General features: G+C 40.1%; 11 protein-coding genes and 2 pseudogenes across 12 annotated transcripts in view; all 13 read right to left on the bottom strand.

Annotated features, from left to right (window-relative positions):
- Positions 1–6,182: 6,182 nt before the first annotated feature.
- Positions 6,183–7,163, bottom strand: LOC140574694 (trace amine-associated receptor 13c-like). The gene has a single exon (XM_072694601.1). The coding sequence runs from the start codon at positions 7,161–7,163 to the stop codon at positions 6,183–6,185; it is 981 nt and encodes a 326-aa protein (XP_072550702.1).
- A 5,705-nt stretch (positions 7,164–12,868) lies between these two features.
- Positions 12,869–13,843, bottom strand: LOC140574700 (trace amine-associated receptor 13c-like). Its single transcript, XM_072694616.1, has one exon. The coding sequence runs from the start codon at positions 13,841–13,843 to the stop codon at positions 12,869–12,871; it is 975 nt and encodes a 324-aa protein (XP_072550717.1).
- A 4,800-nt stretch (positions 13,844–18,643) lies between these two features.
- On the bottom strand, positions 18,644–19,630 carry LOC140574706 (trace amine-associated receptor 13c-like). The gene has a single exon (XM_072694629.1). It carries the CDS (start codon positions 19,628–19,630, stop codon positions 18,644–18,646), a length of 987 nt encoding a protein of 328 aa, XP_072550730.1.
- Positions 19,631–23,426: 3,796 nt separating this feature from the next.
- Positions 23,427–24,413, bottom strand: LOC140574714 (trace amine-associated receptor 13c-like). Its single transcript, XM_072694641.1, has one exon. The coding sequence runs from the start codon at positions 24,411–24,413 to the stop codon at positions 23,427–23,429; it is 987 nt and encodes a 328-aa protein (XP_072550742.1).
- A 7,931-nt stretch (positions 24,414–32,344) lies between these two features.
- Positions 32,345–33,327, bottom strand: LOC140574722 (trace amine-associated receptor 13c-like; annotated as a pseudogene).
- Positions 33,328–34,945: 1,618 nt separating this feature from the next.
- LOC140559731 (trace amine-associated receptor 1-like) lies at positions 34,946–39,189 on the bottom strand (annotated as a pseudogene).
- Positions 39,190–40,014: 825 nt separating this feature from the next.
- On the bottom strand, positions 40,015–41,001 carry LOC140574729 (trace amine-associated receptor 4-like). The gene has a single exon (XM_072694664.1). It carries the CDS (start codon positions 40,999–41,001, stop codon positions 40,015–40,017), a length of 987 nt encoding a protein of 328 aa, XP_072550765.1.
- Positions 41,002–44,479: 3,478 nt separating this feature from the next.
- LOC140574737 (trace amine-associated receptor 13c-like) lies at positions 44,480–45,454 on the bottom strand. The gene has a single exon (XM_072694675.1). The coding sequence runs from the start codon at positions 45,452–45,454 to the stop codon at positions 44,480–44,482; it is 975 nt and encodes a 324-aa protein (XP_072550776.1).
- An 8,087-nt stretch (positions 45,455–53,541) lies between these two features.
- Positions 53,542–54,812, bottom strand: LOC140574747 (trace amine-associated receptor 13c-like). Its single transcript, XM_072694686.1, has one exon. It carries the CDS (start codon positions 54,594–54,596, stop codon positions 53,622–53,624), a length of 975 nt encoding a protein of 324 aa, XP_072550787.1. The 5' UTR covers positions 54,597–54,812; the 3' UTR covers positions 53,542–53,621.
- A 1,433-nt stretch (positions 54,813–56,245) lies between these two features.
- On the bottom strand, positions 56,246–57,232 carry LOC140574753 (trace amine-associated receptor 13c-like). Its single transcript, XM_072694701.1, has one exon. It carries the CDS (start codon positions 57,230–57,232, stop codon positions 56,246–56,248), a length of 987 nt encoding a protein of 328 aa, XP_072550802.1.
- Positions 57,233–61,659: 4,427 nt separating this feature from the next.
- Positions 61,660–62,785, bottom strand: LOC140574760 (trace amine-associated receptor 13c-like). The gene has a single exon (XM_072694714.1). It carries the CDS (start codon positions 62,783–62,785, stop codon positions 61,805–61,807), a length of 981 nt encoding a protein of 326 aa, XP_072550815.1. The 3' UTR covers positions 61,660–61,804.
- Positions 62,786–64,588: 1,803 nt separating this feature from the next.
- LOC140574766 (trace amine-associated receptor 4-like) lies at positions 64,589–65,593 on the bottom strand. The gene has a single exon (XM_072694726.1). It carries the CDS (start codon positions 65,591–65,593, stop codon positions 64,589–64,591), a length of 1,005 nt encoding a protein of 334 aa, XP_072550827.1.
- Positions 65,594–66,748: 1,155 nt separating this feature from the next.
- stx7l (syntaxin 7-like) overlaps positions 66,749–71,258 on the bottom strand; it is a 14,140-nt gene continuing 9,630 nt past the window's right edge. For both annotated transcript variants that reach the window (XM_072676957.1, XM_072676949.1), the window contains exon 10: positions 66,749–70,701. In XM_072676957.1, the coding sequence (XP_072533058.1) occupies positions 70,606–70,701 (96 nt within the window). In that variant the 3' untranslated portion in view covers positions 66,749–70,605. The remainder of the gene's footprint in view (positions 70,702–71,258) is intronic.

Raw genomic sequence — 71,258 nt, forward strand, 5'->3', positions numbered from 1 at the left:
AAAATAGAGAAAATACCCTTTCCTTTCCAATTCTTTTAAGTACTATTTATTACTATTTTCTAATTATCTATTACTTTTTTTTTTACTTTTTGTTATACTTATTATTGTGCTGTTGTAGTTAATCTATCTATCTATCTATCTATCTATCTATCTATCTATCTATTTTAATTTGACCTCCTTAAAAAGTGTCCTGAAAAAGTGCTGAATTTGGCCTCTCAAGCTCGGTTACAACTGTAATGGCTTGAAAATCTAATTTGACTCAATCACAGTTGTGCTGCCCTCTTGTGGTCTTTTGAATCCAATGTCAATATTTCCTGAAAGTCTTAAACAAACAGGAGATGGTCTGTTGATCTGGAGGGCTTTTAAAGCTTTATATGTACAACTGTCAAACCCCTGACAGAAATGAGTGAATATATATATATATATATATATATATATATATATATATATATATACACACACACACACACACACACACACACATATATATATATATATATATATATATATATATATATATATATATATATATATTCTTCACTAGTCTTTTCTAGAAGTTGCTTGGATTTTCTATAGTATTCATGGCTAAATACTAATTAACCAGTGACTGGACCTTCCAGACAGGTGAGGCACATTTTCTGCACTCTGATGAGTGATCTCTGTTGAGACTACTAGCATCAATTGTTTGGATCCCTGTTAAATTAGGTCAGTCACTTTAAAGGGGGTGAATCACTTATTTTACATTAGATGTACTTATTTCAATTACTTGGAAATTACTTTTTATGTGAATCCAAATTATATTGACCATGATTCAATTCATAAAAGCAATCAAAGGGACAAAACACATGCAGAAATATATTTTAAAGACTGTCAGGCCCTCGTTTTCGCACCCTCCTCTGGGGCGATCCCGAGCCTCCGCCCACAGGCCCAAATATGGACTTTTCGCCTTAGTTTTGTCATGTTCGTGTTCATGTGTGTTTGGTTCTTTTCATGTGTGTCGAATCATGATTTGGCTCTGATTGTTCTTTGTCCTTTTCTTTGGATCATGTGTTTCACCTGGGACTGGGGGTACTTAAGGAGCCTCAACACCATGGTTCAATGCCGAGAATTGTGTCATTTGAAACCTTGAGGTCGCCCGAGAGGTTCCCCGTACTACTAGAGGTGTGTTAAGGCCAGCTTCAGATCAGTATCCGTGTTCAGGAGCAGGTTACCCTGCTAACCACGTTATCAGCAAGGCTCGCTCGGTTATTGTCAGGATTCACTGGCTACCCACGTCCCAGCTAGGCGACCTACGCTCATGGCAGCATGCTACGGTTCAAGGTTTGGTCAGCCTTGACAATTTCGCTTAGTAGCTGGTCCCCCAGCTCTTCCCCATTTTGTTGTTATAACGGTGGTCAAGCGCAACTTAAGTTAACCCCTGTTTAACCCAGGCTCTGTCTGCAGGATTTCTTTCGTGTCCCCTTTTGGTTTCCCCCCAATGCTGGCTGTTCACGCCAGCTCAGCTCCTGGTTCCTCCCTGTCCCAGGTTTGTTTGGTTTCACCCTCTTGTTTGTCACGCTTGTGTTGTGTTTACATTTGTACCCCATAGTTGCTGCTTCTTTTGCCTCGTTTTGCCCTTTTCTGTTACCTTGGTTAACAAACAACTTGCTTTAATTCCATCTCAGCATGTGTTCATCCCTCTGTGTCTGGCCTAGCACGCCATGCAGCACGCCATGACAGCCATGACAGAATTCTCAGCCGACAGTTTCCGAACAGCGGGGATGGAAGCCTTGAATCAGGCTGTGCGCGCCCAAGGACAGTTCTTGGGGAAGCAGCAGCTTACTCTACAGAGTGTGTCAGAGACTGTTGGTCACCTGGCGCAGCAACAGGCACACCAACAATCAGAGATTCTGATTCTGATTCTGAAGTCGCCCAAATAATGGCTGGCGTTCAGGGGCTCACAAAGCTCATTCAGGCTTCGTTGGAGCCCGCTAGCTCTCCCTGCCCTGTCACCTTGTTCCCTAGCTCGTATCCGGTAGGCAAACCAGATACATATAACGGTGACCCAGAGCTTTGTGAGGGGTTCCTATTGCAGTGCTCAATCTTTTTTAAGAACCAACCGTCTGGCACTGACCAGGCGAAGATGGCCTTTTTGGTAGACATCGCTGATAAAGCTCTGGATTGGGCCATGGCCATGTGCGAGGAGCTGAGCAATAAGCTCTTCTCGGAGTACCTTAAGCACTTTAAAGCGGTATTCCAACACCCCCGAGAAGGGCTCACCAAGGGCGACCTCCTGCTATGAATGGAAGAGGGCTCCAGATTTGCGGCCCAGTATGCACTGGAATTCCGTACTTTGGCCGTAGGCAGTGGGTGGAACCAACCAGTATTGGTGGCCCCATTCTGCAATGGGCTTAGCCCTCGTTTGCAGCGGGAGTTGGCATGCCAGGACGAGTCCCTCAAGCTAGTTGAGCTCATTGCACTCGCCATCCAGCTTGACCAACTTCTCGGTCACCCTACTACCGCCAGGCCCCGTGGTGCTGGTGGACCCATAGTAGGTTCCAGGGGGGTGGCCAGCCTGGACACGCAGCATTCTGCCCCGCTCTCAGGCTCAGTCATGCCACCTGCAACCATGTCGCTGACTGCGCAGTTCGCCGGTGAGCCGATGGAGGTGGGCATTGGTCGCCTCACCCCGCAGGAATGCAGTAGGAGGAGCCGTGAGAGGCTTTGCTCATACTGCAGGAAGGCAGGGTGCGAGGGACCACTCACCAGATCACTGGGGAGCGCAGGGAGGAGTCTCCTTGCGCTAATGAGGCGAGTGTCCCCGTCCAGGGGTTGGTGTCCCAGTCGATCACGTTGCCTGCAAACAAACGTTATCGAGCAACTCAACATTCCGGTCGAGCCGCTCCCGAGGCCTCTCCGCATCACCGCCCTGGACGGGCAGCCTGTGGGTCCCCATCCTATCACCCAAGTCACCGCTAAGGTGTAGTTAGCTGCCAGCTTCTGCCACCAGGAGGAGGCGTTCCTGTTGGTTCTCGCGGTCCCTAAGCATGCTCTGATACTCTGGTTGCTGTGGCTGAGCCAACATAACCCCCACATTTTCTGGCCCGAACGGAAAATAGTATCCTGGTCCCCGTATTGCCGCAAACACTGTTTCAGCCTAGCCCCCTTCCGAGTCATGTCTGCGAATCAGAGACCCAGGTCGTTCTGCCACCCGAGTATGCCGACATGCAGGACATGTTCAGTAAGGCCAGAGCCACCAAGCTTCCACCCCATCGCCCATACGACTATGCGATAGACCTAGTGGAGGGTTTCACGTTGTCCAAGGCTCAGATCTACCCCCTCATGGGGGAAGAGAAGCGGGCAATAGAGGATTACATCACAGAAGCTCTAGCTCAGGGGTATATTACACCCTCCAAGTCCCCCGTAGCCTCGGGTTTCTTTTTCATCCAAAAAAAGGGAGGGGGGCTGCAGCCATGTATAGATTATTGGGTGCTGAATGCCATCACAAAGCGTTACCCATATCCTATGCCAGTGGTGCCATCCACCCTCGAGCAGTTGCGAGGCTCCCGGCTGTTCATGAAGTTAGACTTACGGAGCGTGTACAACCTGGTGCGTATCAGGGAGGGGAATGAATGGCCAGGCTTTCATCAATGACACCCTCAAAGACTACCTCTTGGAGTACCTTAAGCCACTGTCAGCAATGCAGACCACTCAGTTCTTGGTAGACCATGTCCTTCAGAATTTCGCGATTCTGGAGGAAATAGTATTAGATCGTGGGGCCCAGTTCATGTCACGGGTCTAGGGGGTGTTTTGCGAACACCTGGGGGTGAGTGTTAGTCTCACCTCTGGGTACCACCCCCAGTCCAACGGCCAGTGCGAGCATGCCAACCAGAAGCTGGGGAAATTTCTACGGCTCTACTGCCACAAATACCCAGTACTCCCAGTACTTGGTCTGGGCCGAGATGGCTCAGAACTCACTGCGGTGTGCGACCACTGGCCTGAACCCCTATCAGTGTTATCTGGGGTACCAGCCCCTGCTGGCCCCCTGGATGGCCGCGGAGTCTCAGGACCCGGCAGTGGACTTGTGGATGTGTCGCAGCGAAGTGGTCTGGACCACAGTCCACCAACACATTCAGACCTTACTGCGGCACTACTAAGACCAGGCTGATCGCAAGAGAGGGGAGACCCTATGAGCCCGGGGATCGAGTCTGGTTGGCCACCAAGGAGCTATGGACGGGGATCCCCCCTCATCAGTTAAGTTTACAGGTCCTTATTTAATTGTCAAACGTGTCAATGATGTCTTCCATGTTTCGCAGTTAAAGCCTGTGGTACCCAGGCCCCTGGACGAGACCACCCCAGCGGACACGCTGCCGGAGCCTGTAGAGGTCAAGGTGACCCTCACATACACGGCCCGGCAGGTGCTGGATTCCCGAAGTCACGGGGGATGGTTGCAGTATCTCCTGGACAGCCCAGAGGAACGTTCCTGGGTGTCGGCCGATCACATCCTGGATCCGCTGTTGATCCAGAAATTTAATGCACGCAACCCAGATAGGCTGGCTCCCAGGCCTTGCGGACGCCCTAGGAAGGATCGCCCCTTCTCCCGTGCTGAGCCCATGCGCTCGTGAGGGGGACCCGCTCGCCCGTGGCCCACAGGCCCAAACATGGACTTCGGCCTTAGTTTCGTCATGTTTGTGTTCATGTGTGCTTGGTTCTTTTCACGTGTGTCGACTCATGATTCAGTTCTAAATGTTCTTTGTCTTTTTGTTTGGTTCATGTGTTTCACCTGGGACTGGGGTTACTTAAGGAGCCTCAACACCATTTCAATTTTTCGCTTAGTAGCTGGTCCCCCAGGTCTTCCCCCTTTTGTCGATATAGTGCCGGTCGAGGGCAACTTAAGTTAACCCCTGTTTAACCCAGGCTCTGCCTGCAGGATTCCTTTCATGTCCCCTTTTGGTTTTCCCCCCGGCCCTGGCCGTTCACGCCAGCTCAGCTCCCGGTTCATCCCAGTCCCAGGTTCGTTTGGTTTCGCCCTCTTGTTTGTCATATTTGTGTTGTATTTAATTTGTACCCCATAGTCGCTGCTTCTTTTGCAGCATGCTTTGATTCCATCTCTGCGAGTGTTCATCCCTCTGTGTCTGACCTAGCACGCCATGACAAAGCCACTGTAAGTGTAAAAAATAAAATTACAATAAGACATGGTCAGTGTCTGTAAGACTCTGGAACTCCTTTCAAGTGACTAATATTATTAGTAACTAATAATATTAGTTTTAAGTGTAAGACTTTACACTTTTTAATCAGATAACAGCAATAACTTAATGGCACAACAGGACAAAACGGCTCAAAACGTCTTCTCTTTTCCCATGATTAAAAACACAGATATTGTTTACCTCTAATTCTATTTATTTATTTATTTATTTATTTACAGTGCTACAGCCAAATGTCATTTATATTACCAATCTGGACACTACCTCATGGATTTTCATGGATCAGCTTTCTCATACATTTTAAATTCTGTATTTATGTATTTATATATATATATATATATACATACATACATATACAAATATTTTAATATAAGACTGTGAGTGTTTACCCTTGACTGTTTATTGCTTACTGCAGGACAGAATTTGCAGCAGCAAAAACGAAAGAACAAACATGAATTCTATTTATTTATTTATTTATTTACAGTGCTACAGCCAAATGTCATTTATATTACCAATCTGGACACTACCTCATGGATTTTCATGGATCAGCTTTCTCATAGATTTTAAATTTTGTGTTTGAACAATGTATGTATATATATATGTATATATAAACATATGTATGTTTATATATAAACGTATATATATAAACATATGTATGTATAAACATGCATACATACATAAATACATATACAAATATTTTAATATAAGACTGTGAGTGTTTACCCTTGACTGTTTACTGCTTACTGCAGGACGGAATTTGCAGTAGCAAAAAAGAATGAACAAACATGAAGGGAGGTTAGAAATAACTGTTTACAGTTACCTTAATCACACTAAATAGTTACATGGGGTTCACACAGGTTTCATTTCAAATGATTCCAGGTGTAGTCTGTTCTGTTCAGTGTTTATTGCTACTTAAAATGAGCTGCCTCCCCATGTTTATTATCCACCCAACCTGAATATGTTATAACATTCCAATTTGGTTTTCACCAACTTCATTCATCAAAGCACTCTCATCAGTGCAGAATCTGTTCTTAATATTTGAAAAGTTAAAATGACTTTAGTACATTTTCTAAACCATGGATAAAATAAAGCATAAATCACTGGATTGATTGTAGAGTTCAGATATAAAAGAACCACTAAATTATGGAATGATATTGTTTCTATGGCACTGCTTATGAAAGTATTAACAAAGTATGGAAATAAACATGCCAGAAACACAGCCACTAAAATGCTGAGCACTTTTGCGGCTTTTCTCTCCGATTTCATTGAGTCTGTCATGTTCTTTGAGCCATGAGCTGCATTGTGTGCATTAAGGTCTCTGATAGCATTGGCATGTTTCTTAGCAATAACGAAAACTAGGACATAAAATATGATTATCATAGAACATGGAATAACAAAAACAAAAACAAGATCAACCAGAGACCAGATCTCATGTAACACAACAAGGCACTGTTCAGGACACATTACCAGACTGACAGAATTTCCATTAAAGTAAAGAAGTGCAGAGTTATAAGACAGTAGCACAAACCAGTTACATAAAATCACAATGCAAACTTTGCCAACAGATACTTTTTCCATGTAGAGAAAAGGGTTAGAGATGGCAAAGTATCGATCAACAGCAATAAGAGCCACATTATATATCGAAATGCTTGTGACAAAAAAGGAGATTAGAACAAAAAACACACAGATTACTGGCCCAAAAATCCAGCAGGATTCAGTCAACCGACTTAAGTGAAATGGCATCACAAAGACTCCCACCAGGAAGTCTGACACAGCCAGGGAGAGGATAAGCATGTTAGTTGGTGTGTGGAGCTGCTTGAAGTGACAAACAGAGATGATGATCAGCAGGTTTCCACACACAGTTAGGAGAACAGCAGCAGCAGCACACACACACATAAACACATACAGAGCAGATACAGATCTCTCTGGACAGGAAAACTGTAGGCATTGATCAGTTAGGTTAACCTCCATTAAGTTCATGAATGCTGCATTTAGATTGTGTTCAAATAAATAACTTCCTAGCTACTGGTAACAGTTCAGCTTCATGGTGAAAAGAACTGTAGACTGAGCAGACCAAAGTTCTATTATTTATAATGAACAGAACATGCTCACACCCACTTGATACATATGTAATTGACTTGAGAGAGAAAAAAAAACAGCTCACAGAACAAGGAAACCACATCAGCTTTGTTCAAACCTTCATTGAAGATTGACTTACACTGTGTTTGGACATGTACATACACTTAGCATTCACATTAATGTGTGTTTTAATTATTGAGGGGTTTTCTAAAATCCAAATATATAAAAATATTAAAATATGGTCAAATATGCACAGATCAGCCATATGATTAATACCATTTCTATGTTTCTAAACTCATTGTCTATTCTCAGCTCCACCCACTACAAAGGATCACTTTGTAGTTCTATAATTATGGACTGTAGTCAATCTGATTCTCTGCATACTTTGTTGGCCTCCTTTAACCCTGTTCAGGACCTTGTTCAATGGTCAGGACCCCACAGGTCCACCACAGAGCAGATATTATTTGGGTGGTGGACAGGGCCAGTTGTAGCCTAAATATATAGCCTAGGCCTATGTAGCCAGGAACTGTATTACAGAGGCTCCACTAATAATAAATCAGTAAGTCAGTATATATTTTTTTAATCAGATCAATCTTAGCAGGGTCTACCATTTTGTACAAAAGAGTTTGTTTCAATGCTGCACCTAATTAGGCCTGCCTACATCATCCAAAAATTCTTTGCATAACTGTAGTGGATGGAAACACTGCAAATTACGCATTTGTTTCCCTGCATAGATTGTAAGATCCCGGCCTTGGACTTGGGTTGGGACCACAGATTACCATCTCTGGGCTCAGATTCTTTATTCATTTTCCGTTTAGTTTTTATGTCTGACTTACAAAATACTTACAAAATATCATTACTGAATTACGTACAATAAAAGTATATTTAAATATTTTGTTGATGACAAGTAAAAGGCTGTGCGCTATAGAGTTCGCAAAGCAATGAATCGGGTAAAGCAGTGTTATGGAAGAAAATTAGAGTCACATTTCCAGTGGAGTGGATCTAGAACTGTGGACGCAGTGGACGATATCAGATTGCAAAATCCCACCTTTTGGATTGGTGAGAGCAGACATGTCTCTGGCAAATTAACTTCTATGAAGTCTGTTAAATTCCAGTGGCAGAGGAAGCAAAGCGGCTCCAGATGTCACTGAGCCACCACAATGCTTCACTGTAGGCAGGATGTTTTTTTCAGGGTATGCTTCATTCTTCCTGCTCCAGACATACCACTAATCCAGGTTTGTTTCATCACTCCACAGAACAGATTACCAAAACTTCTGTGGTTTATTTATATGGTTTTGAGCAGACTGGAGACTTTTCTTGTAGAAGTGACACTACCCTCCACAAATACTTAATATGTCCCTTTTACTAAGTAGAGAATTGTTGCTTTTACACAAAACTCTCCAAATGGCAACTGTACAGGAGAAGGCGCATCAGCTGTTATACTTAATTTATTTCTTTATGTCTTAAAGAACTGAGACCACCATTTCTTGTTTATTACCTATATATTTACTCAATAGATGAAAAGATGAAATTGGTTGGGTAAACTACGTGATAAGTCATATTCTATGCATGTGGTTTCTGCACAAAATTCAACTCCCATTTCCCCAACCCAGAACAGCCCAGGCTAAATTGCAGCAACATTTTTAATGGTTAGACAGTATTAACGTAGTTCAAGACTAGTTTTCATCCATGGCAAACCAGCCTTATGTTCTGTAAAGTTTGAAGTTTTTAATATTACTCTTGATATTATTTTATTAATCAGCAAACATTTATGAGTACAGAATCTGTATTGAATATTTGAAGAGTTAAAATGACTTTGGAACACTTTCTGAACCAGGGGTAAAATAAAGCATAAATCACCGGATTTATTGAAGAATTAAGATATAAAAGAATCAATAAATAATCCACTAATTGTGTCCCATTTCCTATTAACTTGTTTCATATTATAGACTTGAGCAATCTACAGAGAGAAGTAACAGTTTTCCTCAATCCAGTTCACCATTACTCAGTTGTATACACTGAGTAGCTATAGTACATTACAATACAGTACTATTTGTCTATGATTGTACTGGTCTCCCTTGCTTTGGAAAGATTTATGTTTCCATGCTGTGTAAAACATGATTCTTACAAAAACATGGTTCAGTGGCTCAGTGGTTAGTGTGCTGGAACACTAATTAACAGGTTTGTGAATTAGAGCCAGCGGTTCTAGCGCACTTACATGATAAGTCACTAGCTGAGAGGACTCCTATTGTGTTCCCTCCTCAGCCAGTGACTGAATCTGCCACATACAACTCTCAGCGATGAATGTAAGCGTAACCTTGGTTGCCACTGTTGAGCTCAATTGGTGCTGCAGCAGATCTGACCCTGCACTGTTATCCTGGCTTTCTTAGCTGGGATATGAGAAGGGAATAATTTTATTGTGTTGTACAATGTATATGTGCGTATATATAGTACACCCCTGATGAATACATGTTAGAAACTGACTTGTAACATTACATTTTGGTGGACCACCTTTTCCTGGGTAGTACTAGTTTGTCTTACACGGTAAGTGTGGCACAGGATCCTTGGAAATTACTATGTGACATGTAGACTCCCACTTGGCCTCTATATGGCTATCCAACACTTCTTCACAGGATAGTGAGCAGTTACATTTTGGTGGGATGACAAGGGTTCCGCTGTTATTGGCACTGCACATTTACATGAAAAGTGTTTTGAATGGCATCCTCCTTGAAATATTCTGCCTTTTCCAGCAAAACTGTACAGAGCTTAGTCACCAGCCTCTGGCCACCAATGAAGGGTTGCCTACTCAATGTATTTGCCACCACATTTGTTACCAGGATACTGGATACTAACTTACCAGTCCGACTCTGCTCACATGTGTCAAGTTTGGGCATTCATTAGGATGTAGGTTAACAGATTGGTTAACAGATTTCTGTCCAGGCAGTGAAGGTATGCCCCCTTCAACCAGTCACTGAACCTTTTACAGACCACTAAAGAGCCAGAAACTCCAAGCAATGCATGAACGAGGGCCTTATTAGCAATGGCAATTGGTTGTGCCTTGTGTCTTTCATCATGAAGGACCTGAGATAGCACAGCATCCTAACCTCAATTGATCGTTTGATTGGATGGTTTGGGTGCTGTGCTATCTCAGGTACTTTTTATGCACTTGGGACTTTGGTGGCTCAACAAGGCATTCCCCTCAGAAACTACCATGGTCGCCCAACCCAATAGTCGACAGGGCTTTCTTTGTCTATAGACAGTGTGGAAAAGAAATTGGCAAGTGGCAAACATAAGAAAGGGCTGTCACTAAAGTAATGTTTCAGCTCATAGATTTTCTCAGAACTCACAACAGTGCCAACCTTACCTTCTACCTTCACCATGTTCTTAGCCATACCAAATAGTTGACTCAGAATTGTGTTTGCTCTTTCTGTATCAGGACAACTGCTTTTCTGTAAATACAACTCCATAACATCAATCCACTCCTGGACATTGTACTTGTTACTCCTGTCTCCTCTGAGCATAGGTGGCTCTTTGATATCTGAACTATTAGGCTCATTTTGGAAAGGTCAAGTGAAGTGTTGGGATTTTCTGTTCCCCATGTTTTGGGTGATGCTAAGGAGGTACGAGTAACTGGGCTTTGACTGGCTACTATTTGACTTCCAATGGTCCTAACATTCCCTATAAATTTACACAACTGCTGTGTAACACTATCACTAATATCAGCAGGGGTTGGACACGTGGGTCTCATCAACTCATTAAATCAGTTTTTTGATGTATGCTTAATTTTTTCTCCTCCAGACATACCACTGATCCACAGGGCAAAACGTTTCCAGTTTTGTTTTGCTCCAAAGAACAGAATCCCAAATCGTCTGTGGAGTTCAGGCATAGAGACTTTCAGTGTGTAGTATATGCTATACTGTGCAAACTGAAACCTCGGTGCCTTTTTGACCAACTGCCTCCTCAGGAATATAATGGCAGATGGTAATAGCTTCCTCTTTCTGCCATGTCCAGGCTGAGTTGTCAATGTTTGTTTAACTCTGAACTTGCAAACTATGCTTCTAGCTGGGTCTATAGGAACATTCAGTGCCTTTGCTAACTTTGGTATAATTTTTTGTTTGTGCAAGGCCATTTTTAATAGGCAATCAAATGTCACAGTCAACAAACCCCTAGCCATTCCAGGTATTTGATATGTTTCTGAAGCCTCTGAAGCATACATGATGCAACTAATGAAGCCCTTGATTAGTTGCATTAGGTGTGCTTGAGACAACACCTTATTTGCAAATATGTGCTCTTCTGTGGGATACTATTCAGGTGGTTGAATAAATCTGAAACTGCCCTAGTCATTAAAAGTGGCATTTTCAGATGAACCACTTTTTTGTTGTTGTTGAGCTAAAAGGCTGTAACATAGTTGAGCTTAAATTGTTCTTGTTTTATTGGTTTATTGCTAACAACTGAAAGTTTAGCAAACATTTGTCAATAATCCTAATTTGCAATGAGGGTTGAATAATTTTGATTGCAGCTGTATTGATGGATTTTTTTCTGGATGTTTTCTATGATTTTCCAACTTAGCTTAGTTAGCTTACTTTTTGTGACAAAATGTTGTTTCTTGTAGGCCAGAGACTAGTTTGCCTGTGTGGTTCTATATACAGATGCTTTGTCTTTTGTGTTGCTTTGAGGCCCTGAGGGATTTTCATATTGTAAACTATATAGTTGTATAAGGGTAGAATTACTTAACGAATTACTCTAAGAAGCGCCGTAGTTCTTGTTCTGTGTGTTTCTTTTGCCATAAACATACAGCCTTTTTCATCCATCCTAGTTTATGCATCCCAGGAAAGAAATTACATATACACTACCCATGACAAATACTGAATATGTACTTGTAGTAAGTAGAATATTGTTGCTTTCACACAAAACTTTCCAAATGGCAACTGTACAGGAGAAGATACTTTCTGTATAAATAGATTGTATTCTGATTAGTAATTCTGAAAAGTAATGTTAGAGCATTTCTATGGGTGCCTCATTTAGTTTGACACAATATAAATAAATGACTGCTAAATTCAAACTCAAATAAATTCAACATAAATGTAAAAAATTCAAATAAATGTAACACTAGGGGCATTTCTGAATCTGAATAACATCACTGTTTATTTAGAGTTACTGGTAGTTTATGTTGCCCCTCCCATACATGGCAGCTTGTAGGTGCTCCTGGCAACTTCATATGTAGTAGATAAAGCCCCAATGTGAAACCATATTTAACATTATGAACATCAAAATAGATTTAAGTATATTCCCTGATCATGATAAAAGGCTGATAAAAGGGATGATATAAACACATCAGGTGTTAAACTAAATTTTGCCTTATGCCTTTATTAAAGAAGAAAAATCAAGACCAACATTTCTTGTTCATTAGCTATATATTTACTCAATAATAAAATGACAGCTTTTATAATAAATAATGTAAACTACATTATTTATCTAGGTACAAGGTAACAAGGTCTGTTAGTTCCTGGGAGTGATAAAGTTTCTGCACAAAATAGATTTAATTGACTTTAGTTCTTTAAAGTTTTGTGGCAATTCTTGATAACATTCAACACTACTACTACTAATCAGCGGACATTTATGAGTACAGAATCTGTATTGAATATTTGAAGAGTTAAAATGACTTTGGAACACTTTCTGAACCAGGGGTAAAATAAAGCATAAATCACCGGATTTATTGAAGAATTAAGATATAAAAGAATTATAAAATATTCTACTAATGTTGTGCCACTTCCTATTAAAACATAAACAAAGTATGGAAATAAACATGCCAGAAACACAGCCACTAAAATGCTGAGCACTTTTGCTGCTTTTCTCTCTGATTTCATCGAATCCATCGTGTTCTTTGAAGTTTGAGGCCTAGTTTGAGTATTAAGGTCTCTGATAGCGGTGGCATGTTTCTTAGCAATAAAAAAAACTAGAACATAAAATAGGATTATCAGAGAACATGGAATAACAAAAACAAATAGAAGGTCAACCAAAGACCAGATGTCATTTATCACAAAAAGACACTGTTCAGGACACATTATCAGACCTGTAGATGTTCCATTAAAGTAAAGAAGTGAAGTGTTGTAAGACATTAATACAAACCAGTTACACAAGACCACAATGCAAGCTGTGTTTACAGACACTGTTTCTGTATAAAGAAATGGATTTGAAATGGCAAAATAGCGATCAACAGCAATAAGAGCAACATTATATATTGATGTGCTGGTGCTGCAAAAGGAAATAAAAATGTAAAATGTACACATAGCTGATCCAAAAATCCAACATGATTCAGTCAGCCGACTTAACTGAAATGGGAGCACGAATACTCCAACCAGAAAGTCTGACACAGCCAGGGAGAGGATAAGCATGTTAGTTGGTGTGTGGAGCTGCTTGAAGTGACAAACAGAGATAATGACAAGCAGGTTTCCACACACTGTCAACAGAACAACAGCAGCTGCACACACATAAAGAAACACATACACAGCAGATACAGATCTGTCTGGACAGGACAACTGTAAGCAGTGATCAGTTTGGTTAACCTCTGTAAGATTCATGGATCCAGCATTTAAATTGTGCCCCAAAAACACTTTAACATCTGGTTTCTTCCACAAGTAAAAGTCCAGCTCATAGCAAAAGGAACTGCAGGCGGAGTAGACCAAAGCTCTGGTATTTATACTGGATGGAACCTGTTAACACCCACTTGTTTCATATTATGTAATTGACTTGTGCAATCCACAGAGAGAAGTAACAGTTCTCCTCAATCCAGTGCACCATTACTCAGTTGCATACATTAACACATCTGAGTGGCTTTAGTATACATATTGAGTAGCTATAGCATATTACACTGCAGTCCCTTTTTTCTATGACTGTACTGGACTTGATTTATGCTTCCCTGCTGTATAAAATATGACTTCTAAATAAACATTGTCAGGGGCAGTGATTAGTGTGCTGGGTCATTGATTCTCAGGTTTGTGGGTTCAATACCTGGATTGAACAGTTGGGCCCCTGAGGAGAGCACTTACATTATAATTGTAAATGTCTATAAAATATTTTTTTGTCAGCTTAATTTCTTATAGCTAACTTTTTGTCCTAAAATGCAAAATAAATAATTTTAATATATTCATTTGTACTTTTTCTGCTGTTTGGTTAAGGAAAATGTTTTTAAATAAGTGCAGTGAATGTGTCTCAAGATATAGTGATATAAAGAAGTATCTGGAAGGTTCAGTCACTGACAAACACTTCTTGGGATTATTCACCACGGCAAAAACATTGTTTTGGATCAAACTTCGACCACTACCTTCTGAGTCCATTCTGGCCAGCGCTACCTGGCATTTCTTCGCCAAGGTACGGTCACTGGTGAACAAGTTGGACGAACAAAAGATCTGGATCCTCACACAGAGGTGGCTCAAATAGGTTCACCGAAGCCCAGTAGGAATTCAACAGTTACCCAACCTGGAGCCTCTGTTTGCTGTAGATGGTTCTGAGGTAAATTACTGGTGAATTACGGAGTTTGCACTACAGGCACTGGCTTGAGAAAGCAAAAGTCTTTACCCGCACCAGGACATCAGGAAATGGTGCTTCAGTGGGGCAATGCTTTCTCCCAGGCAGCACACCCAGGGGCCACAAGCAACTCCATTGATTATATAAAATGTCACTGAAACATTACAATGTATTTTAATGCATAAAATACTGCATCTAGCCTATAAAAATATGTTATTAAGTTAGCCTTTATTTCAAACATATACACACATGGACAAAATTGTTGGTACCTGTCATGACTGGCTAGGTCTGACTATGAGGGTGAACACTCGCAGGGATGGTATGATGCAAGAGTATTTATTAAACAACACAAAAAGGGATAAACTCAAGAAAAAGCATTAAAGTACAGGGCCAAAGGAAAAACCAAACACAACCGTGACAACTCAATGTGGGCAAAACAAAACACACACCTGAGGCTGGTGGGACTCCAGAAGCTAGGGTAGGGCTACGGAAGTGAACGGGGTTAGGAACGATAACCAAAACCAACAGGCAGTGCCTGGGGAAACACAGGAAAACTAAAGACCTACGCAGACCTGACAGTACCCCTCGGTTAGTGAAAGAAAAACCCACAATGGTCACAGAAATAACTTGAATCTGACAAAGTAATAATAAATAAAAATTCTATGAAAATGAACAAATGAAAATCCGCCATTGATTTTGAACCATGCTTTAACAGAATTATTTTAAAAAGTAAACTCATTAAAAAGGCCTGGACAAAAATTATGGTAGCCCTGAAAATAATGTGACCAATGGGACATGATAAATCAAGGTGTGTCCACTAATTAGCATCATGGGTGTCTACAATCTTGTAATCAGTCAGTGGGCCTATATATATAGGGCTACAGGTAGTCACTGTGCTGCTTGGTGACGTGTGTACCACACTCCACACTCAACATGGACCAGAGGAAGCGAAGGAAAGAGTTGTTTCAGGAGATTAGAAAAAAATTATAGACAAGCATGTTAAAGGTAAAGGTTATAAGACAATCTCCAAGCAGCTTGATGTTCATGTGACTACAGTTGCACATATTATTCAGAAATTTAAATCAAAGAGACTGATAATATGAATGATAACAAAAGAGCCCAGAGATTAAAGATGAACTTCAAGCTCAAGGAACATCAGTGTCAGATTGCACCATCTGTTGTTGTTTGAGCCAAAATGGACTTCATGGGAGACGACCGAGGACACCATTGTTGAAAACAAATCATAAAAAAGACAGACTGGAATTTGCCAAACTACATGTTGACAATCCCCAAAGCTTCTGGGAGAATGTCCTATGGACAGATGAGACAAAAATGGAACTTCAAGGCACATCAGCTCTATGTTCACAGACCGAAAAATGAAGCATATCAGGAAAAGAACACTGTCCCTACTGTGATACATGGAGGAGGCTCTGTTATGTTCTGGGGCTGCTTTGCTGCATCTGGCACAGGGTGTCTTGAATCTGTGCAGGGTACAATGAAATCTATCAAGGGATTCTAGAGAGAAATGTGCTGCCCAGTGTCAGAAAGCTTGGTCTCAGTCGCAGGTCATGGGTCTTGCAACAGGATAATGACCCAAAACACCCAGCAAAAAACACCCAGGAATGGCTAAGAGGAAAATATTAGACTATTCTGAAGTGGCCTTCTATGAACCCTGAACTAAATCTTATAGAGCATCTTTGGAAGGAGCTGAAACATGCACCCTTCAAACCTGAGACAACTGGAGCAGTTTGCTCATGAGGAGTGAGCCAAAATACCTGCTGAGAGGTGCAGAAGTCTCATTGACAGTTACAGGAATCGTTTGATTGCAGTGATGCCTCAAAAGGTGGTGCAACAAAATATTAAGTTAGGGTACCATCATTTCGGTTTTAAAATAATTCTGTTGAAGCATGGTTGAAAAGTGATGTCTGACTTTCAATGGTTAATTTTGATAGCATTTTTATTTATTATTACTTTTGTCAAGTTATTTCTGTGACCATTGTGGTTTTTTCTTTCATTAACTGAGGGGTACCAACAATTTTGTCCATGTGTGTATCTCCCATTTAACAGGAACAACCAAGAAACCACTGCTGTTCTTTCACAGACCCTGGCACAGGTCAGTTTACCACTCTTCTTGTCATCCATAAGGACTTCCTCAGGACTCATGACACAACCATGGAACAAGATAGCTGATAAATGAAATTTACATTTCTCTCATTTACAAGTGGGTCTCTCAACATACAAGTGGTTTTCTGACATGTATCCAAATCAAGAGAATACATCAAGATGTCATTAAATGTAATCTATAACATTCCCTATTGAAGTTTGTCTCGAAACACATAATTTATGAACTGGAATACTGATGGTGTGTTGTGTAACCCAAGTGGCATGACCAAGTACTCATATAATAACTCATATAAAACCCTGTCCTAAAGCCCCTTGCACATATTCCTCCATAGCCTGTTTCTCAGCTTGGATCCGAGGGTAAAATGTAGATTTAGGCGGAATCGCCCCCTCTCGACCAGATCAGTGGTACACACTAGCTTACTAAACACATCAATTAAATCATTATACTCTAACTAGCACACTGACGTTAAGACATTCAGTGGTGGTTGTGGATGGTACGGCTATGGTGGGGAATGACAAACAGTTCTCCAGACAACATTTTGACCAGGAGACCAATTCTCTGTCAGACCAGGAAAAAAGAGTCATGTTTCCTTAGCCAGGGCAAACCATAAGATGACAGAATATTTTGAGGTTATTAAAAAACAGATCTCCTGAGTGAAGAGCACTAACACTCATACTGACAGGGTTTGTTAAATGACAGCAGACAGCTTCAATGGTTCCTCAAAAGTTAAATTGGGATTTGAAGTTGCGTAACCAACTTGGAGTGGATGAAGTTGCCCTCAGCTCAAGAGTTAATCATAGCTGAAAACATAGAAATAGACTTAAGGCAGTTAAGGGTCACAGACAAGAAGAACGACTTTGATACCAATGTGGAAATACTCACCACATTAGGACTCCATGTGTCCGACAGTCACGCAGGATGTGGCAAGCAACACCACAATATATGCACTCTATATATACTCACAGATAAAAACAAAAGGGTCTCAGATCTGTTGTGGTAAGAACGATTAAATTCATTTAAAAAAATGCTAATTTATGATTTCAAATACAGGACAATTTGTTGTAGGTGATTCTTTTTAGAACCTCCCTTTTAGATGCATCTTTGCTTATTAAAATTTGTAACTGATATAATGATTTGTTAACGGTCTTTCACATAATTTCTAGCTAGCTTCTAGCTAGTTAGCTACTTTCATGTCTTTCTTTGGTGAAAGTCTGATTAATATCTGCTAAAAGTCTGTGTTTAGTTCAAAAGTCAAAGGGTCTGATTCTTGTTTTGTTCTAAATCTTAGGCAAAGCAATGAGGATCACTACTTATCATCATTCTACACAAACTACATTTACCTTGCTAAATAACCTACACATATGGAAATAAACATAAACACCAAGAATAGCATAATCACTAGTAATCTTATAATAAAAATTTCAATTTCAGTAGACTCCACTATATTCTTAACATCTCTTTAATTGTTAGATGTCACACATTATGTCGTGAATTAAGTAGACATCTTTAAAGAAAGCAAATAAGTCAGAAACTAGACCATGTATAAAAACTGCAAAGTAGGTAAAGGTTTGCATCAGATACATGTCTATGAGAATTTAAACTTATACTAATTTATTGTTGGTACATCATTTTAATAAAATAAATTCTTAGGTAAACAAAAATGCAGTGTACATGTACAAATGTTTATCCAATATTTCCTGAAGTCAAAATTAAAGACCTATTTAAGGAATTAAATAACCTTTATTAATGAAGAATCTCTTTTGAATATCTGAAGTGTTAACACCAGCTTGACACACTTCCTAAACCACGGGTAAAACAAAGCATAAATAACTGGATTAATGGCAGAATTTAAATAAACAAGGATCAACACTTTCTGAAATGATTCTACTTCAACTTCAATGACCTTGCCTAATGAACTGTAAAGAGAGTATGGAAATAAACAAGCCAAAAACACAGACACTACTAGTCCAAGTACTTTTGCAGCTTTTCTCTCAGATTTCATTGAGATATCACTCTGTGATGTCTGGGTCCTTGTGTTAACATGAAGCTCTCTGATAGCAGTGGCGTGTTTCCTTACAAGAACAAAAACTAAACTATACAGTATGATTATTACAGAACATGGGATACCAAAAATAAGTATATTATCAACCAGAGACCAAATCTCATCCAAAACAAGAAAGCAGTCTCCAGGACACATTACTAAACATTTAAAATTTCTACTAAAATAGTGAGCAACTAAATTATAAAAAAACATTACACACCAATCACATAAAACAGCAATGCACATTGTGCTCACAGATACAGTTTTAGTGTACAGAAATGGATTAGAGAGTGCCAAATACCGATCAACTGCAATCAGAGCGACATTATGTATTGATGTGCTTGTAAGAAAATAGGAGGTTAATATAAAACATATACAAAAATCTCTATTAAAAATCCAACATGATTCAATTGTCCATATTAATGATATAGGGATCACAAGAGCCCCAACCAGAATGTCTGATACTGCTAGAGAGAGGATGAGCATGTTAGTTGGAGTGTGGAGCTGCTTGAAGTGACAAACAGAGATGATGATCAGCAGGTTTCCACACACTGTTAGCAGAACTACAGCAGCTGTTGATACATACAGTAACACATACACAGCAATAGAAACAGATCTCTCTGGACAGGAAAATTGCTGACAGTAATCAGTTTGGTTAACCTCTGTATGATTCATGAATCCAGCAGTTAAAGTGTACTAAATGAAATAATTTAAATCAAAGAATTCCTCTAAAAAAATAGTAAGCACAATGAGTAGGTTCAGTGTAGTCCATCTCACTGAACAAAGGAAATGAGGCTGAACAATCAGCAGCTCTGACATTTATATGGTTCAAAGGCAGTGCATGTCAATTTGTTGGCATTACAACTTGATATATGTAAAATAATGGGTGGAGCATGTGGAAGATCTACCCAGTTTATTTGCTGGAAAAATATGTCTAATGTTTGTTGTTTGTTATGCAGTCATTATGAAAATTCATAGTGTTACAAGCTTATTTACAATACATTTCCCCCTGTTAGTTTTCATGGTTAAGGAACATTAGCAGTCTAACATTACAACATATCTATAAAATTTTCTGTGGATTTCTTTTAGGTTACATTTGTCAATCCAGCACCCAGACCTTGTGGCCATGTGCTTCAGCATCATGCCACTGCCAAGCCCCTCCAATCTTCTCCCATTTTAAATGTCTATATTTCTGACATTTGAGTAAACCAGACAAGTATGAAGGAGACCCATACAAGTGCCATGGATTTTTGCTCCAGTGTGACATTTATTTATTTTCCAGTGTGACATAATTCCCCAACCAGTTTGGATCAGGCTATGATAACTTTTGTTATATCCCATCTGACTGGGAAGTATTCAGGAAGTATTCAGCTAGCAGAATGCTACTAAGCTACTCCCCCATAGAGATAGTGACTGTGCTAATTAAATAGAAATGATAAAAAAAAACACATTACCTAAAGCATGCATTTACCCTCTGACACAGGAAGGAGAGAGAGCTATGGATACCTAGAACAGTGGCTCTAGAACAAGATTTCATTAGACCCTCCTCTTTTCCCATCGCCTCAAGTTTCTTCTTTGTTAGTCCTTTGTTTGTCCTTACACACTTCCCCTAGTGCTAGTAGCCTTGGAACAGCTAAAGGGGACTCTAACTTCTCACTAAGCTCGATCTGCCCAGCTCATATAATTTAATGAGAATTAAAGCGGGAGATGAATGGACAGCATTTTTGACCACTAGGGGGCACTACAAGTATTTGGTAATGTATATCACGAGTATTTCTATAGTGCCCTCTGTTTTCCAGGCTTATATAAATGAATTACTTAGAGACATGTTGGGTATATTTGCTATTGCCTATTTAGACGATATTCTAATTTACTCACCCACCTTTAAAGCACACAGAGAACATGTCCAGACTGTACTGTGCCGTCTCTTAGATAACCTTTTCGTGAAATAGATATATAACCAGTGCTCAGCCTGGCTCTGCCTGCCAGGTCGCGGTGGCCTTGCCTTTCCCAGGGGGCTTGCCACATTGGGGGAGAATGGGGGCATCGCCACTTATGGGTGGGGTCCGGTGACCTGATAGGAGGTGAGGCTTCAGAGGCATATATGACACAGGGTTTTGAGTGGCTGTTTTATTGCGTACATGATGTGGGGTTTTGACTGACTTTTATTTTGCCACCTGATGACACCCCAGTTTTGCGTTTCAATGTTTTTTTTTCTTGTAATTAGACAGCCCTCAAAATAACATTATGGCCCAAGAAAAGACAAAGAAAAGAGCTTCCCCCACATGCTTATTACATCTTTTTGGTTGGGATTTCCTGGACCTGCTATAGGCCTCTGGAGCAGCTGGAGGAGCAGCATGATGTCTGGTGATCAGCTTCTCAGCAAGAATCACAGCAGCGAACCCTGCGTCTGGGTTGATGCCCCTGCTACACAACTGAAGACACTTCTTTTTCTGCTGTGTTTTTCCAGCTGCCCCAGTGCGTAAAGAGGAGCAACATTGCTGACAGCACCCACAGGGTACTTCGGCACAGATGTGGAAGTGGATCTGTCAGCTGCAGCAAGATGCCCACCATGGTGTTGACACCAACATCATGGATCCCTACAAGACCCTCAATGCCGGGCTCCTGTCCTACCTGCCTGCTTTCTGTGCAGGGCCACTGCCCTCCTCCACTCTGCCTTCTCTCGGGTCTTTGCTGAGTGCGTCAGAGTCATGGAAAAATTCTTTCCTGTCTTGAACACAATTGCCAGCATCTCTTTTTTTATTTGCGCATAGCGCTGTTCAGCTTCAGTCAATGCATACAATGCATATGCAACTGGCTTGTTGTCTTGCAGTAGGACAGCCCCAAGTCCATTTTTAAGCATTAACTTACCCTATAGGTAGCTTTACATCATAGTATCTGAGCAAAGGAGCTTCAGTGAGCATTGTTTTCAATTTATTGTATGCATCATCTGATGCTCATCTTCCCACTGCCATGCAACATCACTGAAAAGACCACGTAATGGCTCAGTGTGTTGTGACACGTTTGAAATTTATTTTATACCTCCACATCTGGTGTTGGCATTTCTTTCACAGCTTCAATCTTGCTCTGATCTTCAAACATCTTTTGTGTATATATGACCCAGATATTTGATTTCCTCCTGCCTACCTTACACTTTCCTATTTCAGTTTGAAATTCTTGACTCTTGCTCTATCTAGTACTTGTCTCAATCTGCAGTTATGCTGTTTTTTAGTCTCACCCCAAATCAAAAGATCATCTATATATGTTTTAGCGCCTCTAATTCCTTCCAACAGCTGTCTACCTGTCCTGTGATATACTTCTGGAGCCAAATCCAGGTTTAGCTATCATCTGTGCTCTTTATTTTAACAGCGCTGCCCAGTGACTTCCACATAAATTACATCTAAATCAGGATTCAAACAAATCATGACATCCAGGAGACGAACCCCAAGGCCACACCAGGAAACACAGTATGGGAGCTAAGGGGGTAGGACTGTGGTGGTAAGGGACCTTTGGCCTGCCCACGGTGCCACGCTACACCACTATTCAACTGTGGCCATTCAGTCTAATGAGCCCAGGTGAGCAGTAGAAAAGGGCCTGCTTATTCATACACAGAAAGGACAAATGCAGTGAGCACAAGGACTGAGCTGCCAAAGACTACAAGTAAATCCTACACATGTGTTAAGACTGTTAGAGCCCCGGTTGGGCCATTATGTTTTGTTCTGTTTCATTTGGGTGTGGTGGAGGGTGAATGAAATAAAGGTTGATGAGTCAATTGAGCCCTGTGTTGGTGTCTCTCAGCTTCACTGTCAGGTCACGGTGGCCAGGCCCCTTTTCCTAGGGGCTCACTACAATATATAAATAGTTTTGCCTCCTCTGGATTTTAAATAAAGAAATTATGAAAATGTTCATGTTAATCACAATTAGATTGCTTCTTTTCAAATTCATTGAGGAGGTATACAGAGGCAACATTACAAAAATTTTTAATACTGGACTGGATATAATACTTATTTAACATTTTAATGCTAAATGCAAATAATGCTAAATTAAAAGTAATTTTTGTAATTGCATTTCTTGTTCTAAAGGTTTACCAATGTAGAATCTATTCCTAATATTTGTTCATAACCTAATATGGTTCTTATGGTCTTTTATAACCGTGCCATGTAAAACACATGTGTTTTTCAATAATAAAAAATAAAAACATACACTATGCTTATGCCACCATTGGACACGTTACTGAACATAAATGTGATTTGAAGTACTGCATTACTCAATTATTTCATTATGATCTGTGGCATTACAAAAGGCAGCCTTGTTTTATTTGCTTGTTTATAACAATATAGCAAACAATATGTAGAAACATATAATATAATAAAATGTATTGATATATTTGGCATTAGTATTTTAATCTGCATGCCTCAAAAACAGAATGCTACGTGAAGAAATACAAAAAACAATTTATATATTTTATCCATTACATAACTTTTATCAATGAAGAATTTCTTTTGAATATCTGAAGTGTTAACACCAGTTTGACACACTTTCTAAACCATGGGTAAAATAACGCATAAATAACTGGATTAATTGTGGAATTTAAATAAACAAGAATCAGTACTTTCTGAAATGATTCTACTTTAACTTCAGTTGCTTTGCCTAAAAGACTGTAAATAAAATATGGAAATATACAAGCCAAAAATACACACACTACTATTCCAAGCGCTTTTGCTGCTTTTCTCTCAGATTTCATCGACTCTAATGTATTCTTAGATGTCTGAGTCCTAGCATGAACATGAAGCTCTCTGATAGCAGTGGCATGTTTTCGTACAAGAACAAAAACTAGACCATACAGAATGATTATAACTGAACATGGAAAAACAAAAATAAACAGAAGGTCAACCAGAGACCAGATCTCATCCAAAACTAGGAAACAGTCTCCTGGACACATTACTAGATTTTTAAAGTTTCTATTAAAATAATGAACACCTAAGTTATAAGTGAACAATACACACCAATCACATAAGACCACAATGCATATTGTGCTAACAGAGACTGTTTTAGTGTATAGAAATGGATTAGAGAGAGCCAAATACCGATCAACTGCAATAAGAGCGACATTATATATAGATGTGCTTGTAAGAAAATAGGAGGTTAATATAAAACATATACAAAACTCTCTGTTAAAAATCCAACATGATTCAACTGTCCATATTAATGATATTGGGATCACAAGAGCCCCAACCAGGAAGTCTGATACAGCCAGAGAGAGGATGAGCATGTTAGTTGGAGTATGGAGCTGCTTGAAATGGCAAACAGAGATGATGATCAGCAGGTTTCCACACACTGTCAACAGAACAACAGCAGCTGCACAGATATAAAGCAACACATACACAGCAGATATAGATCTCTCCAGACAGGAAAACTGCAGACAGTAAATAGTTTGGTTAACCTCTGTGTGATTCATGAATTCAGCAGTTGAAGTGTACTGAAAGAAATTATTAAAATCACAGAATCCCTCCTGCTGTACTCTATTAAGTACAGCGAGCAAGTTCAGGATAGTCCATCTACTTGAACAAAATTGATGGTGAAGAGCTGCTGACATAATGACATTTATATAGTTCAGAGGTGGTGCATGTTCATTTGTTTGGACTACAGCTTGTAGGTGGAGCTTTGAAAAGATCTAGCCAATTATTTGCTGAACAAACAGTTAGGGTTACATAATGTTACACCAGCTACCACACTGGACCAGAGGATTTTTTTTTCATTCTCACTAAAAAGTTTAACTGACTCTGTTTAGCCATGTTTTTGTTGCATGCGAGTTTAATCAGTGTGATAGAAAGCAAACAACTGTTTATTAAGCTAAATGTTAGTAGCAAGATCTTCATTTGACATTAATTTTCTTTACATAATATGAACCAGAATAAAATTATGTTTTATAACATTATACAATTCTAAAAGATGTAATTATAAAAATAATAGGTACAGTGTTTGTGTGTGACAGTGATGCTATATTACAATAAGGATGTAAATCATAGTATATTGGGTATCATTTACAATATGTTCAGTGAGCTTCATTATTTTAATAATTTTAAAGTGAAGAAGTACATATGTACCCATAACCATGTAACCATCTGTAAGGGGTAGCTCTAGGGCAAGGCCTCCGCCTGCCACGAGGGGGAGGCCCCGAGTCACACTAGCCAGTAATTAAGGCCAACTCACAACACCTGGGAAAAGGCTATATAAGCACACAGATCCATTTACCCCACTGCTGGATCTTTGACTCTGGTTGAGTGAATGTGTCAGCCATATTCCCGAGTTGAAGGCTGAGTGGGTGTCACTCTCCTTCGTGTGTTTCTCCCGTGTTTGTTTCCCTCTGTCAGAACCCCAAGTTTTCCCTTCAAGTTCCCTGTGTCTGTGTGTGTGTGTGTGTTTGTGTGCGCGTGTTAGTACACCTACACCTGTTTAGTAGAGGAAGGCAGGAATGTCTGCCTTCCCTGTGACTTCAGTTCTCTTGTTTCTTTTGGGAGATCCTTTTGTCTTTGGTTTTAATTTTCCTCAAGCTTTTCGAGGTAGCCAGCATTCTCCCCTGGCATCCTTTGTTAGTTTTCTCACCTTCCCCCCCGCATTAGACACGTGATTTGCTTTGTTTACATCCATTATAAAACCCACTCATTTTTAAGTTTCGTTCATTGGCCACTTTTATAACTGCTGGAAGCTGGCCCTGCCACTGGTCCCCTTGAGGGAGCCCATGCCCATAGCAGCTATAGACGATCGGCCACTGGAGCCTTGGGTGGTGTCCCACCAAACCCACCCTCTTATGCTGCGAGTCGGTCCTCACACCAAGCAGATAGTGTTTTTAATTATCAGCGCTCCTGACTTGTGGTTGGATCTGGGTTTCCCCTGGCTTCAGCAGCATAACTCAGTTATGGTCTGTCTTGGTCTGTCTTGGCAAGGGGGTCAGCTTGTCAGTCCTCCTGCCTCAAGGCCCCTAGGGCTACTGTGGGTACCAACACCATTCCTGAATGTTTTGACTCCTCGCAAGTACAAAAAGAGTACTGGGACATTCGGGAGATGTTTAGCAGGACCACTACCCATTGCTCCTCATAACCTCAGCCTTTGAGGCACTGCAGCAGGCCTCCATCTTCAATAAGCTGGACCTGCACAGTGCCTACAACTTGGTCAGGGTCAAAGAGGGTGATGAGTGGAAGACAGCGTTCATCACCCCAGGTACATGTGGACAGGTACATGTTCATCTATTTAGATGATATTCTTATCTATAGTAGGTCCGTCACCCACGTCCGCCGGGTTCTCCAGTTGCTCCTGGAGAACCACCTGTTCGTGAAATTGGAGAAATCCATTTCCATGCGCAGACAATCTCCTTTCTGGGCTTTGTTGTGTCCCACAGCACCCTGTGCATGGACCCGGCCAAAATCAAGGGCGTTGAAAACTGGCCGCATCCAACCTCTTTGCGCCTAGTCCAACCCTTCCTGGGTTTCGCCAATTACTTCCAGCGGTTTGTGAGGAATTTTGGCTCCGTGGCAGCCCCTTTGACCGCCTTGATGAGAAAAACATCAGGGAGGTTCGTCTGGTCCACAGAAGCCCAGGAGGCATTCGACACGCTAAGGCACCTGTTGACCACGGCCCCGGTTCTCCAATTGCCTGACCCAGAACTTCCGCTCCTTGTAGAGGTGGATGCCTCTGAGGTAGGCGTGGGTGCTGTCCTCTCCCAGCGGTCTGGCCCTGGCCAGAAGCTGCACCCCTGTGCCTACTTCTCCCACCACCTCACCCCTGCGGAACGGAACTACGATGTGGGTGACCTTGAACTACTGGCAGTAAAGCTGGAGCTAGAGGAGTGGAGACACTGGCTTAAGGGAGCAAAACATCCCTTTCTGGTCTGAACAGACCACAAGAACTTGGCCTACATCCAGCCGGCCAAGCGTCTTAATCCGCACCAGGCCAGGTGGGGATTGTTCTTTACTCTGTTTGATTTCATATTGTCATTCCGACCAGGTTTAAAGAATGCCAAGCCTGATTCTCTATCTCGCCAGTGAAAACCCCCTCCTCTATCGAACACACCCACAACCATAGTCCCCAACACCCATATCGTGGCCATCCAATGGGGATTGGGGAACGCAGTCAAGCGCGCTCAGCTTATTGAGGCTTTATGTACCCGGGCCTGTAAGGAATGGGTGCTTCAGTGGCGCCATGTGTTCTCCCAGGCAGCCCACTGGTCTACTACTTCCGTTGGCCGTTCCCTCATGTCCTTGGTCCCACCTTTCCTTGACTTTATCACGGGGTTGCGTTGCCCCCGGTCACGTGGCAAAACTGTGATTCTAGTCATTGTGATATGCTCATGCCCGCAAGTCTCTCCTGTCTGCGGCAACGGGTTTGGCTCCTCGTTACATTGGGCCGTTCAAGAGCCTTCAGTGGGTCAATCCTGTTGCCTACCACCTTGCCCATCCCCCTTCGTTGCGCATTACCCCACCTTCCATATGTCCCGCCTCAAGCCAGTCTTGTGTCCTGTGGGTCCCACCAATGCACCGTGCCCGCGTACAGTTGGTGGGGTGGTGTCCCACCAAACCCACCCTCTCACGCTGCGAGTCAGTCCTTACACTGAGCAGATGGTGTTTTTCATAATCAGCACTCCTGACTTGCGGTTGGATCTGGGTTTCCTTTGGCTCCAGTGGCATAACCCCCATGTGGACTGGCTATCCTGGTCTGTCTTGGCATGGAGACCAGTCTGTTGGTCCTCCTGCCTCAAGGCCCCTAGGGTTTCTGTGGGTACTGACACTATTCCTGAAGGTCTTGACTCCTCATGGGTAGCAAAAGAGTACTGAGACCTTCAGGAGGTGTTTAGTAAATGGCAGGCCCAATTGCTACCCCCCACAGACCCTCTGACATCGCCATTGACCTCCTCCCAGGCACTACCCACCCTAGGGCTAGACTGTTTTCTTTGTCAGCACCAGAAAGTTCATCCAGCCATCCACTTCCCCAGCTGGGGCCGGCTTCTTCTTTGTGGGGAAAAAGGATAAGGGGTTGATACCCTGTACTGACTACAGAGGCCACAATAAAAAAACTGTTGTGGTTCGTCTTTCTCCGGAGGAGAACTTCGTTTATTTTTCGTCTTTCAGTTGTAACAATGAAACATTTTATTCCAATCAAAAGTACAGTGTGGAGAGAGTCTGCCAATTCTGGATGCCCCTTTTCTCTCTTTCTCCGACATAGGAATGCCTTGACTTTTTATACCCCATTACACGTCAGATGCTGTTGGACTGTTCCAATATGCAGGATGTTTGCATTTCATCCATAAGGAACACTCATTAGCCCCCACCTTTACATACGTGGTCCACATACTACAGACACATCTGGACCACCTTAACATCTCAGTTACATACACCCAAAAGTATGTTCCACCTAAACAACATCTTATGTTCGTTCAGTTCATGTACAGGTTCTCACATTTGGTCAGGAAACGGAGCCCACTCTCCTTTCCAAATCTACCCCATGGGCCTCACCATATCATTCCTCAACTCCATACCATTCCTTCAGGCCTATGAACATCTGCATAGCCAATAAATACACCACATAACCATCAAGGACGGAGTTACCCCTCATGACCTTTGAGGCACTGCAGCAGGCCTCCATCTTCACCAAGCTGGACCTGCGCAGTGCCTTCAACTTGGTAAGGGTCAAATAGGGTGATCAGTGGAAGACAGCGTTCATCACCTCGTCTTGGCTCTATGAGAAATTTTGGCTCCGTGGCAGCCCCTTTGCCCACTTTGACAAGGAAGACATCAGGGAGGTTCATCTGGTCCATGGAAGCCCAGGAAGCCTTCGACACCCTAAGGTACCTGTTTACCACAGCCCCAGTTCTCCAGTTGCCTGACCCGGAACTTCCATTCATTGTGGAGGTGGACACCTCTGAGGTAGATGTGGGTGCAGTCCTCTCCAAACGGTTTGGCCCCAGCCAGAGGCTGCACCCCTGTGCCTACTTCTCTCACCACCTCACCCCTGCTGAATGGAATTACAAAGTGGGTGACTGTGAATTACTGGTGGCTACAGGAGTGGAAACACTTACTTGAGGGAACAAAACATTCCTTTCTGGCCTGGTTGTACCATAAGAATTTGTCCTACATCCAGCAAGCCAAACATCTTAATCCGCGTCAGGCCAGGTGGGGATTGTTCCTCTCTTGGTTTGATTTTGTATTGTTGTTCCAACTGGGCTCGAAGAACAGCAAGCCTGATGCTCTCTCTCGCCAGTGGGCCTCCTCTATCGAACACGGCCACAACCATAGTCCCCGGACCCCGATTGTGGTGCCTATTCAATGGCGACTAGAGGATGCGGTCAAACGGTGCTCACCTCACTGAACCTGATCTAGGTGGTACCCCTGGATTGACTTTACATACCCGGGCCTGTAAGGGAATGGGTGCTTCAGTGGGGCCGTGTGTCCTCCCAGGCTGCACACCCAGGCACTACACACACACTCAAGATTCTGCAACAGTGATTCTGGTGACCCCGCATGGAGGGAGAAGTGTGTGTCTTTTATTTTTAGTTTTCATTTTCCTCAGGGTTTCGAGGTGGCTTTGTTTGTTTTCTTACCTTTTCACGTTAGACATGGTATTTGTTTCCTTTCTACCCGTTTTCAAACCCACTTCTCCGAAGTAGCCGCGCAGGATCTCATACTGCTCATGAACTAGGTTGGCATGGCCTGTGAGATCCTCACTCACCAGGGAACACCCATTACGTCTCATCTTATGGCTGATCACTGTAAACACCTCCAGATCCAACACCTCAGACATCAGTGTATCATCCTCAAACAAAGTGCCTTGTGGAGCACTTTAATCAAACCCAAAAGCACATACTAAGTAAGCTAGTGCTCCCTGGGATGGGGACTTGCTCTTCCCTCACATCTACCAGGCTGAGGGTATGCATCATCCATAGGATATGCTGCCCTCTGGCAGCCAGGATGCAGGAAATAGAATGGTAGTTACAAATATAATTGTGGTTCAATGCATGCTGGATTACTGATAGAGTGTTCTATCTCTCAGATGACCCAGAAGTACCGCAAGAATTTTCTAAGACCACATCCTTTGAGGGTGAACAGTGTCAAGTGTGACTTTGTTGTGACTTTTGTTGATGTAAAATACTTAATCCATACAAACACAGCATAAATAGCCCTATCCAGGTGTAGCAAGTCAATGAGTGGAATACAGTCATCATTTTATTGGGCTATTAAAAATACCAAGGTATGCCCACATCTGTTATGTGGCACAAAACAATCAAATCAAAAGAATGACTTCTAATTCAGACAAAATCACCAGGATAGAAAATGTTCCAATGCTGCTCTGGGGACATTAGTGTGTATACAGAAGCCATTGTGGGTTTCATTGGGAAACTGGTGGATGATGTGGTCCCAAAAATCCACTGTCAGGGCATTTCCCAACCAGAAGCAATGGATTGATAAAACCATCTGCGACACTCTAAACACTTGCACTGCTTCCTCAGGCGCATGAGCTGAACAACTTCTATGCACGCTTCAAGGCTCCAGCGATGCTAACAGGGCTAGAAATGCTAATGGTGCGGCCAGTGGCCGAGAGAGCAAACACATATGAGAACAGCCCATGTTCATTGTTAGGTAGAGAGACATGGAAAACGTTCAAGAGAGTGAATACCAGAAAGGCATCAGACAATAGAGCCCTCAAAGCCTGTGCCTGGTACTTGAAAACATCTTTAATATCTCCCTTGCTTTGGACATTCCAACATGCTTAAAACAGTCCATCATAGTCTCTGTACCAAAGAATCCCCAGCCAGCCAGCCTAAATGACTATTGTTGACAAACAGTACTGAGTGCTATGTCTGCATTGTTTGGTCCTGTATGTCTACTGTCTGTTGTCTTGTATTGTTATTGCATTGTCTTGTATGTTTGCACTTTACGTATTTATACTGTATTGTTTCTGTTCCATGTTGTACCATGACCTTGGAGGAATGTAATTTCACTCCACCGTGTGACTGAGACTGATTTACATACAATCTGCATAAAGGTATTATTGCTTAAACAAAGTCTGTATTGGTTAAGGTTTTGGTCACCAGTTAGCACCGGTTTTGAGGAAGAGGTGAGAAACTTCACCAAATGGTGTAAAGATAACTTCTTGGTTGTTAATGCAAATAAAACAAAAGAAATAGTTATAGATTTTAGACACCATAAAAGTGAGATGTCTATTAGCATTATTAATGACACACCATTTGAGAGACAGTCATTATAAATACCTAGATATTGAAATTGATGACCAACTTAAAATTGAGATATGCACTACGTCTAAGGTTAAAAAATTACAGCAGCGGATCTTTTTATGCAAGCTTAACTTTTTTTAGGTGGACTGTATTATTTTAGAATTGTTTTATGAAACAGTCCTATAGAGCATATTGTCCTAGTCTGCATATTTGGGAATATGCACAAACAAGACCACAAGAAATTGCAGTGTCTGGTAAATACAGCGAGCAATATTATTGGATGCAGTCAGACGTCGGTCACTCAGCTTTGGTCAAATCTTATTGTGAACAAAGCTGAGCAGATACTTAAGGTTCCTATCCATCCCTTATATAGCAGGTTTCAACTCAGCAACTTTGGCAACAGTAGGTTGCTGCAAAGGTCAGTTAAAATAAAAAGGTTTAGTGTTTCATTTGAACCATCTGCTAGTGGCAGTGGTGGCTCAGCGGTTAGAGCGCCGGGATATCGATAACAGGGTTGTGGGTTTGATTCCCGGGCTCGGCAAGCTGCCACTGTTGGGCCCTTTACCCTCTCTGCTCCCCGGGCGCTGGAGTTGGCTACCCACCGCTCTGGGTGTGTTTGTGTACTCACTGCCCCTAACACATGTTAGTGTGTGTTCACTACCAGATGGGTTAAATGCGGAGGACACATTTCGCTGTACAGTCCACACTGTACAGTGACAAATACGTGCACCTTTACCCTTTTTTTTTATCAGACTTTTTAATGAAAAACACAGGTCAAGATAAATAATTGTATTGTTCATTCTTGCAACACTGTTTTCTTCTATATTGTTTTATTTATCTTATTGTTTTTTGGAGAGGGGTACCTACTTATATGTCTATGTGTCTTAAATGTGCTGCACTTTAACCAAACAAATTTCCCATTTTTGGTATAATAAAGTATACTTCAACTTTTTTACTTTGACAAACACACAAGTGTGAACATTCCATATACATAATTTTTTTGTAATATATGTTATACTTGGAATTATATAACCATACTGACTTAAGAGCTAAAAATGTGTGCATGTATTGTCTATGCTATGTATTATAACCACATAACGATTTCACTACACACTCTAAGGTGTCACAATTGTGTTTTGTTTAGGCAGGAAAGAGGTAATCAACTAAAGAACATTCATCAGCGCAGAATCTGTTGAATATTTGAAGAGTTAAAGTTAGTTTAACACACCTTCTAAACCATGGGTAGAACAAAGCATAAATAACTGGATTGATGGCAGAATTAAGATAAACCAACATCAAGACTTTCTGAAAGGACCCTACTTCGATTTCTATTACATTTCCTAATACAGTATAAATAAAGTATGGAAATAAACAAACTAAAAACACAGACACCAAAATCCCGAGTACTTTAGCTGCTTTTCTCTCTGACTTCATCGAGACTGTTGTGTTTTTTGATGTTTGAGTGCTAATTTGAGCATTAAGCTCTCTGATAGCAGTGGCGTGCTTCCTCACAAGAACAAAAACTAGAGCATATAGTATGATTATAACAGAACAGGGGAAAACAAATGTTAACAGCAGATCAACCAGAGACCAAACCTCATCTAACACCAAAAAACAGTCAGCACATTATTAGATTTGCAAAGTGTCCATTGAAATACTGAAGTGCTACATTATATACCAGCAATATAAACCAGTTACATAAAACTACAATGCACATTGTGCTCACAGAGACTGTATCAGTGTAAAGGAATGGATTAGAGAGAGCATAATAACGATCAACTGAAATAAGTGCAACATTAAAAATAGATGTGGTTGTAAGAAAATAGGAGGCCAATATAGAACATTTACAGTAAAGTGTACTAAATATCCAACATGATTCAATCATCCAAGTCAATGATATAGGGATCACAAGGACTCCAACCAGAAAATCTGATATAGCTAGAGAGAGGATGAGTATGTTAGTTGGAGTGTGGAGCTGCTTGAAGTGACAGACAGAGATGATGATCAGCAGGTTTCCACACACTGTTAGCAGAACTACAGCAGCTGCAGATACATACAATAACACATACACAGAAATAGATACAGATCTTTCTGGACAGGAAGATCCACGGCATTGATCAGTGTGGTTAACCTCTGTATGATTCATTAATCCTGAAGTAAAAAATTCGATTTTTCCTGGCAGATAGTAGCAAATAAGACTCCATATACACGTTCACAGGTATTGTGTCCTGAGGCAACAAGTCTGCTATTTGTAGGGTTAGTTGCACACACTCCCCAGTTGACAGCTTGATGAGCTTAATGTATGATGTCATGAGTTGTTGGGGAGACAGTAAAATAACAAAATACAGCAAGCAGATGGAACCCCATTTTTTTGACGTAGAGAGATAAATTAAGTCTTAACATACTTAACATAATCTTAACATAAGGGACTATGACTGATATTTCATTGATACTAATGCCTTAACATTCATTAATTTAATAGCAAAGTGTAACTAAACAGAAGCAACATCCAATTTACTTGAATAAAGGTTATGATACTGAATGCCAATGTCACATTTTGAATGTAAGCAATCAGACTATCTTAGCATTATTAATTTGTATGAATAAGTTAACTGTTCTACTAACTAACCAAGCTGAGTTCATTTAACTCAATGTTTCAAGTTATCACATTGTTATGACAGTGCCATGAGCAGTTTGTAAGTTGGTCTTACTTTAGCCTTGTTCTGTGTGAAAGATTTACAGTGGCTGAGAAAGCCCAATTCTCTAGAAAATAAAAAAACACATCCATTAGAATGACCACACATACACTACATTTCCCCAAATCAGGCACTCCTATCCTTTACATACAGTGGTAATAAACACTTCTAATGGTGGTGCACAACATTTACCACATTTAGTGCAGCAGCATGTGGTATAGGGTGCAGTTTCAGAGTTCCCTTTTAGTGACTTTCGGAAATAACATTTCCATTGTGTTGTGACTGGATTTACAACACTTCAGAAGTTCTGCAGTGTCAATTTTGCCATTTTCTTAAATGGAGCTCGTGTGTGAACACAGTCATTGGGATGTGTTTCTGATTTTGTAAAACATAAACTTTCATCAAAATGAGAACACATGAGCTCCATTTAAGAAACACTTGCCAATTAGGTTAATGAAGTACAACCACCCAGACCCCTCTGCAGTGCTGTCTGGCATTTGAGCTGCAGCCATACCACTTTCCCTCTAAACATGTAAAAAAATGCATTTTCCTCACAGATAGGGGGATATTCTAGGCCACCTCACAGTGAGAGGGTCAACCCAGTGAGTGTTTAACAATCACTGGCCAGTGCAGGGGAGGAAGGAAGCTGCTTGTCTATTCCACCTCTGCTTTTACAGTTGAGAACGGTGGGTCCTCTTGGGCACTTTTGTCTACTTATCAGCAGGGTCTTACTAATGAAATCACAGACAGGCTTGCCACATATGACCTTGCTGAATATCTTAAAACTTAATATGAACTGTCTCTACAGGTGGACAATTGTTTCATGAGCAGCTTAAGGAGTGTGAGCTGGTTTCTGATTTTTATGCATGGAGTTGGGGTTGCGGACCATGCATATAGACTCTCATTCTAGGAACAAGAATCCTGTATGAGAGGGGAAACTGCCTGTGTTATGGGCAAGACATTTTTACACCATTTTACCTGAATGCAGTGATCCCTTTCAGGGAGTGGGAGCCTAAAGAGCTCCCCCATCACTGCCACCTCAGGATTGCTTACATAGGCAATGATTTCCTAGGCCTTAGGGAAACAGTCACACTCCATTAAAGCCTTCCAGGACAATTTTGTGCATTTTTCTATGGCAGAGGCCTTGTTCCTCCTGAGCACCTCCTCTCTGTGTCTGCCATCAATGGCAGAGCCCTTGCACTTGCCCGGTACCCTTATGTAAAGAAACATGTGGAGCAGACAGATGAATCTCTTCATCATCTACAATCCCAGGCTGCAACTGTTGTTTGGGATCCTCTGGGTCCATTGATGCACTATATTACCAAAAGTATTCGCTCGCCTGCCTTTGCATGCATATGATCTTGAGTGACATCCTATTCTTAATCCATAGGGTTTAATATAATGAAGAAGCAGTCTGCATGCCTAGGTGCTTGGCTTTATACTCCTGTGGCCATTAAATTGATTGGAACACCTGAATTCAATCATTTGCATGGGTGAATACTTTTGGCAATATAGTGTTTTTTTGGGGGTACTCAAAATGTGCCATTATGGGGAGTTAAGTGCCAGGGGAGCTGTCTCTAGAAAGCCTTCCTCACTCCAATATCTTTCAGCAACCCAGATCTCTCTCAAATTCTGCGTACCAGTTTGTGTCTCAGGAAAGCAGAGACACAAACACCCTACAATAAATCTGCAACTTGTCAGCTGAAGCATCTACATTTAGAAGCCAATGATGCCTCCAATCCAAACATGTCAAATGGTAAGGGTAAAATCCACCATGACTACAACTGTAGTGGGAAGGAACATTTCTTCAAAAACCTTTTAACAAGCCCAGCAACTACTTGACACATTGCATAAATATTTAAACAGTTAACCTATTCCTGTCATTCATTAAAAAGTTCCTCTTTTTTGGACAAAGGTCATTCTATGAAAATTAGAGATATGGTTTTAGACATGTACAAGATTGTACTGCATTGTACGACCATTGGCATTTCCCAGACAATGGTACTAATCAACATTTAGCAAAGTGAGAATGACACTTGTGAGGGAAGGCACACACCAATGATCACTTTGAAGGAACTACAGAGTTCAGTAACTGAGACTAAAGGTGCACCAGTCATTGTATCAATATATCTGCTTAGAACTGGACTGTATGGGAGGGTGGATAGAAAAATTGCAAGAACTGATGGAAAAACACTTTATAGCATGCAAGAAAGCATCTTAGCTAAACTGTAGGATGAGATTTTGTGGTCAAATTGAGAATTTTAGATAAAAATCTAAATGTCATTTGCCACGAACACTGCCCAAACCCAAAAAATACTGTAATAGTCTATGGCAATTAAGCAACAATTGGTTGCTATTAACAGGCCCAAAGTGTGCAAAGAAAACATTCCCTATACTGCTCCACCACCTGTTGGTTGGTTGCCAACAGGTTGTGTCCATTGAAACAAGCTGTTGGCACCAAATTCTGACCCTACCAGTTTTGTGTATTAGCAGAAACTAAGATTCATCATACATTTTTAGATGTCCAGTTTTGGTCAGCCTGTGCCTGCCTGCACTCTCAGCTTTCTGTTCTTGGCTGATGGGAAATATATATTTTGTTGTTGTAGCCCAAATTACCCGAATGAACAGCTGAATCCTCAAAATTAAGTTTAAGAAGAGACTGGCAGCTGAATTGGAGGATACATACAATGTAGTCCAAAAGTCTGGAAGCACAATTAAAATTTGTAAAATGAGGTTACCTGATGCAAAAATGGCTTACAGTGTCAAAGCAACTTGGATTGTGCAGCTCATAGATGGTATAGGGACTTTGGCAACATATAGTGGCATGCAAACATTTGGCACCCTTGGTTAAAAAACCTTCAGAAAGAAGGTTTTAAAAAGAAGTGGCGAAGCAGTACACTGTTCCACTGTGGTGTGCAAATATTACCTTAATAGAACATGCATAAGAAAAAACCCTGCATGCTGCATCCTTATAATTTTTTTTTACATTACATATTTTCAATATTTTCATCTACACTGATGCTTTTTAGTCCTGTGAACATTTTGGTTGTTCTTTTATATAAATATAATTTCTGTTTTCAAGGTAACATGTCCTCACTTATTTTCTATAATATAATAATAATATCATAGCCATTATTATTATTATTATTATTATTATTATTATTATTATTAATAATAATAATAATAATAATAATAATAATAATAAAATAAGAACAAGAGGAAGAAGAACTGAAAGACAAAAAAATGAAAGACATTTTGTAAAACAGAAAAACAGAAAAGTAACTAACTGCAATAAAATTTAAAAATATATTAAAAACAATTATATGACATTTAACTCCAGGGACTAAATGTTTAACTTGGTCAGTATTTAATTGCACTACTGAAAATGTTTTTTAGTGCTAAGTTGAACAAACTAAAGTTGATAGTTTAGCCTCAGTCAAACAGCTGGTTTACTATACAGTAATTTATGGCTTGCACAGCAAATTACTAAGTTAATTACTCATTAAGAGATAATATCCATCTGGGGCTTAAGTAAAGTGCTGTAATAACTTCAAGACCATTATAAGTACTCAAACAACATTCATCAGTGCAGAATCTGTTTTGAATATTTGAAGAGTGAAAATTAGTTTAACACTCTTCCTAAACCATGGGTAAAACAAAGCATAAATAACTTGAGATAAAGCAGGACCGTGACATTTAGAAATGATTCAAATTCTATTTTAACAACATTTCCTAAGAACGTGTAAACAAAATATGGAAATAAACATGCTATAAACACGAATATTAAAATAGTAACAGCCTTTGCTGCTTTTCTTTCTAATTTTGAGTTGGTCATTGTCTGTGATATCTGGGTCCTTGTTTGAGCATTAAGTTCACATGTTTTCTGGCAATAAAAAACACTAGTGTATACAGAACAATTATAATGGTAAAGGGTAAGACAAATGTGAACAGAAGATCAACTAGAGACCACATCTCATCTAACAATAAAATACAATCTCCAGGACACATTATTATATTTACAAAGGGTATATTTAAGTACAGGAGTGCTAAAATGTATAATAGCAATACAAACCAGTTACATGTAACTACAGTGCACATTGCACTCACAGAGACTGCTTTAGTGTAGAGAAATGGGTTAGACAGAGCAAAATACCGATCAGCAGCAATCAGAGCGATGTTGTAAATAGATGTGCTTGTAAGAAAGTAGGAAACAAAGAGAAAGCATATGCAATACACCCTCCTAAAAATCCAACATGATTCAATCATCCAAATTAATAACACTGGCATCACTAAAGCTCCGATTAGAAAGTCTGACATGGCCAGAGAGAGAATGAGCATGTTAGTTGGAGTGTGGAGCTGCTTGAAGTGACAAACAGCGATGATAATCAGCAGGTTTCCACACACTGTTAGCAGAATTACAGCAGCTGCACATATATACAATAACACATACACTGCAGTAGAAATGGATCTCTCTGAACAGGTATAAGGAAGACTGGTTAAGCCCAGAAATATTCATGGTTCCAGCATTTAAAGTCCACTATAATACATATTTTGCAACACTATAATGACAGTATTCAGCTTCAAGACTAAAGGTTCAGCAGCTGCCAGCTCAGAGCTTTATATGGTTTTGAAAATGTTCACACCCCCTAGATACAGCATAAGGTGTAAAACTTGCTATGTCTGTTGAGCTATCTGATCCAATCACATTTTCCTTTCATTATTATACAACTTTTGTTTATTCATATTTAGTTTAGTTTTTGCCCTTGTCTGCTGTGAATGTCTGTGGCATATCACCATTTTCTAACAGGGACAAACTAGGGCAGTTGTTCAGGTCAGAAATCATGCCAGGACTCTGGACACACACATTACACTGCCCACTCAATTAATTACTAGCTCACATACAAAGTTCCAGATTTTTTGATGCAAACACTTAACACTCCAGGGCTTATTACGCGCTAGGCCTAATAATTCAGTAACTACAAGTACTTCTGTAGAAACTGGTGGGACTATTCTTTAGGAACAGAACTGTGTAATAAAACATTCGCTCCCCCGGAGGCCGATTGGTCATTTATGGGGTTAATTGTGTAAATAATCCTTTGTTCATATAATACTTGACATATTTGGATACATAAAGTAATAGCTCTGTAATAACCCAAATTTTAACAGGCTGAAAACACAAGTTACTATTCTGTCTCCATATGTTTACATATCGTATATGCAAGTAACTAACAGTACAGTGATTTTCATTGCTTTACCTTAATGAACAGATAAGATAAACATGATTAACTTAAACTATACTATCGGACATTCATTACGTTGTTAAGATAAGAGACCACTTACTCTTACTTGTAGCACTCTTGCTGAAAAAATCTTTAATTTTTGAACTCCTGCTGGTTCTTTAAAGTAAGTCTACAGAGAGTCGAAGGTGGTTTGAACTGTGTTTGGCCTGTTTTGATGTCTTTGATCTAATATTGAGTACACGCACAGCAGCTTGTTTAGAAGTGGAGACCTACCTTCTCAGGAGTCTCAGTCTGCTTGTTTGTTGCTCTGGAGTTCACATTAAACATTTTCACACATGCTTTAAAAAAAAAATATCAGCAATCGCACCAGAGTTAGTTTAAACCTGACCACACCCTTAGAAATTAAGCATACCAGTTGGGAATCTACTAAACAAGTGATGTCATTATTAACTGGCAGCATATTTGAACTAAATTGCATGGTTGTATTGTTTATGAACACACATAGTTTGGACTGGGTCAGAAGGATGGTCTCTAGTCTAAAAGAGCACATAGTGTGTTGCTAAATCCTTACTTTATTTCAAACAGGGATAACCAAGAGTCTTTTGATGGTCACAACATACTGTTCAGTAAATCAAGATCTCTATACATGGTGCAGACTGGGATTTATCAGAAACTGTTACAAAGAGTGAACACACAATGTATCTGTTATTAACTTAGCCTTTGATTGCATAGGATTTGCAACAAAGAAGTAAACATTGCCATTTCATTTGAGATTATTTTAATTTGCCCAATGGCTAAAATAAAGCAAGGATAATTGTCACTGTCCAGAATTTGTCACTATATTTGTCCACTCATTCAGAGCCAAAACTCAGCTGAGACTCTGAGACCTGTAATTATTCACAGAACATTCATCAGTGCAGAATCTGTTTTGAATATTTGAAGAGTGGAAATTAGTTTAACACACTTTCTAAACCATGGGTAAAACAAAGCATAAATAACTGGATTAATAGCAGAATTGAGATAAAGCAGAATAAATACATTTTGAAATGATTCAAATTCTATTTTAACAACATTTCCTAACAATGTGTAAACAAAATATGGAAATAAACATGCTATAAACACAAATATTAAAATGGTAACAGCTTTTGCTGCTTTTCTTTCTAATTTTGAGTCGGTCATTGTCTGTAAAGTCTGGGTCCTAGTTTGAGCATTAAGTTCTCTGATTGCGGTCGCATGTTTTCTGGCAATAAAAAACACTAGTGTATACAGAACAATTATAATGGTAAAGGGTAAGACAAATGTGAACAGAAGATCAACTAGAGACCAGATCTCATCTAACAATAAAAAGCAGTCTCCAGGGCACATTATTATATTTACAAAGGGTATATTAAAGTATAGCAGTGCTAAAATGTATAATAGCAATACAAACCAGTTACATATAACTATAGTGCACATTGCACTCACAGAGACTGCTTTAGTGTAGAGAAATGGGTTAGACAGAGCAAAATATCGATCAGCAGCAATCAGAGCGATGTTGTAAATAGATGTGCTTGTAAAAAAGTAGGAAGTCAAGAGAAAGCATATGCAATAAACCCTCCTAAAAATCCAACATGATTCAATCATCCAAATTAATAACACTGGCATCACTAAAGCTCCGATTAGAAAGTCTGACATGGCCAGAGAGAGAATGAGCATGTTAGTTGGAGTGTGGAGCTGCTTGAAGTGACAAACAGAGATGATAATCAGCAGGTTTCCACACACTGTTAGCAGAACTACAGCAGCTGCACATATATACAATAACACATACACTGCAGTAGAAATGGATCTCTCTGGACAGGTATAAGGAAGACAGCCATCTGTTTGGTTAAGCCCAGTAATATTCATGGTTCTAGCATTTAAAGTGCACTATAGAATTCAGAATTTCTTTTGCAACACTATAATGACAGTATTCACCTTCATGACTAAAGGAAGTATGGTTGAGCAGCTGCCAGCTCAGAGATTTATATGGTTTTGAAACTGTTCACGCCCCCTAGATACAGCACAGAGTGTGATACTTGCTATGTGTGTTGAGCTATAGTGTAGCTGATCCAATCACATTTTTCTATACATAACCATGCAGCCTTTGTTTATGCAAATTTGGTGTTGGTTTTGCCCTTTGTAGTCTGCTAAAAAAGAACAATGGTTCTGTCCTCAGTCAGTTGTTCATTGTTATGAATATTATGTTGTATAATAACTGTAAGGTAAGTCTTGTCAACAAAATATTGTACAAACAATATGTGTTTTACCAGGGTCAGAAAGGATATGATTTTAAATGTATCTCTCATTACTTGCTACACATTTAACCAATTCCAATGACATCCTTTGTACAAGTAATGCTCTCAGATTACTTTCCATTACTTTTGGATTGCCAAACATTTTTAAAGTCAGGTTCTAAAATCTGGTAACTGCTAAAATTGCTTCATGCAATTTACCTCAAATAATGGCTTCTAATAAAACATTTTAGGCTTGAATTAAATTAAAGTGCTTTAAGATCCTAAGTTTTGAGGATTCTTGAACAGAAATGCTTAGAAATCTTACTGTCTGCAGCACCACATGCCATCTATCTAGTGCAAAGAGCAGGTTAATGTGAAAATTATTGTTTTCTTTTCCTATAAACAGTCATACAAAATATTATGTTCATACATTTTAAATGATTTTGCTGCAGTAAAAGTAACAAATGGTTAACAGATGATCAGGCATTTCGGTCAGACTGGATAATAAGATAATGAATACCATGGATGAGCCGGGTTACATTTTCCCAGGCAACAACCCATTTGCCCCTTACGGCAGATTTGACCCTCTGCAGGGAAAAATTGTAAATTATTGCTGCTGTGGCTGTAAATACAAGTAGACCATAATTGCTAAAATTAGACCCAATGAAATGGCTATGTAGTCCAAACTTTTATTACTTGCCTCAGTAGGAGGCAGCCCAGAGCCATAAAACAAAAACAAAACAAGCAAACAAATAGATAAATAAAAACGTATGCAAAGCAATGCCCTCTGGCCTCTTTGTGTTTTACTTTTGATCAGTATGGCTCATAGGTAATTAAAATCTGTAACACAATCAGAACTCTATTAACTCTAATTATTAGAATATTTCAAAAGATCAGGCAGGAAATAATGTACAATGCAAAAATGTCCAACTTCTGACAAGTATGTTTATAAACTCATTACTTGTTAAAGGCTCCTTTACCAAAAATTGCTCCTACCAAGTCCTCCTGAAAAAAAAGGAAACTGATATATCCATAAAGCTTGGCAGCACATGAAAGCATGAAGTACAATCTCCTGGTAGAAGGCTGTTTAGACTTTACACTTGATAAACACAGTGGCACCTCAAACCATTACAGACTGCGGAAACTTCAACCTGGACTGAGGCATGTTGGATTCTGTGCTTCTTCACTTTTTCTCTGGACTCTAGGACCTTGATTTTTGAATGAAATGCATAATTTACTTTCATCTGAAAAGAGGACTTTGAGCCCCTAAGCAACAGTCTGTTAATATGTTTGATCGTGGTGTCTCTTGGTGCATAGACATCAACCTCAGTCCAAGTTCTTGACTTGACTTTTTCTTTTGGCATAATATAGTGGGACAGGATCCAAGGGCAATCGCCCACAAATGGACTTGCATCAGCAGTGAGCAGACAGCAGGGGGCAGCTCAACACATACAAATAGCCCATAATTGCTAAAATTAGACCAAATTAAATGGCTATATAGTCCAAACTTTTATTACTTGCCTCAGTAGGACTCAGACAAGAGGCAGCCCAGAGCCATAAAACAAAAACAAAACAAACAAACAAATAGATAAATAAAAACATATGCAAAGCAATGCCCTCTTTTTTGGCAATTACTTCTTTGTGTTTTACTTTTGATCAGTATAGCTTATAGGTAATAAAAAATCTGTAATGCAATCAGAAATCTAGTAACTCTAATTATTAGAATATTTCAAAAGATCAGAGGGTCAGCTCAACACATAGGGGAGAGAAAAGAAAGGAGAAAATTTAGAAGTGTTTGAATAGAGTGATGTATGACCTGTAAAGGAAGTGGATAAAAGAGAATGCAGTACTGGTCATGAACCTGTGAACATAGAGCAGTACAGTCCAAACGTGATTGTATTCATACAAGCTCCATCAGCACGGGTAATAGTACAATGCATTAATATATTATCCAAAAGCTTGAGATAAAAGGTAGGTTTTTAATCTAGATTGACAATTTATACAGTAGCTGTGAGTATGTGTGAGTCCTGACATGATTCCTGGCCTGAAAAACTGTCCTAGTTCAGTGCTGTGCGTGTGTGCATATTGTGTGCATATTTGCCCCTTACCAGTTTCTTTTATTTTTGTATATTTGTCGCACGGAAACATTTCAGATCATCCACTTATTTTAACATAAGTAACAACACATGTTGTTTTTTCTTTGTTACATCAATGTCTGTGACCTGCTAAGCAGAATGTGTTTCATGTCATACTGTAATGTCATAATATCCATTTTCATTAGCTACTTTCTGAGTACATTATAACATTTGGTTATTACAACACTTTTTTATTACATTGTAACACACATATGTCCTATTGCACACATATGTCCTCATTTTGACATTTGATCAATTTCATAAACTAAAACTAAACCTGGAAGTGCTTGGTTGTGGATATACACTGTTTACTACCTAGGGACTGTGTAGCACCACTGCTTTTCTGCAGCTTTTGGTGCTGCACTGGTTCCCTGTTATTTGTTATAAGAGAACTGAAAGCAAGAGTAAGAGTTTTTAACATAAAACTATCAAATGCATGAAATATTCACCCATTGAGACCATGCTTATGACACTGGGAACATTCTAATGAGAAAAAAACAAATAACATCTGAGAAATAATTTAGGTATCAGGAAATAGTTGAGTTGTATTCTGTTGATCCTCTCAGCATAAAACATAACATAAAAAAAGAAGACCTTCCCATGGCCTTCAGAAGATCCAGATGATGTAGAACATTCCAAATTATCCAGAAGGGAGTATGTGTTAAGGTAACAGCGAAAACATGGAACACAATTAAAATGCTTCTTTGTACTAAAATATTGTAGATTCTTATTAAATCTATAAAATGTTTTATGGAGTCAAATGACAACGCACAAAACAAGATTACTGCACATTTTAAGTTTTATATTTCATAGATAAATGTGATAACTTTTTAAACAACAAGCAGGGGTAGCTGATAGAAATATATATGCTGATATAAAATATCTAATGTCCAGATCACTTTGAGAGTTCAAGGAACAGAAGGCTGCTTATTACTTATTGAGATAGGCGTCAAACCTATGTACATATTTTATTTGTCAAAGAAAATTCATCAGTGCAGAATCTGTTTTGAATATTTGAAGAGTTAAAGTTAGTTTAACACACCTTCTAAACCATGGGTAAAACAAAGCATAAATAGCTGGATTAATGGCAGAATTAAGACAAACCAACATCAAGACATTCTGAAAGGACCCTACTTTGACCTCTATTACATTTCCTAATACAGTATAAATAAAGTATGGAAATAAACAAGCTAAAAACACAAACACCAAGATGCCAAGACTTTTTGCAGCTTTTCTCTCAGACTTCATTGAGTCTGACATATTCTTTGTTGTCCGAGTCCTAGTTACTGCATTAAGCTCTCTGATAGCAGTGGCATGCTTCCTTACAATAACAAACACTCGAGTATACAAAATGATTATAACAGAACAGGGGAAAGCAAATGTTAACAGGAGATCAACAAGAGACCAAACCTCGTCCAACACAAAAAAGTCTTCAGGACACACTGTAGTGCCTCCAAAGTGTCCATTAAAGTACTGTAGTGTTACATTGTAAAACAACAATACAAACCAGTTACATAAAACTACAATACGCATTGAGCTCAGAGTGGCCTTTTTAGTGTAGAGAAATGGGTTAGAGAGAGCAAAATACCGATCAACTGCAATAAGAGCAACACTATATATAGATATGTTTGTTAGATAATAAGAAATTAGTATATAACACAAACAATAAAAGGCATTTAACATCCAGCATGCTTCAATCATCCATATTAGTGCAGTCGGCATTACAAGGACTCCAACCAGTAAGTCTGACACAGCCAGAGAGAGGATGAGCATGTTAGTTGGAGTGTGGAGCTGCTTAAAGTGACAAACAGAGATGATGATCAGCAGGTTTCCACACAGTGTTACCAGAACTACAGCAGCTGCACACATATACAATAACACATATACAGCAGAAACAGATCTCTTGGGACAGGTAAACCTGAGACCTTGACCAGTTTGATTAACCTCCATAAGATTTGTGAATCTAGCATTAAATCTGGACTAAAAAACAGATCCAGCCTTCACCAGTTTAAGGTTAAAGGTACTGCAGCATGATCTATTAGATCTGCCATTTATATTGTGTCTGAACAGCTCACACCCCCTAATTTAAATGACACCTTGATGCATGATGTCATGACTTGTTCCCTGCGTACAAAGCAGAAACAGAACATTTTGAGGTACATTTACTCTTTCTTTTGGATGTAAAATAATAATGGGCATTTTGAATAATGTAAAACAAAAAACAAGCATGGCACCATATTTTTAATGAAACTATTGGCCCTCTCATCATTAGAAAGTTCAATTCTTTGCTATGCCAGGATTCTAGGTGAGCAGCAACACATTTCACCTTTGCATAGTTGGTAGCATTGTGTGTGATTGAGGGAAAAACAGCTATACTAAAATGATGTGAAGAACGCTGACCTTAAACAAAGAATAATAAACTTTTCAGTGCACCGCAGGTTATACCTGTGGCCATTTTAACACATTATCAAAAGAATAATGCTTCATGTCTGACAATGATGTGACAAACTAATGCAGAGATTCATTCAGGTTTCGAAAGAGATTCATGCAGTCATGTGATTTGTTACATGTAAAAAAGTGATCAAATAGTAAATATGAGTCCAAAACTTCCTTGTTGCCAATGGATAATCTGTTGAATATGGGAATATATCTTATCCTTAAATATTAGAGCTAGACAAGGTCATTTGCCAGAATCCTGTTCTTTGACTCCAGCTCAGCTCAGTCCTTCTGGAATTATAAAAAAAAGGGCTTTCACAGCACTGTGTTTGCCTCCACCTACAAGTGGATCATTAACTTCCTTAAAGAGAGGCAGCAGCATTCTTATGACAAATTCCTATGAAGTACTTGCACAATCATAACACTCCCTGGGAATCCATGGATTTACCACTGCAAACAAAATGACTTCTAAAGCTTTCACATGACATTGCAGTAAGTGGTCTCATCTGAGATGGTGAGACATCTGTATGAGCCATTTATGTTTTTCTTATTTGTCTGTGTTTTGCTTATGTTTATTTTGACCACTTACGACTTGAGGGTGCTGCAGAATTTAAAGGTGACGCAAAGATTCTAGCCAGAGGTGGGTTGGTGTGTAAGTCAACAGTACTTTGACCATATCTGGTCCGAACCCTAGAGGAGTGTGTTTGTTATTGGTATGGATTGGTATATCTAAAATGGACTTTGGTTCTGAACCCCCCCGCTAATCAGAACGAGTTGCCGCTGTCACCAACTCACCTTCTCTTCATGTAGTGGCGTTGTTTGTTTTGTCACTACAGTATCTATATTGCCAAAAGTGTTCACTTACCCATCCAAACCATTTAATTGGTGTTCCAATAGGTATCCACGGCTGACCAGCTGCATCCAAGCCTTGCATCACCAAGCGCGATGCAAAGCAATGCAGTGGTGTAAAGCATGCCACTGGACTCTAGAGCAGTTGCGGCCTCAGTTCTCTGGAGTGACGAATCATGCTTTTCCATCTGGCAATCTAATGGACGAGTCTGGGTTTGGCGGTTGCCAGGAAAATGGTACTTGTCTGACTGCACTGTGCCAAGTGTAAAGTTTGGTGGAGGGGGGATTATGTTGTGGGGTTGTTTTTCAGGAGTTGGGTTCAGCCCCTTAGTTCCTGTGAAAGGAACTCTTAATGCTTCAGCATACCAAGAGATTTTGGTCAATTTCATGCTCCCAACTTTGCGGATGGCCCCTACTGTTCCAACATGACTGCGCACTAGTGAAGACATGGATAAGCCAGTTTGGTGTAGAAGAACTTGACTGGCCTGCACAATCCTGACCTCAACCCGATAGAACTCCTTTGGGATGAATTAGAGTGGAGACTGCGAGCCAGGCCTTCTCGTCCAACATCAGTGTCTGAACTCACAAATGCGCTTCTGGAAGAATGGTCAAAAATTCACTCCTTAACACACTTCTAAACCTTGTGGAAAGTTTTCTTAGAAGAGTTGAAGCTGTTATAGCTGCAAAGGGAGAACACTTTTGGCAATATAGTGTACTTACAGAACAGTGTAGAACAGCTTGGCCTTTGTAGGACAACCTTACCATGCTCAAAACAGTGGAGGTGACAGTGGACTTTAGGCCTTGGGGTCGGTCATGTGCCACGGCGCACAGGACTTCCTGAGACGAAATGTCTTTCTGTCTCAGTTATTTTTGGACTTATAGTTTGAAAGGACTTTTACGTTGACGTTTAGGTTTGATTCATGCTTCACGGTTTTGTTCATGTCTTGTGTTTCGCTTCACGTTTTGTGTGTACCACAGTGTAACTCAGGCGGTGCTCAGTGTTTCATCTGGTGTACCATAGTCCAGAGTGCATCCATTGGGTTCGCTGATAGCCTTTAAGACTAGAGCTAACCTCCTTAGCTTAGGAGAACCGGGTTAGCTACCGTACCGCTCTGACTCTCTACGTAACAGAGTCTACTCATCGTCAGGTTTAGGAAAGGCTAGTTTATGTGACAGAACTCTTAGCTTCAAGCTCGAAGCTTCCTCACGGTCGTTTGCTCAAGTACAGGCTCGAAGTATCCCCTGTACTCAGGGGAGCTAGCCCTAACGGTGGCTCGTTTCTGTCGTTCGGGTTCAGTAGTGGTTTTCTCAGCTCTGGAGTCACGTAAGTTCATAAGCGCCTGACTAGCACGGTCTTTCTGTTTTCTCCGTTTCACCCAGGCACTGCCTGTTGGTTTTGGTTAGCGTTATTAGTGGCTCAGACGTCTCCCTGGCACGTTAGCCTAGCCCTCGTCTCTCGTCAGCCTCAGGTGTGCTCTTTTGTTTTGGCCTGTTTCCGTTGTCACGTTATCTTTTGGTTTGTCGTTCTCCCCTGTAACTGTTGCTGCCTTATTTTGTGTTCTGCCCTGTTTACTTTGTTAATAAATGCTCTCGCTTTGGTCCATCCCCTGCGAGTGTTCACCCTCATTGTTGTCAGTCCCAGCGGATCATGACAGAATCCTCGGCCAACAGCCTCCGAACAGCGGGGATGGAGGCCTTGAATCAGGCTGTTCACGTCCAGGGTCCATACCTGGGGCAACAGCAGCACAGGCTACAGCGTGTGTCAGAGACTGTTGATCACCTGGTGCAGCAACAGGCTGACCAGCAGCAACAAGTAACCCAACTAGTGGGTGGCATTCAGGGGCTCATGAATCTGGTTCAGACTTCATTAGAGCCTGCTAGTCCTCCCAGCCTTGCCACGACTTCCCCCAGTCCGTATCCTGTTAGTAAACCGGATACGTATTATGGCGATCCGGAGCTTTGCGAGGGGTTCTTGCTACAGTGTGTGGTCTTTTTTAAGAATCATCCGACCAGCACTGACCAGGCGAAGATCGCCTTCCTTGTATCCCGTCTCACCGGTAAAGCTCTCGATTGGGCCACAGCCACCTGGGAGGACCTCAACGAGAAGCCCTTCTCAGAATACCTCAAGCATTTTAAGGCAGTGTTTCAACACCCCCGGGAAGGGCTCACGAAGGGCGATCTCCTGCTGTGGATGGAGCAGGGAGCTAGGTCGGTAGCCCAGTATGCGCTAGAGTGCCGTACTCTGGCCGTGGACAGTGGGTGGAACCAGCCGGCCTTAATAGCCCTGTTCCAAAATGGGCTTAACCCGCGTCTGCAGCGGGAGTTGGGATGCCGGGGAGAATCGCTCGAGCTAGGCGAGCTTATATGCTTGCGATCCGGTTAGATCAACTCCTTAGTCATCCTGTTAACCCCAGGTCCCCTAGGGCTGGGGGTGCTGCAGCGAGGCCCAGACGATAGATGGGTCCGGCTACGCAGTATATAGAAGGGTTTAGTAGTTCAGAGGGGCCACGGGCCTCAACGTCGTCTACAGTACCTGTCAGTGAGCCCATGGAGGTGGGCATCGGTGCTCTCACCAAAAGTGATGCCTTTTCACCAAAGAGCGCGAAGAAGGGACTCCTCATGCCAATGCGGTGAGTGTTCCGGCCAGGGGGCTCGTCTCATGGACGATCACGTTGCCTATCACGATTTCCTACCACAGCCAGTCTCTTATCATTTCAGCATTGATTGACTGTGGAGCGGAGGGCAGTTTTCTACGGGCGGACGTGGTGGAGCAACTATGCATCCAGATGGAGCCGATGCCGAGGTCCCTCGACATCACCGCCCTGGACGGACAGCCCGTGGGTCCCCGGCCCATCAACCACATCACGGACGGGATAAGGGTCAAGGTGTCGCTGCTGGTTCTGCCGGTCTCCGAGCACGCCATGATACTAGGTCTGCCCTGGCTGAGCCAGCATAACCCACACATTTCCTGGCCAGATCGAGAGATCGTGTCTTGGTCCCCTTACGGCTGCGACCACTGCCTTAACCTAGCCCCCCTTAGAGTCATGTCGACTTCAATAGCGAGCTCCAAGCCAGAGAATGTAGTCGTATTAACATCAGAGTATGCCGACATGCAAGATGTGTTTTGTAAGTCCAGTTCTGCTAGGCTCCCCCCAATCACCCGTATGACTGCACCATAGATCTAGTGGATGGCGCAACGCTGCCCAAAGCTAGGATCTATCCCCTCACGGGGCGATGAAAGAGTACATCAAGGAAGCACTAGCTCAGGGATACATTACCCTGTCTCCGGAGGCCTCTGGGTTCATTTTATCCGGAAGAAGGGAGGCTAGTCCCATGTGCCCTTGAGCAGCTGCGGGGAGCCCGGGTCTTTACAAAGTTAGATCTCCGCAGCGCGTATAACTTGGTACACATCAGGGAAGGGGATGAATGACCACCAGGGGGCATTTCCAGTACCAGGTCATGCTGTACAGGTTAGCGAATGCCCCTTCCGTCTTCCAGGCACTGATCAATGACGTCCTGAAAGACTACCTTGGACGCTTCGTTGTGGTCTTTCTGGACAACATTCTTGTGTACTCCCCCGACCTACCTACGCATGTACGCCATGTTCGCCTGGTCCTGGCGGGGCTTAGGGCCCACCTGCTGTATGCCAAGCTGGAGAAGTGCGTGTTCCACATAAGTGGGATCCCTTTTTTGGGGTACATCATCAGCAAGTGGGGGGTTCAGATGGACCAGGCCAAGGTCAAGGCAGTTTTAGACTGGCTGTCACCTGGCTCCGTAAAGGAGGTTCAGCGGTTCTTAGGTTTTGCTAATTTCTATCGTCGGTTTATCAGGGATTTTAGTAGTTTGGCAGCACCCATTAAATCGCTGCTTAAGGGAGCTCCCTGGCGCATCACGTGGACGCCGGCCGTGGAGAGCTCCTTCCAAGCGCTTAAACACGCTTTCACGGCGGCCCCGCTGTTGCGCCACCCCGACTCCCGTAAACCATTCGTAGTCGAGGTGGATGCCTCCAACACCGGGTTGGGGGCTGTGCTCTCCCAGCGTCACAGGGAGGGTGACAGACTCCACCCAGTGGCGTTTTATTCCAAGAAACTCACGGGGGCCGAACAGAATTATGGGGTAGGGGATAGGGAGCTCCTGGTAGTTAAGATGGCGCTAGAGGAGTGGCACCACTGGTTAGAGGGTGCTGCCCATGCCTTCATGGTTCTCACAGACCACAAGAACCTGGAATTCCTCCATAACGCCAAGTGTCTGAACCTCCGGCAGGCTAGGTGGTCCCTGTTCTTCGCCAGGTTCCAGTTCCAGTTCCAGTCAGTGGACGAGGGAGAGACCGTCCCTACACCGATCCTGCCATTGAGTGTAACCGTTGCGGCAATACAGTGGGACCTAGACACCAAGATAGCCAAGGCCCTCAGATGCATCACCATGCCCCCTTCATGCCCAGAGGACAAGGTCTATGTCCCGGGGCTATTCCGGGAGAAGCTCATTGTCTGGGCTCACGCTTCCCCGGTGGCAGGTCGTCCACGTGAGTCCTGTACGTATTATCTGTTCTCATCCAAGTATTGGTGGGAGGGGATGAGGGCAGATATACATCAGGTACTGGCATCTTGTAGCGAGTGCGCGCAATGCAAGACCCCCAAGACACTTCCCTTGGGGAAGCTCATGCCACTGCCCATCCCTGTGGCCGTGGTCTCACCTGGCCATCGATTTTGTCACGGACCTGCCCGAGTCTAAGGGGTATACGGTGGTGATGACTGTAGTGGATCGGTTTTCGAGGGGGGTTAGGTTTGTCCCATTCTCTGCATTGCCCCCTGCAATTTAGATGGCACAAGCCTTGGTAGACCACGTCCTCCGGAATTTCGGGATTACGGAGGACATAGTATCTGATCGGGGGGCTCAATTTACATCTAGAGTTTGGGGAGCCGTCTGTGAGCACCTGGGGGTGAGTGTCAGTTTCTCCTCCGGGTATCACCCACAGACTAACGGCCAGTGCGAGCGCACTAACCAGGAGCTGGGAAAGTTTCTGCGACTTTATTGTCATGACAACCCTAGCGACTGGTCCCAGTATCTGGTCTGGGCCGAGATGGCCCAAAACTCGCTGAGGTGCACAACCACTGGCCTAACCCCTTACCAGTGTTTTTTAGGCTACAGCCTCCACTGGCCCCCTGGACCCAAGTCCCAGTAGTCAACGCATGGATGCGCCGCAGCAAAGCAGTCTGGACCAGGATCCACCAGCACATCCAGACCTTCCAGCGGCGCTACAAGAAGCAAGCAGACCGTTGAAGGGGGGAGACCCTGTCCTACCAACCAGGGGACCGGGTCTGGCTGGCGGCAAACTCAAAGTACTCTGGTCCGTATAGGATTGTGAGGCAGATTAACAATGTCACTTTTCGACTACAGTTACCCGCACAGTCTAAGATTCACCCTGTTTTCCACGTCTCCTAGCTCAAGCCCGTGGTACCTGGACCCCTGGACAAGGCCACCCCGGCGGACACACCGCCAGAGCCGGTGGAGATTGAGGGGCCCTTTGAAAACTTATTTTTAAGTATTATTCAACTTACCCCTACATGGTCGCTCAGGTTTGACATTGAACAAGTTGCTACATAACTGCGTAATAATAATAATAATAATAATTTTGACTTGAAGTTAAAGTTGTCCCTTAAAATGTTTTAAGCTCTAGTTTGAGTTCTACGAGATCCAGGAGTAATGATTCTTACCCTGAGAAAGAAGACGCTGGGGTAACCATTCATTTACTACACAGATAATTATCAGGTCTGGTGGTTACTAATGTACCGTTTATACATAAGCATAAAGCACCATAGTAGTGTTAGGATGTTGGTCATTCCTTCTATGAATACATTTAGGAACTTTAAGTTGCACCCACTGCTTTCACAGATGTGCAAATTTATCCTGTAGAGAGAGTACTGAAAATAGAATATGACCCTTTGGAGCAGATAAACATGAACCTATTGGCACCATGCCAAATGCCAGGTGTGGGCTAGAGGGTTATAAAGCCCCCCAGCACTGGGCTGTGGAACGGTGGAACTGCATTCTTTGGAATGGTGCTCCAGTCAGTCCTTTGGGATTAGTTGGGGATGAGATGAGTAGTGATCATCCAACATCCTGGCCTCACTAATGCTCTTGTCACCAAATCAGATCCTCACAATAATGCTCCAAAATCCAGTACAAAACCTTCCCTGGATAGTAGAGACAGTTACTCCAACAAAAGAAGGATAAACTCTTTTTAAATACCCTTTATTTCAGAAGCAACAATAAGCATGTGTCCATATAGTATAAATCAAAGTATACAGAATTTTAAATTGAAACTGGGGCTGTACCTGTTGTAGCATATGGCTATTGCGTTTGGCCTAATAAATAAAAGTGATTTCAGACAAAGTGAGAGTTTTGTTTAGGGATGTATTTACCTGATTTGAATATTACATCAGCTAATATCATAATGGCATTATGGCACTAATTGAATTTGTGTTTAATTTGATCCTGTGTTTACTGATCTACGAGTTTAACCCTTACTGTAAATGAGTTTCTTTTAATATTACAAAACATCATTTTACAGTCATTTTCCCTCTGTGCCTGTAATACCACAGTTTAACATGCTAAATGAACATCAGAATATTCTTCAGAATATTCCTAACAATGTTATTTGCCATTACATTTTGCAAAAATATCTAATGTCCAGATCACTTTGAGAGTTCAAGGAACAGAAGGCTGCTTATTACTTATTGAGATGCTGTCAGGCTGAGCATATTTCTAATCATTTATTTGAACAGGTGTGTCAATACAAAAAGGGGTCAAACATATGTACATATTTTATTGGTCAAAGAACATTCATCAGTGCAGAATCTGTTTTGAATATTTGAAGAGTTAAAGTTAGTTTAACACACCTTCTAAACCATGGGTAGAACAAAGCATAAATAACTGGATTAATGGCAGAATTAAGATAAACCAACATCAAGAGATTCTGAAAGGACCCTACTTCGACCTCTATTATGTTCCCTAATACAGTATAAATAAAGTATGGAAATAAACAAGCTAAAAAAACAGACACCAAGATGCCAAGACTTTTTGCAGCTTTTCTCTCAGACTTCATTGAGTCTGACATATTCTTTATTGTCCGAGTCCTAGTTAGTGCATTAAGCTCTCTGATAGCAGTGGCATGCTTCCTTACAATAACAAACACTAGAGTATACAAAATGATTATAACAGAACAAGGGAAAGCAAATGTTAACAGGAGATCAACAAGAGACCAAACCTCGTCCAACACCAAAAAGTCTCCAGGACACAGTGTAGTGCCTCCAAAGTGTCCATTAAAGTACTGTAGTGTTACATTGTAAAACAACAATACAAACCAGTTACATAAAACTACAATACGCATTGAGCTCAGAGTGGCCTTTTTAGTGTAGAGAAATGGGTTACAGAGAGCAAAATATCGATCAACTGCAATAAGAGCAACAGTATATATAGATATGTTTGTTAGATAATAAGAAATGAGTACATAACACAAACAATAAAATGCATTAAACATCCAGCATGCTTCAATCATCCATATTAGTGCTGTTGGCATCACAAGGACTCCAACCAGAAAGTCTGACACAGCCAGAGAGAGGATGAGCATGTTAGTTGGAGTGTGGAGCTGCTTAAAGTGACAAACAGAGATGATGATCAGCAGGTTTCCACACAGTGTTACCAGAACTACAGCAGCTGCACACATATACAATAACACATATACAGCAGAAACAGATCTCTTGGGACAGGTAAACCTAAGACCTTGACCAGTTTGATTAACCTCCATAAGATTTGTGAATCTAGCATTAAAACTGGACTAAAAAACAGATCCAGCCTTCACCAGTTTAAGGTTAAAGGTACTGCAGCATGATATATCAGATCTGCTTTTTTTATTGTGTCTGAACAGCTCACACCCCCTAATTTAAATGACACCTTGATGCATGATGTCATGACTTGTTCTCTGCATACAAAGCAGAAACAGAACATTTTGAAGTACATTTACTCTCTCCTTTGGGTGTAAAATAATAATGGGCATTTTGGGCATTTTCCTAACTCATCATTAGGAAGTTCAATTCTTGGCTATGCCAGGATTCTAGGTGAGCAGCAACAAAGTTCACATTTGCATAGTTGGTAGCATTGTGTGTGATTGAGGGAAAAACAGCTATACTAAAATGATGTAAAGAACACTGACCTTAAACAAAGAATAATAAACTTCTCAGTGCACCGCAGGTTATACCTATATGTTGTAGTCAGGACTGCTAAAGCAGAGTCAAAACTGAGACTGGAGTGACCGAGAACATTATTATTTTTTTTCATAACAATTGGATACAATTTAAAGTATTTATTACTCATTGTACATTCATGATCATGTATTATACATTAAATATTCTAATTATTATAATACTTTATTATTTGAAATATAATCATGTTTTTTTCTAATAATAATAATGAGTAGAATAAATAATGTTAATAATATTGTGTAAAATATAATGACATTATATATAGCCTAAAATATATTAATATTAATAATTAATAATTATTAATAAATATTATTATTTTATAGCATTTGTAAAACTAAGAGAATGTAACTTTTGTGAGCAAATAACTGTGAAGATACTGTGTCCCTTCTTTAAAACGTAATCAGAATTCACCACATAAAGTCAACTGAATAATGTTTGTGCAACACAAAATCCAGGCATGGACTCCATGGTAAACCTCTTGTCCTTTTCTAAAGCACTTTGGGTAGGCACTGACCACTGAATACAAGAAAACCCCCCACAAGATCTACCTGATCTCTGCTCTGTTGATGATGCTCTGACTCAGTAGTCACACGTCACAATTTGGCCTTTGTCAAAGTGGCTCAGATTCTTCTCCGAATATAGCCCACCTCTTCACAGATGCCACTGTAGATGAAGACAATCAATGTTTTTCACTTCACATATCAGTGGTGCTAATGGTATGGGTGACCAGTGTACATATTTAATTAAAAATGCATTTTTAATTAAGTCAGCATAAACCATATATTAAAACAATTTAATGTGGTTGATAGGAGATATTTGTAAAGACAGCATAATTGACATTTTTTCATGACCTAAAAGTAAGTGTGACACATTAAATATCACTCATCTTCTGCTATACCAGTGATAGAATAGTGTGCTATGCTAAATAAATGTCTGCATATCACCTAAACTAATTGTGTCATTTTTGTTCCAGGCTACAAAAATGACAAGTGTAATCATTTCTTTAGGAGCTCATTGGACAGTACATTGTGTGTTATTTAGAGAATGATGAAGTTAGACTTAGATTTTTTTTATTGATTAGAATGAATTTAGATTAGAATTAGAGTGTAAAAACAGTGATGGTGTCAGCAGACCCAACATACTGTGCTGCTTTAGTGTACTTATCATAAATACTTTAGTGTATTTATTTTACTTATTAAAGAACATTCATCAGTGCAGAATCTGTTTTGAATATTTGAAGAGTTAAAGTTAGTTTAACACACCTTCTAAACCATGGGTAGAACAAAGCATAAATAACTGGATTGATGGCAGAATTAAGATAAACCAACATCAAGACTTTTTGAAAGGACCCTACTTCAACCTCTATTATGTTCCCTAATACAGTATAAATAAAGTATGGAAATAAACAAGCTAAAAACACAGACACCAAAATCCCGAGGACTTTAGCTGCTTTTCTCTCTGCCTTCATCGAGACTGTTGTGTTTTTTGATGTTTGAGTGCTAATTTGAGCATTAAGCTCTCTGATAGCAGTGGCGTGCTTCCTCACAAGAACAAAAACTAGAGCATATAGTATGATTATAACAGAACAGGGGAAAACAAATGTTAACAGGAGATCAACCAGAGACCAAACCTCATCCAACACCAAAAAACAGTCTCCAGGACACATTATTAGATTTGCAAAGTGTCCATTGAAATACTGAAGTGCTACATTATATACCAGCAATATAAACCAGTTACATAAAACTACAATGCACATTGTGCTCACAGAGACTGCATCAGTGTAAAGAAATGGGTTAGAGAGAGCGAAATGCCGATCAACAGCAATAAGTGCTACATTAAATATAGATGTGGTTGTGAGAAAATAAGAGATCAGTATATAACACAAACAGTAAACTGCACTGAACATCCAACATGATTCAATCATCCATGCTACTGCTGTCGGCATCACAAGGACTCCAACCAAAAAGTCAGATGCAGCCAGAGAGAGGATGAGCATATTAGTTGGAGTGTGGAGCTGCTTAAAGTGGCAAACAGAGATGATGATTAGTAGATTTCCGCACACTGTTAGAAGAACTACAGCAGCTGCAGATACATACAATAACACATAAACAGTAGATACAGGTCTCTTGGGACAGGAAAACCTGAGGCATTGGTCTGTTTGGTTAACCTCTGAAAGATTCATGAATACAGAATTTGAATTGTGCTCAACAATTAGAGCAGATCTTGGCTTTGCCTGAGAAAAGAAAAAGTAGATGAAATGATGAGATGATAAGAGTTCAAGTTCATGACCAAAGACATTATGGTTTAAGGCAGCAGATCTGCCTTTTTTATGGTCTCAAATTTGATCCCACCCCTAGTTTGCATGGCAATTAGACATATTATGTCATAGATTGCTGTTTGGGTTGGAAATAAACATGTTGTTATTGACCTTGTAAAATATATTTAACCCTGTTGAAAAACTTTTAGAAATGCAATTATTGTAATAGAGCTGTTGTTCAATGCATGTTTAAGTGATAAAAAATAAGATAAAACTCATCTATCAAAATAGTATATAGTGAACCCATTTTAAAAGTCAGCGATATGTCTGTATTTTAAATTAAATACAGGATTAATATACAGAATATTTTTATTGTAGTAAATGTATTATTTAGCCAGCAAATTAAAAGAAAACTGCTCCTCATCCAACCTATTCAGATTATTCAAAATACTGTTTGGATTTTGAATCATTCTTCTTGCGGATCCAGTATGGGTTGTTTAATTTGGATGATGGTACAGTTTCTAAAAATTCTTAAGTTGACAAAAATCTAGACTTTGACTTGACTACCATAGAACATTCACTTTTTGTTGTTTAACCCCTCCAGTGTTGTTTTTCTTTGTGCTTAGTATTCATGTCCTGCTTAAAAGTTTCTCCCAAGCTTCAGTTTGTACTAGACGGCTTCTCTTTGTTTTTATGTCATCCACCCTGTGATGACTGTGGTCACAGTGGTCCCCCCATAATAAATAAAAAGCACTAGAAAGTCTGTTCATCATGATTGTTTAAAGTATCAACATCTACAAGTTCAGAAACAGAATTATATACAGAATTGGTAAACATGGCAACTTCTTCTCTGACACTAAATAACAATAAAATTACAACCATTTCAAGTCAAGTCAAGTCAAGTGGGTTTATTGTCATTTCAACTACATACAGAGTACACAGTGAAACGAAACAACGTTCCTCCAGGACCATGGTGCAACATAGACAGTGCATACAAGACACAAGTGCAACACAAACAAACAAGTGCGGACAGACAACACAGTACAGACAGAGGATAATAAATAATGACTGTAGTGTGCAAGTTGTGCAATGTGCGATAAATAGAGTCCAGTGAGGTAGTAAAGTTATCAGTGCAAATGCTTGTGCAAAAAATGCTTCCCATGTTATCTGGGATAAATGGTTGGAAAGAGAGAGAGAGGGAGAGGGAGAGAGAGAGAGAGAGAGAGAGAGAGGGAGAGTGTAAGATATCAGTTCAGGAGTTGAGTTGTGTTGAGGAGTCTGATGGCTTGGGGGAAGAAGCTGTTGCAGAGTCTGGTCGTGTTGGACCGGATGCTGCGGTACCTTCTTCCTGATGGCAGGAGGGAGAACAGACTGTGTGAAGGGTGGGTGGAGTCATCCACAATGCTGGTTGCTTTGCGGATGCAGCGGGTGGTGTAAATGTCCATGACGGAGGGGAGAGAGACTCCGATGATCTTCTCAGCTGTCCTCACAATGCGTTGGAGGGATTTGCGGTCAGAGGCTGTGCAGGTCCCAAACCAGGCAGTGATGCAGCTGCTTAGAAGCCATGTGGAAAAGTTAGGACACCCCATATTTTAAATGTGTTTAAACAAATGGACATGTGATCTTTACTTGAACAATATTAGAAGATGGGGGTAATATAATTAAACACACTGAACAGAAATCATTTGTAAAATGTAATTCATTAAAATAATGTTCTCCTGTGGGAAAAAAAATAGCACAACCATATTTATTACTAATTCAAATGCCTAGAATTAGAATTAGGTGCAGCACATTAGCCGAAAATGTTTAGAACATTCTTAGAGAGGGTTTTGAAGGATCCTGTCTTATTTAAACAATTTACTTTAAGATTTTTCATTTGGTTTGCTCTTGTTTTTGAAGTGAGTGTTGTTACCATGGTAAGATCCATTAAGCTTCCTGAGGCCTTCAGAAAGAAGACTGTATATGCATGAGTTGGGGAAGGGATTTGAAAATATCTCAGAAGGTTCAGTCCAACAGGAGACCTCAAAATGCAGTCTCTCATAATACTAAAACATCATCACAGGATCTACAGGTAGTTCTTGCCACAACTGAAGTCAAAGTACAGCATCTACCATCAGAAAAACACACACACACACACACACACACACACACACACACACACACACATTTGAGTTCTATGGGAGAAACCCTTTCTGTCAAAAAAAAAAAACAAAAAAAAACAACAACATAATGGCAAGACTAAGATTTTTCAGAAAATATAAAGACCAAAATCAGGACATGAAAAAGCCATGGTATGGGCTGCTTTTGTGCAGTAGGGCCTGTAGAGCTCTCCAGCATAGAATCCAACACTTTATTGTATGAGTGTGCTTCCGGAAAATGTGAGACCATCTGTCTAAACACTAAAGCTGAAATGACACAGTTGAAATAATTCTGCATGGAGGAGTGGGCCAAAGTTGATATGGGAAGACTGAATCTGGGCTGGGAAGACTGAATCTGCAATAGTGTGAAGAAATCTACTGTGGGAGCAATAATCAGAAAATGGGAGACCTACAAGACCACTGCTATTCTCCCTCGATCAGGGGCTCCACGCAAGATCTCAGCCTGTGGGGTCAAAATGATCACAAGAATGGTGAGCAAAAATCCCAGAACCACACGGGGGGACCTAGTGAATGACCTGCAGAAAGCTGGGACCAACGTTACAAAGGCTACCGTCAGTAACACACTACGCCGCCAGGGACTCAGATTTTGCAGTGCCAGATGTGTTCCCCTGCTTAAGCCAGTACATATCCGGGCACGTCTGAAGTTTGCTAGAGAGCATTTGGATGTTCCGGAAGAGTATTGGGAGAATGTCTTATGGTCAGATGAAACCAAAGTAGAACTGTTTGGTACAAACACAACTCGTTATGTTTGGAGGAGAGTGAATGCTGAGTTGCATCCAAAAAACACCATACCAACTGTGAAGCATGGGGGTGGCAACATCATGCTTTGGGGCTGTTTCTCTGCAAAGGGACTAGGACGACTGGTCCGTGTACATGAAAGAATGAATGGGGCCATGTATTGTGAGATTTTGAGTGCAAACCTCCTTCCATCAGCAAGGGCATTGAAGATGAAACGTGGCTGGGTCTTTCAGCATGACAATGATCCCAAGCACACTGCCAGGGCAACAAAGGAGTGACTTCGTAAGAAGCATTTCAAGGTCCTAAAGTGGCCTAGCCAGTCTCCAGATCTCAACCCCATAGAAAACCTTTGGAGGGAGTTGAAAGCCCCAAAACATCACTGCTCTAGAAGAGATCTGCATGGAGGAATGGGCCAACATACCTGCAGCGGTGTGTGCCAACCTTGTGAAGACTTACAGAAAACGTTTGACCTCTGTCATTGCCAACAAAGGATATATAACAAAGTATTGAGATGAACTTTTGTTATTGACCAAATACATATTTTCCACCATTATTTGCAAATAAATTATTTAAAAATCAGACAATGTGATTTTTGTCTCTCATAGTTGAGGTCTACCTATGATGTCAATTACAGGCCTCTCTCATCTTTTTAAGTGGGAAAACTTGCACAATTGGTGACTGACTAAATACATTTTTCCCCAGTGTATTAATGGGTGCATGTCAGAGTTCAGCCAGTTTAGAGTGGAAGCGGAGAGGAGGTGTTCTTAAGCCTGATGTTCGTTAGTCTGGCTTTCCTGGACTTTACACTCAAAACTAACAGACAAATAAAAACTTCTGTCTCAGGAAAAGATGAAAAGATAACATATGACATTATTTATTTATTTTTGTCATTCTAAAGTTTTACATTAAAAATTGTTCATTCCTTCACTCCAGTGACAGGAGTTGAGAGGGAGCCAGCTACCAAAAACCCAGCGTTGCAATGCAGCACTGAAACAGAGCAGAAGCAACATTGTGTTCTAGTATACACCTCACTTTGTGTCCTTTAATTTGGAGACACAGTGGCACTGCTGAGTAATTGGAAAAAACTTATGATAATGATAACGTACTACAGAACATTCAGTGGGGGCAAAAGCCCTCTTAAAACTGTCCTAGCTATGTCCCTGCTGTGAATCTAGCAAACTCAGCTGCTTGTTTTGTCTCCCAACCCTATTGGCCATAGGAACAATATTTAAAAATATTAAAATGCAGTGTGTTTGAATTTAGTTTTGAGGTTCAGTTAATAAAAGTGGAATGTTGATGCTGGCCGATGTTTTAATATTCCTGTCTGTTGCCTTGGGGAGTAGACTGATCAATGATTAGTGCAAGCACTTATTAGCTATATGTTTTTTTGACTGTTCAGCATTAGCTAATGCTAACAGCTAGTGCAATTCATTTGATGTAATTTTCTAGAAAATTATTTGTGTTATGCCAGCCTTAAACCAAACTGTTCTGGTACTCCAAAAATGTATCTTAGCCAATCACACTGTAGGGTCGGAACTAACTTTAGTATACAATTTAACTATAAATACACATTTTATTCCTTTCAAACATATTTTATTTATCAAAGAACATTCATCAGTGCAGAATCTGTGTTGAATATTTGAAGAGTTAAAGTTAGTTTAACACACCTCCTAAACCATGGGTAGAATAAAGCATAAATAACTGGATTGATGGCAGAATTAAGATAAACCAACATCAAGACTTTCTGAAAGGACCCTACTTCGATTTCTATTACATTTCCTAATACAGTATAAATAAAGTATGGAAATAAACAAGCTAAAAACACAGACACCAAGATCCCGAGTACTTTAGCTGCTTTTCTCTCTGACTTCATTGAAACTGTCATGCTTTTGGATGCTTGAGCCCTAGCATGAACATTAAGCTCTCTGATAGCAGTGGCATGTTTCCTCACAAGAACAAACACTAGAGTATACAAAATGATTATAACAGAACAGGGGAAAACAAATGTTAGCAGGAGATCAACCAGAGACCAAACCTCATCTAACACCAAAAAGCAGTCTCCAGGACACATTACTCGACTAGCATAATATCCATTTAAGTACTGAAGTGCTATGTTATACAACAGCAATATAAACCAGTCACATAAAACTACAATGCACATTGTGCTCACAGAGACTGTATCAGTGTAGAGAAATGGGCTAAAGAGAGCAAAATAGCGATCAATAGCAATAAGTGCTACATTAAACATTGAAATGTTTGTTAGGAAATAGGAGATCAATACAAAACATACACAGTAAACTGCACTGAACAGCCAACAAGATTCAATCATCCAAGTCAATGATATAGGGATCACAAAGACTCCAACCAGAAAATCTGATACTGCTAGAGAGAGGATAAGTATGTTAGTTGGAGTGTGGAGCTGCTTGAAGTGACAGACAGAGATGATGATCAGCAGGTTTCCACACACTGTTAGCAGAACTACAGCAGCTGCAGATACATACAATAACACATACACTGCAGAAGATACAGATCTCACTGGACAGGAAGACATAAGGCATTGACTAGTTTGATTAATCTCCATAACATTGAAGAATTCAGTGTTTTTTGTGCTTTGTACAAAAAAAATAATAAAAAAGATCAGACCTCAACTTTTCATGAGAAAAAATAGTGGAAAGATGGCAAGAGTTTAATATCATCGTCAGAAGGGTTGAATTATGTCTATTTATATGGTCTTGAAACTGATCACTCCCCCCTAGTTTAAATGACAGGTGTGCCCATTTTAGACACACGTCTGTTGGAACACAAGTGTTACAGTGAGAAGTCTAAAATGATTGTAATTTTGAAAGTATTTTTACATTACACAAAAAATTATTTTTTGGTCTACTTGCACTTTTTTTATTGTAAAATAAAATAGAAGTAGTTGAAATAGAAATAGCATGATGAGCTTGGCAGACCAGCTTGGTCAAATTGGTCATGCTGGTGGATCAGCTAAACCATGAAATTTAGCACACATTAAATTTGAACAACCCAGTTTAAGTGTTTAGGGTTTAATGCAAATTTTCTTGATGTAAATATGTTACTACATCCTCTACTGTAAATCAATTTTAATATGACAATTGCAATAAGTGTGTCTCAACAGAAGATATGCCTTCACACATAGGCAGTGGGTCTCTGCGGTTTCAACTCTGGGCTATTGATGACAGAGTTGTGGGTTCAATACCCGGGCTCGGGAAGTTGCCACTGTTGGGCCCTTGAGCAAGGCCCTTAACCCTCTCTGCTCCCTGGGCACTGGAGTTGGCTGCCCACTGTGTATGTGTGCTTACCTGCCCTAATTTACTAGTGTGTGTGTGTGTGTGTGTGTGTGTGTGTTCACTACCACAGGGTCAAATGTGAAGGACATTTTATTTCAAATAATGGCTGGCTGCCTGTCTAGTAACAGCAAGTTACTGTACTGCAGTGGTCACCCTTGCATTTCCACAGAATTATACTGTCAGGTTCTTTTTGGCAGTTTTATGAAAATACTTTATTTTTTATGATATTTGTTGAGTAAGTGATATTTGAAGTTTCAGTTCAAGACACTAAATGTTGACTCAATTATTTTAATTTGTTGAACAAAGCTCTTTATTAATTCATTAATTTATGTTATGTTATGTTGAGTTTTTAGGTTAGGTTTGTGAGTTTACAGTATATTAAACCTTTGTCATTAATTGGCCTCACACTGAAATGGATGTAAGTGCATTAATGGTTTAATTAAGCAGACAGGGAATCATATAAAAAAGAGGTTGGAACATAGCAAAGTGGCTCAAACTGTCAAACAAACTACAAATTCCTTGACTCAGAATCTTTGAGGGTATTAAAAAAATGGTATGTTGTTACAATGTAATACCTTTAGACATTATTATAATTTCTACTATAATGCTGAACTATTAAGTCTTACTTGTTAAAAAAATAAATACATTCTTTGGGGAACCTTATTCAAGGATTGCAAAGAATGGTTTTCCCCAAAAAGCTTCCCCCATAATTCTAAACTTACACAACATCTGAAGCTTAATAATAAGATTAAATTAGTGACTAGCCTTTTTAAAAACATTCAGTTTGACTTTAAATTTCTACTTGCTACAGCATGTACTCTTGTACATTCATTGTTGTTAGGAATCACAACAGATCCTTAACTCTTGATTTTTGACAACTAACATGAAAAGGTTAAACTGTTCTTATAACAAGTATTTCTTTTGTGAAATTCTAGATATTAATTACATAAAATGTGGACCAAATGTGGACTAAAGACCACTTTAACTTTAATTGTAAATAAATGCTTTTAAAGATCTGGGTGCGAGTTATTTTTTCTTCTTAGACAGCATCAATGGACAACTTTCACCTGCACTCAGCTGTTTATTCTCAGCACATTTACAAAAGAGCAATCTGTGTGCAGTACTTTGCAACTCAAGATCATTTTTGTACAGTTCTGGAACCATGAATAAAACAAGGCATAGATTACAGGATTTATGGACGAATTCAGATAAAAGAGAATTAAAACGTTATTTACCAGAAGGTGAGATGAATCAGTTGTGATTGTATAAGTCATTAAACTGCAGGCATAGTATGGAACTAAACATATCAGAAACACAATAACCAAAATGCCAAGAACCTTGGCAGCTTTTCTCTCAGCTCTCATTGATTCGGAGTGGACTTTGGACATGTCTTTCATAGTATGATTTAGTTCTCTAATAGCATTTGCATGTCTCCTAGCAATGACAAACACCTGTACATATAGAACTACCATCAGAGTGCATGGAACAATGACTACAAAAAACAGGTCAATTATTGAGTCTGTTTCACCAAGAGAATAGAGGCATTCTCCAGGACACATGACTAAATCAGTGAAATTTCCAGATACATAAAACATGGCAAAGTTGTATAACAAGGCAAAGAACCATGCCAGTAATATCACTGTGTGAATGACTGTTGATGTAATGTCCTGTGAGTAGAGAAAAGGGTGGCTTAGAGCAACATAACGATCCAGAGCAATGAGAGCAACACTGCCCACAGAGATACTGGTTAACTGAAAACTGACTAAATTAAACAGGACGCAGAAAATGTGCCCAAAAAGCCAACAAGATTCAATTAGCCATATAAAATGGAACGGCATCACAAACAGCCCAACCAGAAAGTCTGATACTGCCAGAGAGAGAATAAGCATGTTGGTTGGTGTGTGGAGCTGCTTGAAGTGACAAACAGAGATGATGACAAGCAGGTTTCCACACACTGTTAGCAGAATAACAGCTGATGCACACACACATAGTAACACATACACAGCAGTAGGTACAGATCTCTCTGGACAGGAAAACTGCAGGCAGCGTTCAGTTTGGTTAAGCTCTGTTGCATTCATTGGTCCAACACAATTATAAACACAAAGGTTTTAAACGGTGCTGTTCTTGTTTGTGTAAGGTTTCCTGTGTGACAGCACAAAAGATATTTCCCAACCAGTAACACTTTCATTACCACCCATAATGGCATTTATACATTTTAGACCTTTACTCCACCCACCCACAATTTGGATCCTACCCCTTTCTAACATCACTTTTGTAATCTTGCTTTAACTGAAAGACTGCTCTGGTGGGAAATTTCAATTTGCTGTGTACTGGGGACCAAATATGAAGTCTTCATATAAGAAAATATCAAATTATTAAAAAGTTGGACATAACAGAGTTTAATAAGAGCAAAACACATCTTGTACTTATCTACAAATGATGGTATTAATTATAATACACAGTGAGTGAACCCTTTGGAATGGCCTGGATTTCTTTATTATTACTAGTCATAAAAAGTCATAAAAGTTGACAAATACAATCTAACTACTAACTACCAAAAGACAAACAGCTCTACTATTTTTGTCTTTGAGCAAATTAAATAAACATCCACTGTGCAGCTCCACTAAATGTTACCTGTGAAAGCCCCCTCCAGACCCTTTCATTTCCCTCCCCATAATCCAGATCCTTCTCATACAAGTCACTACGGCCTATGCCACCCGCCACTCTTGAGGCAAATCCACCTAAAAAGGGATGGCCAGGAAACTGCTCATGTTATCCCTAAATGCATTCGAACAGACCTGGTGACCCTTTAGTCTCCTGGCTAAGGACCACCTGCAAACCGATGGCCTTGTAGACAGTTTTAACCAAATCCTTAAACTTCGGGAAGTCACTCAACAGGTTCTCACTCTTTGAACTACTGTATGCATAGAAACCTCAGAGTTTGCTGAATGTGAGGATGATAATGCTTGAAAACAAAAGCCCTCTGCTTTCTGTTCAGAGATCATGTATGTACAACAGAGGCAGGATTGCACAGTTCATGACCATGCGATTCAAAGTGGGAACATCAAATCTATCTTACAAAAACAATATTTTCCAAAAACATACCAACTAGTTTTGTTTGTTTGTATATAATTTTTTTTTTAATTCTGTAGGCAAGCTATATTTCACAAGGCGAGAAGTCAATTATTACATTCTCCAATACTTATTACAAAAAAAAAAAAAAGTATTGAAACTTTTGTTTGTGGTGGTTTATTAAGAGCATGAAATGACCACTGCTGAATCATTTAATATCATTTATTAAAGCACAGGAAATTACATTCTGATCAAACACAATGTGTTTAGGACTGCACATATTTTACATAACAGCAAAGTGAATCTCCTATAAAAAATGATATTAAAAAAGATAAAAAAGGGAATCTGAAGATTTAACTTAAAAACCAAAGTGTCATGGGGAGAGGCATGTGTGAGAACTAAACAAAAGAAAAATCTAGCTTACAGTCATTTCAATTTACCTTAACGACTAGGATCTGGTAGACAATATAGGCGAAAAAATAAAGCGTGGACATGTGGCTGGCAATCAATAACATAAAATTCAAACTACCTGCCTGATATTCTGTAGGTCCCCCTGGTGCCACCACAACAGTTCTGCCTCATTGAGAAACAGACTCAGACATGGTTTCCAACCATTTCAGCAGTTCATGCTACAGTAGCTCTTCGGTGGAATCTGACCAGCCAGGCTACCCTTTTCCTTTCAATGTGGCATTTATATATATTTTCATTTATATTTCGGGCACCCATTACACTGTCTCCAATGGTCCTTCCTTCCTTTAAGTTAATGTTAACGACCACTTCACACTGGGAAAACAACACATGACCTGCTGTTTTGGAGGTGTTCTGACCCAGTTGTCTAGCCATCACCATTTCGGCCTTTTCAAAGTGGCTTATCCTTACATGGACTTAAAATATCTTTAAATATCCACATCAACTTAAAATATCTGTTTCTTCACTTGCAGCCTTATAGTGTTGTCATGATACTGAAATGTTTAAGATGTGATGTGAAATCAATAAGAAATATAATTTTTGATACACAACACAGATAAAATTGAGGATTGTGTGTTTATTTGGTTATTTGGCTATTTTAAAAAAAGATAAAACATGCAAATTATGCATGTTATAATAAAAGCTTGCAAATAAAATAACAGATCACTGGCTTGTGCTTTATTACAGAGGTACACTAATCAAGCACAAAAACATCTTTATCCATCAAGTAATTTTTCGCTGAATGTAACCTATGAATATAAAATATTTCTCAGGCCTGAAAGGGTTGTAATATTTATTTGAACCTTCAAATAATGGGCAACAGCAGCCTCACATTGACTTAGAAGTATACTAATTACCTTCATTTTGAAAGAACAACACGCAATAATAAAAAGTGTGCCAAGTGCATTCTTTTGTATTTTAGTTGTTAAGGCTCATGTTCAGACAAGCAGTGCTGACAGAGCAACATGAGCGGCAAACACAAATTGTTGTGTCAATAAACCTAATAACCAAAGTCTTTATATTAATGAACAGGAGCATTCAGTTGTTGACACAAATAACTGCGGAGGTCATCTAAGCTAGCAAAATAAAGTTAAAGCATCCAATGCTTTAACTTAATTTAGCTAGCTTAGCTGTTGTTAGCACTTATGGCTCATAGCCCATGAAGGATATGAACTACATATTATTCCAGTGATACTGAAAATGGCAATAAATCATTGTGCCAGACCTTCATTTGATTGGCCAGATTTAATGTGCCCCATTACCATGGGATTAGTTTACATGGGGATGTTTTACCACAAGACCCTGTAAATGTTAGAGACTGGTTCACACATTTGCAGAGATAAATATAAATGACCATCACACCAAAACAACCATTTGACAAGTTAGTACCTTTGTCATTCAAAGTGTAAGGAGCTAAGCTTTCACTACATTGGTTAACACTGCTCCTCTCAAAAGTCAATTATTTAAGCACTTGGAGTTTTCTTCATTTACCACAGACCAGGATGGCCCACTTGGAGTGTGCAATTTGTAAAAATGACTGATTGGTGGATTCGGACTTAATAGATTAAAATCTCAGATATCTGTAGTATTAGTAGTAGTAATAATAATAATAATAATAATAATAACCCTATATAAAACTAACTTGTGCTTCAGAACTGCCCTATTCAGACTATCTGATTTGCAAAGCACTGACTGGTTGCAAAGCTTCCTCTCTGGCAGTGCATTACAGAAGCCAATGTGGGTCAAAAGTAAGTACAAGCAGGACAGGTATCGTTACTGCAAAAAATAGTATTGTACAGATTCAAAATGTAGTTCAGTGTCAACATTTATATTTATATTTATTACAACACTACTGCATAATGTATCCCACCCACTAACAGGTGCCACTGAAAACAGATAATCAATGTTATTCACATCAGAGGTTTTAAATGATATGGCTGATGGTACACAATTCCAAATAATGGATATTGTGTAAAATGCTTCTTCAAATGGCACTTTCACAAGCTTTGGCACTCCATTGTCTCAGGCCATTTGTTTACAGTTTCTGGCATTTGAATGACTAAATTATTAAACAAACAAACAACATAAATGTACGGCTTAGGGAAGTTCAGACAAGCATTAGATTTGGCAATAAAGTTAATATCTGCTGAAATGCTACATTACCAGTAGTGTTGCATAGTGTATGCATGCATGGATAATTTGCCACAGGTCAACTGCTTGTAACATTGACCTGATTAGTTGATACAACAGGGTAACATTAAGAAAAATAAGCTACTATAGCTCAGAAGAATCCTATTAAATAAGCTTGCATGCCATGTACAGCCAAAGTCACTAGGCAATGTAATTTAAATGTTTAAATTTACTGATAATGGAAACTATGCATGGAAGCCTGGTAACGGTAGTTCCCTTTAGCACAAAGGTAGGCTCAAAACTGTTTGTTAAGACTGGATGATAAATTTCTCATCAAGGTCGAATACTGAAAACTGTTACTGCCAGGATAATCTCTGCAGCTTGAGTGTGAGGGCAATTCTTACTAGATGCAGATCTTATTTGCTAAGGTTTTAACTTTTTGAGTGACTGCATGTATTCTAAAACTGGAGATGGCATATCAATAATGATGGGCCAATATAAAAGATAAAATATTGGCTAACATGAAATATTCAATAGGCAATTGTACATAGACCAACCAAAGGCCTATATGGGCATTGTACAGCAAAGTAAAATGCACATCTGCAGCTGCAGAGGAAATAGCAAAACCTCAATATATATCTAATGGTTCTTTTCATTTAGAAATTAGCCAAGGCCCCAAACTGAGCATGACCAGTTCACAGTGCAAGGACATAGCACTTAAACTGTTTCTTCAACACAAAGTTATTGTTACTTGACACAATAGAGGTATATTACATAAAAAAATCTAATTCTTTAAGAGTCTTTAAGTCTTCATCTTGTAACCATATATGTATGTACTGTTTTATATCAATGTTAAGTTTTGACTTCTGGCAAGGGAAAATAGTGGAATTCATGATGATCCTACATTCAGACTTGTGTTTTCAACAGGAGTACAGCACTAACTTTGTAATTTTACTTTGTGATTAAATTATATATTTTTTAAAATGGTCCATAAGAATACTAACAAGGCTAATTAAAGATTTAGTCTAAACTCCTCAAATTAGCATAACATAACCTGCACACTGCTAACTGAAGGACGCTAGTTTTCATTCATTTAGAGATCCTAGCATTAACAAGCGCCTCACATTACCCTTTCAAAAGAAAGATATTTGATATAATAAGCATGAAAAGTCTGGTTCTTTTGCTACAAAAAGTTAAAATATCTAAACTGCTTCATATTGTGTTTTATGTTTTGACATTTTTTGTGGTGATTCACACCTGAATCGTTCCAAAAAAATGGCAGTTGACAGAAATTTTGTAAAATGTAAATTAGTCCACAATTAGGTTCTGGAAAAGAATCCTGAATAGTGCTTTTGTCCTCTTCTTCCCATCTGAAGGCATGTCAGTAGTCACCTGTAAGGATCCAGCTGAATGAGGCATCTTATCCCTTGAGTGAACCCCAGATGATCAAGCCCACGATCACAGCCACCACCACCAGCACAACAATCAGAATGCAGATTTTCTTGCGAGACTTTTGCTGCAGGAATCAAAATGAATGATTAAAACACCTTTCCTACGAATTGTGTTCAATATCAAACAAAAGAGTATAAGACTCCCATCAGGAGAAGGCCTGGGCAATTACAATCCAGAAGAGGACCAAAATCAGTTAGAACATTTTACAAGATCCCTGCTTTTATCATACACTGTCACTCCTCATCACTTGTGAATTTATAATGTATTTGCAGGCACAGAAAAAAAAAAAAACAATATTACTATGCTATTAATCTAGCTACTGAAAAATAAATAAAAGTATATATATATACATATATATATATATATATATATATATATATATATATACATATTTATACATACACACACACACACACACACACACACACACACACACATGTTTTGAACACTTTTGGTCTTTTGGACAACAGTTGGAGACTATTGTCCATCTGTTAATGCTGCTTGTATTTGCCATCTTCTAGCCCTTCATCAGTGGCCAGTTTCTGTCACCCATGACATGGTGTTTTTAGTAGTGGAACACTCTCAACTATGCATAAAAATAAATGCACACCAGTACACCAG

Source organism: Salminus brasiliensis, chromosome 1 (assembly GCF_030463535.1).
Source record: "Salminus brasiliensis chromosome 1, fSalBra1.hap2, whole genome shotgun sequence".
NCBI lineage: Eukaryota > Metazoa > Chordata > Actinopteri > Characiformes > Bryconidae > Salminus > Salminus brasiliensis.

What these genes read in the sequence shown, in the direction of transcription:
- LOC140574753 (XM_072694701.1), bottom strand. Translation starts at nt 57,232, where the DNA reads ATGAATCTTTCAGAGGTTAACCAAACAGACCAATGCCTCAGGTTTTCC.
- LOC140574737 (XM_072694675.1), bottom strand. Translation starts at nt 45,454, where the DNA reads ATGGAGGTTAATCAAACTGGTCAAGGTCTCAGGTTTACCTGTCCCAAG.
- LOC140574700 (XM_072694616.1), bottom strand. Translation starts at nt 13,843, where the DNA reads ATGAATCTTACAGAGGTTAACCAAACTGATCACTGCTTACAGTTGTCC.
- LOC140574706 (XM_072694629.1), bottom strand. Translation starts at nt 19,630, where the DNA reads ATGAATCATACAGAGGTTAACCAAACTGATTACTGTCAGCAATTTTCC.
- LOC140574747 (XM_072694686.1), bottom strand. Translation starts at nt 54,596, where the DNA reads ATGGAGGTTAATCAAACTGGTCAAGGTCTTAGGTTTACCTGTCCCAAG.
- LOC140574729 (XM_072694664.1), bottom strand. Translation starts at nt 41,001, where the DNA reads ATGAATATTACTGGGCTTAACCAAACAGATGGCTGTCTTCCTTATACC.
- LOC140574760 (XM_072694714.1), bottom strand. Translation starts at nt 62,785, where the DNA reads ATGGAGATTAATCAAACTAGTCAATGCCTTATGTCTTCCTGTCCAGTG.
- LOC140574694 (XM_072694601.1), bottom strand. Translation starts at nt 7,163, where the DNA reads ATGAACTTAATGGAGGTTAACCTAACTGATCAATGCCTACAGTTTTCC.
- LOC140574766 (XM_072694726.1), bottom strand. Translation starts at nt 65,593, where the DNA reads ATGAATGCAACAGAGCTTAACCAAACTGAACGCTGCCTGCAGTTTTCC.
- LOC140574714 (XM_072694641.1), bottom strand. Translation starts at nt 24,413, where the DNA reads ATGAATCACACAGAGGTTAACCAAACTATTTACTGTCTGCAGTTTTCC.